This window comes from Liolophura sinensis, chromosome 5 (assembly GCF_032854445.1).
Source record: "Liolophura sinensis isolate JHLJ2023 chromosome 5, CUHK_Ljap_v2, whole genome shotgun sequence".
In the NCBI taxonomy this organism is placed as follows: domain Eukaryota; kingdom Metazoa; phylum Mollusca; class Polyplacophora; order Chitonida; family Chitonidae; genus Liolophura; species Liolophura sinensis.
Window position 1 is genome coordinate 6,574,520 of NC_088299.1, and position 55,205 is coordinate 6,629,724.

The 55,205-nt window shown below is 39.4% G+C and overlaps 1 protein-coding gene and 15 non-coding genes across 16 annotated transcripts; all 16 read right to left on the reverse strand.

Moving 5' to 3' along the window:
• Nucleotides 1-2,592: 2,592 nt before the first annotated feature.
• Trnal-cag (transfer RNA leucine (anticodon CAG)) lies at nt 2,593-2,676 on the reverse strand. Its single transcript has one exon. It is a non-coding gene; the product is annotated as a tRNA-Leu (tRNA).
• Nucleotides 2,677-14,342: 11,666 nt separating this feature from the next.
• Trnal-cag (transfer RNA leucine (anticodon CAG)) lies at nt 14,343-14,426 on the reverse strand. Its single transcript has one exon. It is a non-coding gene; the product is annotated as a tRNA-Leu (tRNA).
• A 2,313-nt stretch (nt 14,427-16,739) lies between these two features.
• On the reverse strand, nt 16,740-16,823 carry Trnal-cag (transfer RNA leucine (anticodon CAG)). Its single transcript has one exon. It is a non-coding gene; the product is annotated as a tRNA-Leu (tRNA).
• A 4,132-nt stretch (nt 16,824-20,955) lies between these two features.
• LOC135465993 (trigger factor-like) lies at nt 20,956-21,675 on the reverse strand. Its single transcript, XM_064743376.1, has one exon. The coding sequence runs from the start codon at nt 21,673-21,675 to the stop codon at nt 20,956-20,958; it is 720 nt and encodes a 239-aa protein (XP_064599446.1).
• A 2,237-nt stretch (nt 21,676-23,912) lies between these two features.
• Nucleotides 23,913-23,996, reverse strand: Trnal-cag (transfer RNA leucine (anticodon CAG)). The gene has a single exon. It is a non-coding gene; the product is annotated as a tRNA-Leu (tRNA).
• Nucleotides 23,997-30,950: 6,954 nt separating this feature from the next.
• Trnal-cag (transfer RNA leucine (anticodon CAG)) lies at nt 30,951-31,034 on the reverse strand. The gene has a single exon. It is a non-coding gene; the product is annotated as a tRNA-Leu (tRNA).
• A 546-nt stretch (nt 31,035-31,580) lies between these two features.
• On the reverse strand, nt 31,581-31,664 carry Trnal-cag (transfer RNA leucine (anticodon CAG)). Its single transcript has one exon. It is a non-coding gene; the product is annotated as a tRNA-Leu (tRNA).
• Nucleotides 31,665-32,719: 1,055 nt separating this feature from the next.
• Trnal-cag (transfer RNA leucine (anticodon CAG)) lies at nt 32,720-32,803 on the reverse strand. The gene has a single exon. It is a non-coding gene; the product is annotated as a tRNA-Leu (tRNA).
• Nucleotides 32,804-33,347: 544 nt separating this feature from the next.
• Nucleotides 33,348-33,431, reverse strand: Trnal-cag (transfer RNA leucine (anticodon CAG)). Its single transcript has one exon. It is a non-coding gene; the product is annotated as a tRNA-Leu (tRNA).
• Nucleotides 33,432-34,488: 1,057 nt separating this feature from the next.
• Trnal-cag (transfer RNA leucine (anticodon CAG)) lies at nt 34,489-34,572 on the reverse strand. Its single transcript has one exon. It is a non-coding gene; the product is annotated as a tRNA-Leu (tRNA).
• A 541-nt stretch (nt 34,573-35,113) lies between these two features.
• On the reverse strand, nt 35,114-35,197 carry Trnal-cag (transfer RNA leucine (anticodon CAG)). Its single transcript has one exon. It is a non-coding gene; the product is annotated as a tRNA-Leu (tRNA).
• A 2,765-nt stretch (nt 35,198-37,962) lies between these two features.
• Trnal-cag (transfer RNA leucine (anticodon CAG)) lies at nt 37,963-38,046 on the reverse strand. The gene has a single exon. It is a non-coding gene; the product is annotated as a tRNA-Leu (tRNA).
• Nucleotides 38,047-43,622: 5,576 nt separating this feature from the next.
• Trnal-cag (transfer RNA leucine (anticodon CAG)) lies at nt 43,623-43,706 on the reverse strand. The gene has a single exon. It is a non-coding gene; the product is annotated as a tRNA-Leu (tRNA).
• A 6,922-nt stretch (nt 43,707-50,628) lies between these two features.
• Trnal-cag (transfer RNA leucine (anticodon CAG)) lies at nt 50,629-50,712 on the reverse strand. The gene has a single exon. It is a non-coding gene; the product is annotated as a tRNA-Leu (tRNA).
• Nucleotides 50,713-51,873: 1,161 nt separating this feature from the next.
• Nucleotides 51,874-51,957, reverse strand: Trnal-cag (transfer RNA leucine (anticodon CAG)). The gene has a single exon. It is a non-coding gene; the product is annotated as a tRNA-Leu (tRNA).
• A 480-nt stretch (nt 51,958-52,437) lies between these two features.
• Trnal-cag (transfer RNA leucine (anticodon CAG)) lies at nt 52,438-52,521 on the reverse strand. The gene has a single exon. It is a non-coding gene; the product is annotated as a tRNA-Leu (tRNA).
• Nucleotides 52,522-55,205: the final 2,684 nt, after the last annotated feature.

Sequence of the window (55,205 nt, forward strand, 5' to 3'; positions counted from 1 at the left end):
CATTAATTTCACGAAAACCATCATTTCTGGCTTGACTATTGACACCAGATTTATCTAATGTATTATTTTCAATAAAATTAGTCTCCACCAAGAATCACAAGGTCACTACCAGACATTAACACATTTAGACTAGAGATAAAATCCTTTCTTTCTTTTGCATTATTCGGGGCGTACACACATATCAAGATAATCGCTGTATTATTAATGCCCACCTTGAATGCTAAATAACGCCCAAAAGGACACCTCGTAACTTTCTTAAAATCGCAGTCAACAGTATACCTCATAATTATGCCCACCCCACATCTCCTGTTCGATCCGTAGGCCCATCTCGAACCTCCAGGTATAGTCAAACATTTAGTATCATTATAATTATGAAAATGAGTTTCCTGTAGAAGCAGGACATCAATACCATTATCAAGCATGGATGATTTAACATATTCTTGTTTAGCAACATCACACAAACCGTTTACATTCAGAGTACCGAAGTGAATTGAACTAAGACCTGATATTACAACAAATAGAAAAAAGACGTACCTACCCATTGGTAGAATGTATGATGTTCAATGACCATAGTCTTAGTCTCTGGACAAACGTCTTCTCCCACGGGAGGCAATGGACTATTTTCGATGATATTCCAACAACATGTTGGAACATTCCTGGTTGGAACATTATCATCTAAGCACAATGTCTCCTCACCTGACTCACTGGAATCCAGATTAGCATCAGAAACTATTTCACCGTCTGGACCCTCCTTTGAATCCTTCTCTATCCGGGCTTTCTTCTGTTGCCCAGCTCGGGAGATAGTACGTTATGTACTTCAGCCTGAACCTCCACTTGGACAGGGCCACCTAGCACGGGAATCGAACCCTCGTCACCAGCACCCTCATTGTCCGCCGAAACTGACGTATTGGCAGATGCCTCTGGCCCCACTTCCTCCTGTCCGTCATTCCATGTTATCGTCTCTGGATGCCGTGTGATCCGAATCGCCATCTCTGTCAATGTCAACATCAACTTCAGAAACATCGACGTCAGATCTGTCCCCATAGGAGATGTCATGAACATCATAATCTTCATGTCCAGTGTTATCATTCTCTGAGTTTGTTTTCCGCTGCAGACCACCTTTAACCCACCCAGCGCAGGACCACGCACGCGCACAACACTCACTTGCGGTATGCTGAGATGAGCCACACATACGACAAAGCTCGCCACAGTGGTTCTCCATTTGTGGGTTCTCGTGAGGAGAAACCCCGTCACAGTTATTAGAATATATCGCCTTACACTCCAAAAACGTGTGGCCTTTCTGAACGCACTTTCTGCACTCATACACCTGTCCTGGGTAGATAAACATAACGTCTCCGTCGAAGTATGTGAATTCGGGGACATAACGACTCTCATGGCATCTAAACCGGAAAATCCGTATGCCTGTCCGAACGTGGGACAACTCAGAATCCGAAAATACAGGGTTTTTTTAACCCCCAGCCACTGCCCATAGGGTTTTAGGGCCTCCCTTATTGTTTCATCTGACATTTCGTCAAGTGCCCAATGAGCAGTTAGGTTCGAATGAAAAGACGTAGCCGGTACAGTATTCCATACAACACCAGTCATCTCGCCCCTTTATTCAGAAGAGCATTGTGAGGCGCTAAAGAAGCCACACGAATGCAAAAAAAAAAAAATTTCAAATAATTCTTTTGGAAGCTGACTAAATCAGCCTTAATGTTTATGACACTGGCTGGAAAACCAATAAAGTCCCTCTGGACCGCCGTAGAAAATGCGGTACTGGACTTTGTCGAGATTGCAACGGATAATGTTCTTACAGGCCTGTTTGCAGGCGTAAATGACACTGGTTTGGACATACCTGTGACAGTAGGTCAAGGGCCCACCATAATCTCCACGAGGATCACTTTAAATCACTGTTTTGAAGCAGGAACCACACAGTAAATCGACAAAATAAATACGTTGTTGTTGCACACAGGTGTAAACAACGGAGATCTTCAATCTCTGAAGGCTAGCATGAACTCCGAACATAGCGCCGTAGACCGCTCGGCCATCCAGACTCCTATGATAGCAAGTGACAATTCAGTAGCGTGACTGACGTTTCAAAGTTAAGCAATACAATTTTTGCAAACTGCATGGAAAAATTTGTTTGGATTTTTACAATACTGAAAACTCAGGTGTTTCCGTTAAAAAAGGGCATAGAATAATAACGGGTGAAAGTACCTCATGAGCGTCGAGTCCGGAGGGTTTTGGCCACAGTTAGATCAGCATAGATTTTTGGCCTTTCGTTTATCGGCAACATGGCATGTACCAACCGGAAGGAAAAACTGAGCACATTTATGGTCTAAAATGGATGGATTAAAGTTTTTCAAATGTCATTCCTTCATGCTGAAAAGAGGCCAAGTTATAACATAATCCTGGCCAGCTGAAAAACTTTAGTTATAAGATTGGTTTTAAATAGATTGACTGCAACACACGGTGGGTGGTGTGACATACAATCTGAACTGATTAGGGATCTGGCTTAAAGGTGTTTAAAATACTTCGAAGCGTTCCTTGTGTGACAGGCACACAAATATTTTTGTATTTCCCAAAAATAAGTGTCAGAAGTGGGATTCGAACCCACGCCTGGAGAACCAGACTGCGACCTGAACGCAGCGCCTTAGACCGCTCGGCCATCCTGACTCACATGATAATAAATGACAATTGAGGAGCGTGAATGACGTTTCAAAGTTAAGCAATTCAATTTTTTTTTTTTTTTTGAGTAAGAAGTAATTTATTTACATCATTCAATTCAACAGATTTATACAGTAGAATTTACATTATTACGTATATCCTCACGCGCAGTCCATTTTAAAAATACAATATCACAGACTTATTTAGATTGGCGTAAGAAAAACCACAAATTACTTTAGCATAAAGATTAACTTTTCATCTCTGACTTTACAAATAGTGCCATTCCTGCACTAAAGTCTAGTAAAACTGCACCTATCAAGTCGCAGGAAATCGACATGAACAATTGTGCGTATCATGTTTTTAGCGGCGGCTACAATGCTGGTGACATCTCTTTGCTTTGAATTAAATATAACGTCATTCCTTGCACGCTAAATACAAAACTGAAGCACACTGAATATATATAAGGTTACGCTCTTTACACCCTCATTGACGCTAACGTCAAGTAACTTGAACATTAATGTTCTCTTACCTAGACTGGGCAGAAACCCAGCGTACAAGATAAAAAACACGACTGAATTCACTGAAAACATCTTGTACTATTCTGCATTGAACGAATAAATAATGCTGGGTCTCGGAACAAATCATTAGTTACATGTCACATGTCGCCTTAATAATCGCTCTTTTACAGGTAAAATATCATGTACCAATTTAAAGCAAAAATGAACTAAATTGTGGTCCAGAAATGTATGAAACACATTTCTCCAAATAATATCCCAGCTTTAACTGAGGCGAAGCAAACATAACACGAGGAATCTGAACAACTGAATCAATAATCAGTAATCAATACATTGTAAATAATTTTGCTGCATTACACTGCACTTGGTAGCTGTTGACCGCAATAGAACTCCTTCCAAGCACTTATGGCAAACCTGTGAAATAGTGGCACATTTTCTGAGTGGGGAATGTTTGGTCTTGCAAACTCTGGACAAACGGATCTTAGAGATAAACCTAACCAGTAAATCGCAAAATATTTCCAGTCAGCGGCTGTTCCATAAATCAACTTTAGGATGTGACGAATAGCCAAAGTTTTAGTTTTACACTCAACATTGTGCACATTTAATTCCCCACATGAGTATTTGTTATGAACCACATCTCTCTTTAAACTTTGTTGTCCCATAGAAACTTGAACACAGTACCTGAACACAATGTTGTACATTTCGTTGGTAATAACATACACTGTGCCGTAAACCACAGCACTGCAAGAGCTACAGTATCGATAAGTACTGAGCGACCTCTTAGGGTAAGATGTCTACCATTCCAAGAAGAGACATGTTTCTTTACTTTGCCTAAGTCACGCTCAGAGTTCAAGGTTGCACTCTTTTCCCCGAAATGAACTCCACATATTTTTGCGTTCTTCACCATCTTAATGCCGACATCGGATGTGGCGTTTGTTACCCACTTACCAATCATTAGTCCTACAGTTTTTGACAAATTTAATTTTGCCCCTGACGCCCTACCGTACTTCTCGGCCAAATCTAGAAAGGACGACAATGACTTTTCTTCCGACAGTATTGGCGTCGTGTCATCTGCAAATGCTTCGCTCCTTTTTCCGTTCCAGGCACACCTGTATCTCAGTAATGTTTCGAATTGCAGTTATAAAAGGTTCTAAGGATAATACATATAATAACGGTGACAAAGAACAACCTTGACGCACACCTCTACTCAAAGGAAATTCCTCAGTGATGTGTCCATTTACAATAACATTACTCGAAATATCTGTATAAAGCAAAGCAATCCATTTACAAAAAAATCAGGCCCAAATTTAAACTGCTTCAAAACCTTAAACAGAAACGACCAATCAACTCTGTTAAAAGCTTTTTCCTGGTCTAAGTTCGCAAAGCATGCCTTTAAATCTTTTTGCTCTACATAATCATAAACATTCCGTAATAAATGCAAATTATCAAAAATACTCCTCCCAGGAATGCCACATGTTTGATTGGGTAAAACAACTGAATTAATTACATTCTTCAAACGATTACACAATGCCTTGGACACTTTTTGTAATTCACATTAAGCAAACTGATCGGTCTCCAATTCTTAATGTACTGTGAATCGTCAGGGTCCTTACAAAGAAGTGTAATTAATCCTGATCGCCGTGAGGAACTTACCGACTCTAAAACAGCAACCTGCGGATGGTCGTGGGTTTCCCCCGGGCTGTGCCCGGTTTCCACCCACCATAATGCTGGCCGCAGTCGTATAAGTGAAATATTCTTGAGTACGGCGTAAAGCACCAATCAAATAAATAAATAAATCTAAAACAGCAGTTAACAACTTTTGTAAATAACTTCCCCATTACAGAGCAAAATTTCACATAAAACTCGGCTGGTAAACCATCATGACCAGGGGAGTGGTATTTAGACATGTGTGAGACCGCATGAAACAGGTCTTGCTCTGTTAGAAGACCTTCACATGACAATCTACAATCTTGTTTTAACTGCGGCAAGTTAGAGAAAAATTCATCCTGACAATCAAAATCGGTCGCTTGTTCAGAATACAACTGCATGTAATACGTTCTAACACAATCAGCTATATCATTTTGATGGACATGAGAAGCAGAACCATTCTTGTGACAAATAACGTTTTTAATCATCTGTTTTTCCCTCTGCCAATTTCCCTCCTAATAAAATATTTCGCCGGCTTTGGATGAAGTTTGCGGAAAATATCATTTATACCAAAATCTTTTTCTAAATTGTTGATTTCGTCTATACCCTCGTTTCGGGAATTTACACCAGAGCTACCTCTATCTAGGGCAATGTTTTCTACAGAATTAAAATCACCACCGAGAATTATAACTTCACTCCCTCTCATTACACTATCTAAATTAGAACTCTTTCCTTTCTTTTCCATTATTGGGAGCATAACTACAGATAAGATTTAAAGCTGTATTATTTACATCAGCCTTAACACTGATAAAACGCCCAACAGGACATCTAATTACATTTTTAATAGCGCAATCTACACTGTACATAATGATAATTCCCACCCCACAATTTCTGGCAGATCCGTAAGATATCCATTTCGCATCCCCAGGAATTTGCAAATTCTTAGCGTCATTAAAATATTGAAAATGAGTTCCCTGGAGAAACAAAATATCAATATTATTCTCAAAAACCAACTTTTTCAGCTGTTCTTGTTTAATACAATCGCGCAAACCATTAACATTTAAGGACGCCAAGCGAATACTACTTAACATCACCATAATCAAAAAGGGAAATAATGTAACGTACATGCCCATCGTGAACGTATGAAATAGCAAACTCAATCCTTATTCATCTGCCTCCTTCGAGAGGCAAATGCCTTCCTTTTCCTAAACTCTAATAACGTAGTGTCATTTCCCTTGGACGGGGTGGGCATCATTTGGGTAGACTCATCAGCATCAATGTCATTGTCATTCCGATAATCAGACGAAAGAGAACTGGAGAGAACCGATGAAATGGCCTGTCCTGTGTCAGGTAAGCTCCCTTTGTCCCGTTTGGGCCTCTTTTCTTCCAGTGGCGGTGGCACGTCCGGACGCTCCTTAGCCACGTGGATTCCAGCCGTAACCACCGTTGTTAAAGGTCCACCTTCTTCACGTGACAATAGCGCACCAATCACCGGAATATCATCTTCTCTTTCAGGGTCAATATTCAGGGCATCCCCTTTGTCAGCGCTAATCTTCATGGCTACGTCACTATCGTCCTTTACGTTGCTGACGTCATATTCCGACTCGTCATCATTGACATCCTCGACATCATCATCTTCTCCTACATACGTTCGCTCCATGGCAAGGGCGGATCAAAAACCAGGGCCTCATCATCGCTGTCAGAGGATATATCGCCGTCAACGTTTAAAACGTCAACGTCCTCATGACCAGTTTGCTGATCGACTTGGCTCGTTGGCTCTCGTGAAATGTCACTGACGTTACTTTTAATGTGAGCCCCGTACGACGCCGTCATAGCGCAACATTCGCTCATTGTATGTTGAAAGGAACCACACCTTTGACATGCTTCTCCGTAATCTGTTTCCGTATGTGGAGCATCGTGCGGAGAAAATCCATCACAGTTTGTACACCACACAGACCTACAATCGGCAGCCTTGTGACTTTTTTCCCACATTTCCGGCACTCGTCCGTCTGACCCGGGTAGGTGAACATGATAACATCACCCCCAAAATTAAAAAAGTTCGGGAAATACCGAACTTTGTGACACCTAAAACGATATATCCTGATCCCTGTTCGCACATAGGACAAGTCCGAATCGGAAAATTTAGGTTTAGTCACACCAAGGCAATCACCATAAGGTTTCAACGCGGACGCAATAAGGTCATTAGACATTTCATCGGGAGCCCAGTGGGCGGTCAAGTTAAGGTAGACCGCTCGGCCATCCTGACTCACATGTTAACAAGTTACAATTCAGAAGCGTAATTGAAAGCTCAGGTGTTTCCGTTAAAAAAATGGATACATTAATAACCGGAAAAAGTATCTCATCAACGTCGAGTCCTGAGATTTTTGGCCACCGTTACATTAACCTAGATTCTTGGCCTTTCGTTTCTCGGAAACATGGCGTGTAGGCTACCAATGGGAAAGAAAAACTGAGCACACTGTGGTCTAAAATGGATGTATTAAAGTTTTTCAAATGATATTCCTGCATGCTGAAAAGAGGCCAGGTTATAACATAATCCTAAGCAGCTGATAAATTTTAGTCATAACAATACTTTTAAATAGATTAACTGCAACACACTGCAGGTGGTGGGACATACAGCCTGAACTGATTAGGCGTCTGGCTAAAAGGTGTTTAAAATAGTTTGAAGTGTTCATTCTGTGACCCGCACAAAAACACTTTTGTACTTCCCAAAAATAGTTGTCAGAAGTGGGATTCAAACCCACACCTGGAGAATCAGACTGCGACCTGAACGCAGCGCCTTAGACCTCTTGGCAATCCTGACTCAGCTGATAACAAGTGACAAATGAGGAGCGTGACTGATGCTGTAATATTCAGTAATACAATTTTACCAATTGCAAAAAAAATTGTGTTTTTACAATACTAAAAAAAGGTGTTTCCATTAAAAAAATGGCATAGAATAATAACCGGTTAAAGTGTCCCAACAACGTCTAGTCCTGAGTTTTTAATCACCGTTAGATCAGCCTAGATTCTTGGCCTTTCGTTTATGAGCAACATGGCGTGTACCAACCAGAAGAGAAAACTAAGCACACTGTGGTCTAAAACCGATGGATTAAAGTTTTTAAAATGCTGCATGTGGAAAAGAGGCCAGGTTATAACATATTCCTGGGCAGCTGAAAATCTTTAGTCATAACAATGGTTTAAAATAGGTTGACTGCAACACACGGCGGGTTGTGTGACATACAGTCTGAACTGATTAAGCTTCTGGCTTAAAGGTGTTTAAAATAGTTCGAAGCGTTCACTTCAACATGGATGCAGCGTCTTAGAACGCTCTGCCATCCTGACTAAGATAAGAACAAGTGACAATTGAGGAGAGTGACTGGCATTTTAAAGAAACGCGATACAATTTTAGCAAATTGCATGAAAAAGTTTGTCTGTATTTTCACAATATTGAAAACTCCGGTGTTTCCGTTAAATAGGTCCATAGAATAACAACCGGTAAAAGTATCTCATCAGAGTCGAGTCCGGAGTTTTTTAGCTACAGTTACATTAACCTAGAATCTTGGCCTTTCGTTTATCGGAAACATGGCCTGTACCAAACGGAAGGGAAAACTGAGCACATTGTGGTCTAAAATTGATGGATTCAAGCTTTTAGAAAACCATTCCCGCGTGTGGAAAAGAGGCCAGATTATAACATAATTCCGAGGAGCTGAAAAACTTTAGTCATAACAATGCTTTTATCTCTGGCGATCTGCATTGTGATCAACCACATAGACGGCGATGTTATCCCTATGTAAATCTCTATCACGTACATGGTATTTAACAACATAGATGGCGCTGGTTGCCCAGTGTAACCGTCTATCCTGTTTGTCATGTGTAACGTCATAGATGGCGCCTCTTGTAGCATGAGATCTTTACATATTAATGGGAAAGACGTAATCGTCCGTTACTTTTGAATCACAATCTGATCGGTTAGGGTCTGTAACGCTCGTCATTTTCAAACTGTATCTAATACTGCTTAACCTGGGGCTAGGGGCCGTAAAGGTAGCCATGCTAATTACATCAGCATGATGCCTTTATGAACAGTTGCAATTAAAGCGCGACTGAGATACTTGTTTAATTGTTTTTTGACATGGAACTCATTCACGGACTACGAATTTGAACTTTGATATGGAATTTATTTGTATTTTTGCATTTTTACAATACTAAAAATTCAGGTGTTTCTGTTAAAAAAATGCATTGAACAATAACCGGTAAAAGTTTCTCATCAACGTCGAGTGCTGAGATTTTTGGCCACCGTTACATTAACCTAGATTCTCGACCTTTCGTTTATCGGCAACATGGCGTGTACCAATGTGAAAAGAAAACTGAGCTCATTGTGGTTTAAAATGGATGGATTAAAGTTTTTCAAATGTCATTCCTGCATGCTGAAAAGAGGCCAGGTTATAACATATTCCTGGGCAACTGAAAAACTTTAGTCCTAAGAATGGTTTTAAAAAGGTTGACTGTAACACACTGCAGGTGGTGTGACATACAATGTGAAATGATTTTTTTTTCTTTAAAGATTGAATTTATTCCCAATAAACGTTTACGAAAACATACATACACAATGACATATCAGTAACAGAGTAATATTGAGATTCACAGCACAGACCAGTTAAAAACAAAACATATCACAGACAAGTTGGGACTGCTGTGTGACACTTGTAATCATCAAATCACTTTTTTAGCGGAGTAAATAAAATAGCTTGTCATTGTTTACTCTACAGAAGATTTTGTTGTGACACCAATACTTTTGAAACATTGACCGATTTAACCGATAAAAATCAACATGAACTCTTGTCTTAATTATACCTTTAGCCACGGCAACGATCGTAGTTGCATCTCTTTGCTTATTCTGAAACACCACTTCGTTTCTTGCACACCAAGTACAAAACTGTAACACTGTAATTATATATAACACAACAGCCCTCACTTCCGGACTAAGAGGAAAATTAACTGATTTGTAAATTAGTGTGTCCTTGTCAAGATTCGGCAAAACGCAACCGTAAAGAACAAACACCCGGCTGAATTCCTGGAACACCTGAGAGACAATATGACATTGAACAAACAAATGGTGATGTGTTTCCAAACCAGAACAAAATACACAGGAGCCGTCAGTGGCGATATTACGCCTCAGTAGTCTTTCTTTGGCGGGCAAATATCATGAACGAGCTTAAAACAGAAATTGATCAAGTTATGATCTAAAAACTTGTGGAACACCGTTTTCCAAACAACACCCCATCTCAACTGCGGAGATGTTAGCATCAACCGTGGCGCCTGTAAGGCTTTCGTGATAAGCTGATCATAAATAACTTTACTAGGGTACATCACAGAAGGTAACGTTTGAACACTATAGAATTCCTTAAAAGCATTTATCGCAAACTGGTAGAAGGGTGTGTTACGTTCTGAGTGTGGGACACTGTGTCTGGCAAATTCAGGACAAACACTCCTCAAAGATAAACCTAACCAATAAATCGCAAAATATTTCCAGTCAGCCTCAGTACCATAAACCAATTTTAATACATGTCGTACGTCTAAAGCTTTCGCTTTGCACTCAACATTATGAACATTTAAACCTCCACTCTTAAATTTATTGTGTACAACAACCCGCTTTAAAACTCTCAGGCTTATTATTCCACAAAAATTTAAATACTATCTGCGTACATTGAGTGACACATTTAGCAGGCAACAAAGTACATTGCCTGCTACCCTAAGAGTTAAATATCTTCCACACCAAGAAGTTACATTCTCTTAACTTTATTCAAGACACGAGTACAGTTGAGTTTCCGCCTGGTCTTTCCCAAAAAAATTCCACAAATTTTGGAATTCTGAACAGTATTCAACCCTAAATCAGGCACTAACGAACTATCCCAATTTCCAATGGTAGGACAGTGGTCTTGGACAGATTCAGTTTTGCCCCAGATGCCCTGCCGTAATTTTCTGTCAAAGTAACAACTTCTTGCACGGAACTGTCATCTGAGAGAATTGCCGTAGTGTCATCCGCAAAGCAGAAACCTTAGCCAGCTTAGCTGTTCCCCTGGCGGACTCCTCTGTTTAAACTAAATTGTTCACTATGTGTCCATTACAATCACACTGCTGGATATATTTGTGTACAGTAATTTAACCCATGCACAAAATTCGGGCCCAAAATTAAACATCTCTAAACATTTGAACAAAAAGGACCAATCATCCCTGTCAAAGGCCTTCTCCTGATCTAAATTTAAAAAGCATGCCTTCAAATCTTTTAGTTCCACGTAATCGTGGACATTACGTAAAAGATGTAAATTGTCGAATATACTACGACCTGGTATTCCACAAGTTTGGTTCTGATTAACCACGTTGTCAATAACAGATTTTAAACGATTACATAAAGCTTTTGACACAATTTTGTAATCTACGTTGTTAACTATAGGCCTCCAATTCCTATGTCCGTTGCATTATTGGGGTCCTTACATAGCAATGTGATAAGACCACTCCGCTGGGACGGACTTAAACTGCCGGAGCGAAAACAACAATTGACAACTTCAGTAAATACATTGCCAATCAGAGGCCAGAACGTTACAATAAAACTCGACCGGTAAGCCATCACAACCAGGCGAATGGTATTTACACATACTATTTACAGCAAACAAGAGCTCTTGTTCCGTCAATGCGCCTCTCACAAAGAGCTTTACAATTATCATTTAACTTGGGTAATTCTGATAGAAACGCGTCTTGACACACAAAATCAGTATCCTGCTTGCTGTACAATTGTTTGTAATATGACCTGATACATTTACCCAATTTCATGCTGGGATTTATGGGACTTGAGACTCATTCCCATGACACCTAATTTCCTTTATCATTTCTTTTTCCCCCTCCCCACTTCCCTCCTAATAAAATACTTCGTAGGCTTTTCCCCCCTTATCAAAGTGAACAGCCTTAGCCCTAATAACCGACCCCGCATGTCTGTCTCTATTTAAACAATTAATAGTCTTCTTTACATTATCAATCTTATCACTATATACAGCAGGGTCTGTCTTTAATACATTCAATTCATCTTGTAGATCCAACAACTGGCTCTTTTTCCTGAATGAAACTTGGGAACAATAATTACGTATTACATCTTTACAATCCTTTTTGAAAGCTCCCACCTGTCCACTAAAGTATCATCACAAATGTCACAATCAGAAAAAATTCTTACAAAGACATCATTTTATTTGTACAGCAAGTTCATCGTCATTCAAAACAGAAGTGTTACATTTCCAATAAAACGGACCCCAAGTAATTACAATCCGTAAAATTTACATCAACAATAGGACAAGAATGATCAGAAAAGGAGACATGTTTAACATCACAAAAGGTTACATAACTCGAACAAGCATTAGGAAGGTAGAATCTACCAAGCCGACTAGCGCATTGGCATCTTGACCAAGTGTAGCACCGTTTGTCCAGATGAAACTTCCTAAAAATATCTCACAACTCAAAATCATATTTAATACTATTAATCTCATCAATACCAACATTTCTCAGACCGAATTCTATCCACTATAATATTTTCAAAGCAGTTAAAATCCCCACCAAGAATGACTAATTCACTCCCACGCATTACACTAAGTTAGAAATGAATTCTTTCCTATCCTGTGGATTATTAGGAGCATATATACATATCAGATTAAGAGCCGTGTCATTAATTGTCACTTTAACACTTATGTAACGCCCGTTAGGACATCTAACGACATTACGTATTACACAGTCAACAGTGTATCTAATCACATTCCCTACCCCACAACTTTTACTTGACCCCTATGCACACCTAGCATCCCCTGAAATTTTAAAATTCCTAGCGTCCTTATAATCTTGAAAATGTGTTTCTTGTAAGAACAAAATATCAATATTGTTATCAAAAACAAATTGTTGTACCTTTGTAACAGCACGCAGGCCATTAACATTTAAAGTGCCAAAACGTATGTTAGATACAAGAGACATAAAACCGATAAGAAAAATATGAAGGTACATATCCATTGTTCATGTGGGAGCATATCCATGTCCGTGTTCTAGTAAAATCTATTCATTGTCTTTACGCGCTCTCGAACGAGAGGCGAAAGATTTCCTACGCCGGTACTCTAATAACATTTTATCAGTACCTTGAGAGGGAGTGGGTGTCATGATTTCAGATATGTCCGAGTCCCCCTGCATTACGCAATCCGACGGTAGAGTGCTCCATAATTCCGATGACTTCCCCTCCGGTTCATTGTCCAGTCTTGCTCTCTTTCGTTCAACGGGCTCTGGAGATCGCACGCAGTGGACATCCGCCTCGACTTTTATCGCACCAGACAAATCTCTGGTCACACCATCGCGGTCTTTGGTGACATTAGGTACAACTCGCGTACCTCTGTCACACTCCATGTCACCCACTGGATCATCCTCCGCTCTGGTAGCGTCAATCTAGTTTCGTCATCTGCGCCCATTTCTTCGTTATCATCATCCTCACCATCACCACTATCACCATCATCATCACTATCTACGTCAACATCATCATCATCATCGTCTCCTTCGGTGTCAATTGTGTTGTTGTCCTTGTCCAGTTTAACCATTTCAATGGCAGGAGGAGGAAACTCTAAGTCATCATCGTCGCTACCGCCCCCAACAACGTCAACGTCAGTTGTGACGTCCTGATCGGGGCCCTGTACACTCGCTGTATTCTGCACAGAATTCTTCACTTTGGACGCATACGTTAAAGCCCAAGCACAGCAATTACCACATGTATGCTCCATCGAGCCACATATACGACAAAGGTATTAAAATAGTAAAAGCGTATCGTGTGAGGTATCGTGTGAGGTGCACACGAATATTTTTGTACTTCCCAAAAATAGTTGTCAGAAGTAGGATACGCACCCACGCCTGGAGAACCACACTGTGACCTGAACGTTGCGCCATAAACCGCGCGGCGATCCTGACTCACATGTTAACAAATTACAATTCAGGAGCGTGACTGACGTTTCTAAGTTAAGCAATTTTACCTAACTGCAGAAAAAAATTTGTTTGAATTTTTACAATACTTAAAACTCAGGTGTTTACCGTAAAAAAAACTTTATCAAATAACAACCGTTAAAAGCATCTCATTGGTGTCGAGTCCGGAGTTTTTGGGCCACCGTTACATCAGCCTATGTTCTCGGTTTATCGTTTATCAGTTACATGGCATGTACCAACCGGAAGAGAAAACTGAACACATTTTGGTCTAAAATGGGTGGATTTAAGCTTTTTAAATGTCATTTATGCATGTTGAAAAGACGCCAGATTATAATATAATTCCGGGCAGCTGAAAAACTTTAGTTATAAGAATGGTTTTAAATATATAGACTGCAACAAACGGCAGATTGTGTAACATACAATCTAAAATGATTAAGCATCTGGCTTAAAGGTGTTTAAAATACTTCGAAGCGTTCAAAGTGTAATACGCACAAAAATAGTTTTGTACTTCCCAAAAATAATTGTCAGATGTGGGATTCGAACCCACGCCCGAAGAACCAGACTGCGACCTGAACGCAGCGCCTTACACCGTTCGGCCATCCTGACTCAAACGATTAACATGTGCAAATTACAATACAGTATCGTGACTGACGATTCAAAGTTAAGAAATACAATTTTAACAAATTGCATCAAAAAATTTGTTTGTATTATTACAATACTGAAATCTCAGGTGTTTACCGTAAAAAAACTTCATAAAATAACAACCGCTAAAAGCATCTCATTGGTGTCGAGTCCGGAGTTTTTATGGCCACCGTTAGATCAGCCTATTTTCTTGGCCTTTCGTCTATCAGCTACATGGCAAGTACCAACCGGAAGAGAAAACTGAGCACATTGTGGTCTAAAATGACTGGATTTGAGCTTTTTAAATGTCATTTATACATGTTGAAAAGACGCCAGGTTATAACATAATTCGGGGCAGCGGAAAAACTTTAGTTATAAGAATGGTTTTAAATATATAGACTGCAACAAACGGCAGATTGTGTAACATACAATCTGAAATGATTAAGCATCTGGCTTAAAGGTGTTTAAAATAGTTCGAAGCATTCAAAGTGTAATACGCACAAAAATAGTTTTGTACTTCACAAAAATAGTTGTCAAAAGTGGGATTCGAACCCACGTCTAGAGACCAGACTGCGACTTGAACGCAACGCCACAGACCGCTCGGCCATCCTGACTCACATGTTAGCCAATTACAATACAAGAGCGTGACTGACGTTTCAAAGTTAAGCAATACAATTTCACCTAATTGCATCAAAAAATTTATCTGTATTTTTACATTACTGAAAAAAATTACTGAAAAGGGTTTTCCGTTAAAAAAAATGCATATAATAATAACCGATAAAAGTGTCTCATCAACGTCGAGTTTTGAGCTTTTGGCCACTGCTTCATTAACCTAGATTCTTGGCCTTTCGTTTATGAGCAACATGGCATGTACCAGTTGGAAAAGAAAACTGAGCACATTTTGGTCTATAATGGATGGATTAAGGCTTTTCAAATGCCATTCCTGCATGTGGAAAAAGGCCATTTTATAGCATAACTCTGGGCAACTGAAACACTATAGTTATAACAATGGTTTTCAATAGGTTGACTGCAACACACGGCAGATTGTGTGACATACAGTCTGAGATGATTAAGCATCTGGGTTAAAAGTGTTTAAAATAGTTCGAAGCGTTCACCGTGTGACGCGCACACAAAATATTTTTGTACTTCCCAAAAAAAAGTTGTCAGAAGTGGGATTCGAACCCACGCCTGCAGAATCAGACTGCGACCTGAACGCAGCTCCTTAGACCGGTCGGCCATCTGGACTAATATGTTAGCAAATTACAATACAGGAGCGTGACTGACGTTTCAAAGTTAAGCAATACAATTTCACCTAACTGCTTCAAAAAATTAGTCTGTATTTTTACTGTAATCCCAGGTTTTTCCATTAAAAAAAATGCATATAATAATAACCGATAAAAGTGTGTCATTAACGTCGAGTTTTGAACTTTTTGGCCACCGCTACATTAACCTAGATTCTTGTCTTTATTTTTTTAGAGTAACATGTCTTGTACCAGTTGGAAAAGAAAACTGAGCACATTTTGGTCCAAAATGGATGGATTAAGGCTTTTCACATGCCATTCCTGCATGTGGAAAAAGGCCAGGTTATAACATAACTCTGGGCAACTGAAACACTTTAGTTATAACAATGGTTTTCAATAGGTTGACCGCAACACACGGCAGATTGTGTGACATACAGTCTGAAATGATTAAGCATCTGGGTTAAAGGTGTTTAAAATATTTCGAAGGTTTCACTGTGTGACCCGCACAAAAATATTTGATGTTAACCAATGACAATTGAGGAGCGTGACTGACGTTTTAAAGTTAAGAAATACAATTTTACCAAATTGCATCAAAAAACTTGTTTGTATTATTACAATACTGAAATCTCAGGTGTTTACCGTAAAAAAAACTTCATAAAATAACAACCGCTAAAAGCATCTCATTGGTGTCGAGTCCGGAGTTTTTTTTGGCCACCGTAAGATCAGCCTATTTTCTCGGCCTATCGTTTATCAGCTACATGGCATGTACCAACCGGAAGAGAAAACTGAGCACATTGTGGTCTAAAATGGGTGGATTTGAGCTTTTTAAAATGTCATTTATTCATGTTGAAAAGATGCCAGATTATAACTTAATTCCGGGCAGCTGAAAAACTTTAGTTATAAGAATGGTTTAAAATATATAGACTGCAACAAAACGGCAGATTGTGTAACAAACAATCTGAAATAATTAAGCATCTGGCTTAAAGGTGTTTGAAATAGTTCGAAGCGTTCAAAGTGTAATACGCACAAAAATAGCTTTGTACTTCCCCAAAATAGTTGTTAGAAGTGGGATTCGAACCCACGCCTGGAGAACCAGACTGCGACCTGAACGCAGCGCCTTAGACCGCTCGGCCATCCTGACTCACATGTTAGCAAATTACAATTCAGGAGCGTGACTGAAGTTTCAAAGTTAAGCAATACAATTTCACCTAACTGCATCAAAAAATTTGTCTGTATTTTTACCATACTGTAATCCCAGGTTTTTCCGTTAAAATAAATGCATATAATAATAACCGATAAAAGTGTCTCATCAACTTCGAGTTTTGAGCTTTATGGCCACCGCTACATTAACCTAGATTCTTGGTCTTTTTATTTTAGATTAACATGGCTTGTACCAGTTGGAAAAGAAAACTGAGCACATTTTGGTCTATAATGGATGGATTAAGGCTTTTCAAATGCCATTCCTGCATGTGGAAAAAGGCCAGGATATAACATAACTCTGGGCAACTGAAAAATTTAGTTATAACAATGGTTTTCAATAGGTTGCCTGCAACCCACGGCAGGTGATGTGATATACAGTCTGAGATAATTAAGCATCTGGGTTTTTTTTTCTTCAAAGATTGAATTTATTCCCAACAAACGTTTACGAAAACATACATACACAATGACATATCAGTAACAGAGTAATATTGAGATTCACAGCGCAGCCCAGTTAAAAACGAAACAGATCACAGACAAGTTGGGACTGCTGTGTGGCACTTGTAATCATCAAATCACTTTTTGTCTACCCTACAGAAGATTTTGTTGTGACACAAATACTTTTGAAACATTGACCGATTTAACCGATAGAAATCAACATGAACTCTTGTCTTAATCATACCTTTAGCCACGGCAACGATCGTACTTGCATCTCTTTGCTTATTCTGAAACACCACTTTGTTTCTTGCACACCAAGTACAAAATTGTAACACTGTAATTATATATAACACAACAGCCCTCACTTCCGGACTTAGAGGAAAATTAACTGATTTGTAAATTAGTGTGTCCTTGTCAAGATTCGGCAAAACGCGACCATAAAGAACAAACACCCGGCTGAATTCCTGGAACACCTGAGAGACAATATGGCATTGAACAAACAAATGGTGATGTGTTTCCGAACCAGAACAAAATACACAGGAGTCGTCAGTGGCGATATTACGCCTCAGTAGTCTTTCTTTGATGGGCAAAATATCATGAACAAGCTTAAAACAGAAATTGATCAAGTTATGATCTAAAAACTTGTGGAACACCGTTTTCCAAACAACACCCCATCTCAACTGCGCAGATGTTAGCATCACCCGTGGCGCCTGTAAGGCTTTCGTGACAAGCTGATCATAAATAACTTTACTAGGGTACATCACAGAAGGTAACGTTTGACCACTATAGAATTCCTTAAAAGCATTTATCGCAAACTGATAGAAGGGTGTGTTACGTTCTGAGTGTCGGACACTGTGCCTGGCAAATTCAGGACAAACACTCCTCAAAGATAAACCTAACCAGTAAATCGCAAAATATTTCCAGTCAGCCTCAGCATCATAAACCAATTTTAATACATGCCGTACGTCTAAAGCTTTCGCTTTGCACTCAACATTATGAACATTTAAACCTCCACTCTTAAATTTATTGTGTACAACAACCCGCTTTAAACTCTCAGGCTTATTATTCCACAAAAATTTAAATACTATCTGCGTACATTGAGTGACACATTTAGCAGGCAACAAAGTACATTGTGTTGTGAACCATAAAACCGCTAGGGCGACAGTGTTAATTAGTACAGCCCTCCCCCTAAGAGTTAAATATCTTCCACACCAAGAAGTTACATTCTTCTTAACTTTATTCAAGACACGAGTACAGTTGAGTTCCGCCTGGTCTTTTCGAAAAAAAATTCCACAAATTTTGGAATTCTGAACAGTATTCAACCCTAAATCAGGCACTAACGAACTATCCCAATTTCCAATAGGTAGGACAGCGGTCTTGGACAGATTCAGTTTTGCCCCAGATGCCATGCCGTAATTTTCTGTCAAAGTAACCACTTCTTGCACGGAACTTTCATCTGAGAGAATTGCCGTAGTGTCATCCGCAAAGGCAGAAACCTTAGCCTGCTTAGTTGTTCCCGGCATGACAACACCATTAATCACACTGGACTTCCTAAGCGCCCATATAAACGGCTCTAACGATAAAACGTACAACAGTGGAGATAGGGAACACCCCTGGCGGACTCCTCTATTTAAACGAAATTGTTCACTTATGTGTCCATTTACGATCACACTGCTGGATATATTTGTGTACAGTAGTTTAACCCCTGCACAAAATTCGGGCCCAAAATTAAACATCTCTAAACATTTGAACAAAAAGGACCAATTAACCCTGTCAAAGGCCTTCTCCTGATCTAAATTTAAAAAGCATGCCTTCAAATCTTTCAGTTCCACGTAATCGTGGACATTACGTAAAAGATGTAAATTGTCGAATATACTACGACCTGGTATTCCACAAGTTTGGTTCTGATTAACCACGTTGTCAATAACAGATTTTAAACGATTACATAAAGCTTTTGACACAATTTTGTAATCTACGTTCAGTAAACTAATAGGCCTCCAATTCCTTATGTCCGTTGCATTATTGGGGTCCTTACATAGCAATGTGATAAGGCCACTCCGCTGGGACGGACTTAAACTGCCGGAGCGAAAACAACAATTGACAACTTCAGTAAATACATTGCCAATCAGAGGCCAGAACGTTACATAAAACTCGGCCGGTAAGCCATCACAACCAGGCGAATCGTATTTACACATATTATTTACAGCAAACAAGATCTCTTGTTCCGTCAATGCGCCTTCACAAAGAGCTTTACAATTATCATTTAACTTGGGTAATTCTGATAGAAACGCGTCTTGACACACAAAATCAGTATCCTGCTTGCTGTACAATTGTTTGTAATATGACCTGATACATTTACCAATTTCATGCTGGGATTTATGGGGCTGAGACTCATTCCCATGACACCTAATTTCCTTTATCATTTTCTTTTTCCCCCTCCCCACTTCCCTTCTAATAAAATACTTCGTAAGCTTTTCCCCCTTATCAAAGTGAACAGCCTTAGCCCTAATAACCGATCCCGCATGTCTGTCTCTATTTAAACAATTAATAGTCTTCTTTACATTATCAATCTTATCACTATTTACAACAGGGTCTGTCTTTAATACATTCAATTCATCTTGTAGATCCAACAACTGGCTCTTTTTCCTGAATGAAACTTGGGAACAATAATTACGTATTACATCTTTACAATCCTTTTTGAAAGCCTCCCACCTGTCCACTAAAGTATCATCACAAATGTCACAATCAGAAAAAATTCTTACAAAGACATCATTTATTTGTACAGCAAGTTCATCGTCATTCAAAACAGAAGTGTTACATTTCCAATAAAACGGACCCCAAGTAATTACATCCGTAAAATTTACATCAACAATAGGACAAGAATGATCAGAAAAGGAGACATGTTTAACATCACAAAAGGTTACATAACTCTGAACAGCATTAGGAAGGTAGAATCTGTCAAGCCGACTAGCGCATTGGCATCTTGACCAAGTGTAGCACCGTTTGTCCAGATGAAACTTCCTAAAAATATCTCACACTTCAAAATCATATTTAATACTATTAATCTCATCAATACCAACATTTCTCACATTATTTGCAGACCGAATTCTATCCAATATAATATTTTCAAAGCAGTTAAAATCCCCACCAAGAATGAGTAATTCACTCCCACGCATTACACTGTCTAAGTTAGAAATGAATTCTTTCCTATCCTGTGGATTATTAGGAACATATATACATATCAGATTAAGAGCCGTGTCATTAATTGTCACTTTAACACTTATGTAACACCCGTTAGGATATCTAACGACATTACGTATTACACAGTGAACAGTGTATCTAATCACAATCCCTACCCCACAACTTTTACTTGACCCCTATGCACACCTAGCATCCCCTGGAATTTTAAAATTCCTAGCGTCCTTATAATCTTGAAAATGTGTTTCTTGTAAGAACAAAATATCAATATTGTTATCAAAAACAAATTGTTGTACCTTTGTAACAGCGCTAAGGCCATTAACATTTAAAGTGCCAAAACGTATGTTAGATACGAGAGACAATAAACAGATAAGAAAAATATGAAGGTACATATCCATTGTTCATGTGGGAGCATATCCATGTCCATATTCTGGTAAAATCTATTCATTGTCTTTACGCGCTCTCGAACGAGAGGCGAAAGATTTCCTACGCCGGTACTCTAATAACATTTTATCAGTACCTTGAGAGGGAGTGGGTGTCATGATTTCAGATATGTCCGAGTCCCCCTGCATTACGCAATCCGACGGTAGAGTGCTCCATAATTCCGATGACGTCCCCTCCCGTTCATTGTCCAGTCTTGCTCTCTTTCGTTCAACGGGCTCTGGAGATCGCACGCAGTGGACATCCGCCTCGACTTTTATCGCACCAGACAAATCTCTGGTCACACCATCGCGGTCTTTGGTGACATTAGGTACAACTCGCGTACCTCTGTCACACTCCATGTCACCCACTGAATCATCCTCCGCTCTGGTAGCGTCAATCTCAGTTTCGTCATCTGCGCCCATTTCTTCGTTATCATCATCCTCACCATCACCACTATCACCATCATCATCACTACCTACGTCAACATCATCATCATCATCATCATCATCTTCTCCTTCGGTGTCAATTGTGTTGTTGTCCTTGTCCAGTTTAACCATTTCAATGGCAGGAGGAGGAAACTCTAAGTCATCGTCGTTGCTACCGCCCCCAACAACGTCAACGTCAATTGTGACGTCCTGATCGGGGCCCTGCACACTCACTGTATTCTGCACAGAATTCTTCACTTTGGACGCATACGTTAAAGCCAGAGCACAGCAATTACCACATGTATGCTCCATCGAGCCACATATACGACAAAGGTATTAAAATAGTAAAAGCACATCACCGTGTGAGGTGCACAAGAATATTTTTGTAATTCCCAAAAATAGTTGTCAGAAGTAGGATACGCACCAACGCCTGGAGAACCACACTGTGACCTGAACGTTGCGCCATAGACCGCGCGGCGATCCTGAATCACATGTTAACAAGTTACAATTCAGAAGCGTGACTGACGTTTCTAAGTTAAGCAATTTTACCTAACTGCAAATAAAAATTTGTTTGTATTTTTACAATACTGAAATCTCAGGTGTTTACCGTAAAAAAAACTTCATAAAATAACAACCGCTAATAGCATCTCATTGGTGTCGAGTCCGGAGTTTTTTTTGACCACCGTTAGATCAGCCTATTTTCTTGGCCTATCGTTTATCAGCTACATGGCATGTACCAACCCGAAGAGAAAACTGAGCACATTGTGGTCTAAAATGGGTGGATTTAAATGTCATTTATTCATGTTGAAAAGACGCCAGGTTATAACATAATTCCGGGCAGCTGAACAACTTTAGTTATAAGAATGGTTTTAAATATACTATCCAAAAAAAGAAACGCATAACCCGGTTTTTTGCGGAGGTGATGCAGTCTTTTCAATTATGCATAACTAAATAAGAATTGCTATTCTGCAAAAAATTTTTGACACAGATTAAGGAAGGGTCCATATCTAGACAACAAGGCCATCAACTTGAGGTAAGACACTCACAATGAGTCTCCCACTTGAGTGGAATGTCAGTATCTGTTGTGACCACCACGGGCACGAATAACAGTTCTGACACGCCTTGTCATGGACTGGATGAGACGCTGGATAGAGGCCTGGGGAATGTTCTGCCACTCCTCCTGCAAACATGCAACTTGCTCTTGAAGCGTTTGGGGTTGAGGTTGACGTTGGCGTAGACGTCGATCAAGTTCATCCCACAGATGCTCAGTTGGGTTAAGATCCGGGGAACGGGACGGCCAGGGTAGCACATTTACATTGTTTTCAGCGAGGAAGTCCCTTGTGACACGTGCCGTGTGCGGTCTGGCGTTGTCCTGCTGGAACAACTCCCGCTGAACGTCAATGACAGGTAAGAGATGTGGCTGCAGGATGGTGTCTCGGTAGCGTACGCCCGTAAGATTTCCCTGAACGTGGACAAGATTTGTACGACCAGTATACGATATTACTGCCCACATCATCACACTCCCTCCACCAAATCTGTCCACTTGGCGTACGCAGTTAGGGGCATAACGTTCGTGAGCACGTCTGTAAATCCGGTTTCTACCATCACGTCTCTGCAATAGGAATCTGGACTCATCACTGAACCAAATGCGTCGCCAGTTGCGTAGATTCCATGCAGTCACGTTGTTACACCATCGGAGGCGATTGGCGCGATGGTGAGGACGCAGCATGATCCCAACATAGGGCCTCCTGGCTCTCAGTCCATGTTCCCTCAGCCTGTTCCGCACTGTCTGACCTGATATCCTCCTCAGTCCCGGTATGCTGGCTGCTGTGCTTTCAGCTGTAGCACAACGGTCACGCAAATGGAGGACCCTTATGTAGCGATCTTGGGCTGCTGTAGTGACACGTGGTCGACCTGAACGCCGGCGGTCATTTGTTGTCCCAGTAATGTTGTAGTGGGCAGCAAGCCGTGAAATCGTGCTCTGGCTGACGTGTAGACGCCTAGAAATGGACGATTGGGACTCTCCAGCTTGAAGTCTTCCAATGGCAATATTTCTTGTGACAGTGTCAAGACGTGGCATGTTGAATCAGCTTGAAAACACCACTTGAAAGACGCCGATTTCCGGCCCGAAGTTGCGGTTTTATAGTCACACACTGCATGCTTTCCATGCGTAAGTTCGGCGTGTAAGACTGCACGTGATGCAGTGTGGTGCTGTATTTTTTACTTCTTCCAAAAACGGCCTCCAAACTCAACATTTTCAACCAAGAAATGTTTTGAGGAATAAAATGTGTGCTAACTGTGATTATTAACAATATTAAAACACATTTTGTTCATGAAATGAAGACAAAATGTATTTATTTCATTTTAAAATAAAACAAAACACCTATGCGTTTCTTTTTTTGGATAGTATATATAGACTGCAACAAACGGCAGATTGTGTAACATACAATCTGAAATGATTAAGCATCTGGCTTAAAGGTGTTTAAAATAGTTCGAAGCGTTCAAAGTGTAATAAGCACAAAAATAGTTTTGTACTTCCCAAAAATAGTTGTCAGAAGTGGGATTCGAACCCACGCCTGGAGAAACAGACTGCGACCTGAACGCCACGCCTTAGACCGCTCGGCCATCCTGACTCACATGTTAACAAATTACAATACAGGAGCGTGACTGACGTTTCAAAGGTAAGCAATACAATTTCAACTAATTGAATCAAAAAATTTGTCTGTATTTTTAGAATACTGTAATCCCAGGTTTTTCCGTTAAAAAAAATGCATATAATAATAACCGATAAAAGTGTCTCATCAACGTCGAGTTTTGAGCTTTTTGGCCACCGCTACATTAACCTAGATTCTTGGCCTTTCGTTTATTGGCAACATGGCGTGTACCAGTTGGAAAAGAAAACTGAGCACATTTTTGGTCTATAATGGATGGATTAAGGCTTTTCAAATGCCATTCCTGCATGAGGAAAAAAAGGCCAGGTTATAACATAACTCAGCGCAACTGAAAAACTTTAGTTATAACAATGGTTTTCAATAGGTTGACTGCAACACACGGCAGGTGATGTGACATACAGTCTGAGATGATTAAACATCTGGGTTTAAAGGTGTTTTTTTTTTTTTTTTTTTTGAAAATTGTTGAATTTATTCCCAGATTGTCATCAAATACACAAGATTTCACAATACCCGGCTATCACAAACTTTTGAAATCACAAGGCAGTCTTAATTAAAATAAAATATCACAGAAAAGATGACTGCTTTGTGAATAGAACAATTGCACATTAGCTGCTCATTTCAATAAATACACTAATTTATCATTCCGTAATGTACAGAAGACTTTGTTTATACACCAGATTTTCTCGAAAGATGGCCTGTCTAGTCGAAAAAAGTCAACATGAATACGGGTTTTAATTATTCCTTTGGCGGCCTTAACAATAGCAACAGAATCCCTGTTTTTTTTCTGAAATATTATGTCGTTGCGTGCACACCAAATACTAAACTGAAGAACACATATGACATACACCATCACAGCTCTAACTTCCTGGTTAAAGGTGGAATACCTTGTAAATTAATGTTTCCGAGTCCATATTTGGTAGGTAGTTCGCAAACAAAACAAATATCCGGTTAAAGTCATTAAACACATCCTGAACGATTTTACATTGTACAAACAGATGTTGCCGAGTTTCAGACAGGGAGCAAAAAACACACAAGTCATCGGTGGCTACATTTCTCCTAAGAAGTTTTTCCTTAACGGGCAAAATGTCATGAACCAACTTGTAACTGAAGTTGACCAAGTTGTGATCTAAGAATTGATGAAAAACAGTTTTCCATATTCTAACCCAGTCCACATGCGGCATAGACACCATTGCTCTTGGACAATGTACTATTTTTGTTACAAAATATTCATAAATATACCTGCTTGAACACAATGTTACAGGTTGCTGTACACCTTCTAAATTGGTAAATTCTCTCCAGGCGCTCAAGGCCAGTCTATAAAAAGGTGGAATGTTTTCAGAATGTGGGACATTGGAACGACAGAATTCACGACAAACATGTCTTAGGGGTAAACCCACCAATAGATGGCAAAGTATTTCCATTCCGCTGTTGTTCCATGAATTAATTTTAAAACATGCCGAGTAACAAGTGCTTTTATTTTACAATCTATATTATGTACGTTTAGACCTCCATTCCCTATTTTATTATGTACGACAACTCTCTTCAAACTTTCGGGTTTGTTATCCCACAAAAATCTGAACACAGTTTGGGAACATTGATTGACACATTTAGGTGGCAACAGAGTACACTGTGCAGAAAACCATAAAACAGCTAAAGCAACTGTATTAATTAAGACAGACCTCCCCCGTAGGGTCAAATATCTTCCATTCCATGTTGATACATGTTTCTTTGCCTTACTTAAAACACGCTCAGAATTGAGTTCTGTTTGATCTGGTCCAAAAAATACCCCACAAATCTTTGAATTTGTAGTGATGTTAAGCCCACCACTGTGCACGTTAGTTTCGTCCCAGCTACCAATGGGAAGAACCGTGCTTTTCAACAAGTTGAGTTTTGCTCCTGAGGCTTTTCCATAACTTTCTGCTAGTTTAATTACATGCGGAACAGAACTCTCTTCAGATAAAATTGCAGTCGTATCATCTGCAAATGCCGACACTCTCGTTTCCTTATTTGTGCCGGGTAACCGTACACCATTAATTTCGTCATTGTTTCTAATGGCGGCTATAAAGGGCTCTAAGGACAAAACATACAATAATGGTGACAAAGAACAACCCTGTCGGACACCTCGACTCAGTTTAAATTCTTCTGTTATGTGCCCGTTCACAATAACACTACTTGTAATGTCAGTATATAATAATTGCACCCACTTACAAAAGTCGGGTCCGAAGTTAAATTTCTCTAAACATTTGAACAAAAATGACCAGTCTGCTCTGTCAAAGGCTTTCTCCTGGTCTAAGTTAAGAAAGCATCCTTTTAAATCTTTTTGTTCAACATAATCATATGTATTTCGTAATAAGTGAAGGTTGTCAAAAATACTTCGGCCTGGTATTCCACATGTCTGATTCTGAAGTACAATTGTATCGATCACATTTTTTAACCGATTGCACAAAGCTTTAGAAACAATCTTATAATCTACATTTAGTAAGCTAATTGGCCTCCAGTTTTTTATGCTTTCGGCATTGTCGGGGACCTTACATAATAGTGTGATTAACCCAGAACGCTGTGAATTACTTAATCTACCCAAGTTAAAACAGTGATTAACTACATCCGTAAACACACCCGAAAACAGTGGCCAAAATTGTACATAAAACTCTGCTGGCAAACCGTCGCATCCCGGCGAACGGTTTTTAGACATATTTTTTAGTGCAAAAAACAACTCCTGTTCAGTCAAAAGGCCTTCGCAGGCAGTTTTACAATCGTCATTTAACATCGGAAGCGATGACAAGAACTCATCTTGAATGGAGGAGTCAGTATCTTGTTCAGTATACAATTTCATATAATACGACCTTATACACTTAGCAATGCCTTCCTGAGATTCATGGGATATTGAAGAATCACTATGACAAGTAATACTTTTGATCATCTTCTTTCTGCCCCTACCAACTTCTCGTCTAATGAAATATTTGGTTGGTTTTTCTCCCTGATCAAAATGAACAGCTTTAGCACGGATAACCGCTCCCGCATGATTCGACTTATAAAGGGCATTTAGAGTCTTTTTCACATTGTCAATACGCTCACAGTTAATGATTGGACTAGATTTCAACGCATTTAATTCTTGTTCAAGTACCAACAAATCACGTTTTTTGTTCATAGATTTTTCCTTACAGTAACTCCGAATCCTATCTTTACATTCCCCTTTAAATGTCTCCCATCTGTCTATTAGATCTGCATGACCAGTTGTACAAACAGAGAAAATATCATGGAAGACGGATTTAATATCATCAACAAGCTCCGTGTCATTTAACACAGAAGTATTACACTTCCAGTAGAACGGCCCCCATGAAATGACATCTTCAAAAGAGATATCAAAAAACAAACACGAATGATCAGAAAAAGACACATGTACAGCATCACACTGGGTTACATACTTAAACACAGCGTTAGGGATATAAAATCTATCCAATCTACTGGCACACTGGCGCCTAGACCACGTGTAACAATTCTTATCCGGATGCAGTTTCCTAAAAATATCACAAATACCAAAATCTCTTTTCAAATTATTAATTTCGTCCACTCCATCATTCCTTACATTAGTGGCACAGCCAGTTCTATCTAATTCAATGCTCTCAACACAATTAAAATCCCCACCCATAATAACCAACTCACTGCCCTGCATCACATTATCTAGATTAGAAATAAACTCTTTTCTTTCCTTTGGATTATTAGGGGCATATACACAAACAAGGTTTAAAGCAGTGTTGTTGAGCTCAACCCTAAGGCTTATGTAGCGACCGTTAGGGCACCTCTGTATTTTCCGTATAAAGCAGTCTACCGTATACCTAATAATTATTCCCACCCCACAACTTCGATTTGACCCATACGCCCACCTTGCATCGCCTGGGATTTGCAAATATTTAGTGTCATTATAGTTTTCGAAGTGTGTTTCCTGTAAGAATAGTACATCAATTCCTTTATCGAAAACAAATTGCTTGACATGTTCTTGTTTAGACGGATCCCGTAAACCATTAATGTTTAAAGTCCCAAAACGAATATTATTTAAGCTCATTATACAAGTAAGTAAAGGTAGAGCGTACATACCCATTGTGGTCAAATAAGAGAGTCCTAATTACGCTACAAATCATTTGTCTCTTTTCATTCGCTGCCTCGCACGAGAAGCAAGCGATTTTCTTTTCCTGTATTCCAGAAGCATGGTGTCCCCCTCCTGAGATGGGGTCGGCGTCATACAGTCTGACGACTGATCGGCATCAACACCATCATAATCAGTAGGATGGGAACTGGGCGGGATAGATGACGCTGCCTCTTCGGCTCTACTGCCATTGTCCAACTTCGCTCGCTTTTCCTCGACTGGGACTGGTGAACGCACGTCGGGAGCGTGCACGTCAGCCACGACCACATTCTTCACCCTTGGGACAGCTGATGACGTTTCATTATCACCAACATCCACTTCTTCGGTGTTCTTAGTATTCTCCCGGACGTCCATCTCCTTATCAGACTCGCTGTCGTCGCTGACGTCTTCATCGGCGCTGTCGTCACCATTCCCGTCGATTTCGTCTTCGTTCTCCTCGCTGTCTTGAACCAGTTCCATAGCAGGTGCGTTGAATGGGTCTTCATCGTCGCTGACGTCAACATCAATGTCATCTTGTTTTACGGCGTCTTCCTTATTATCTTATTCTTCCTTATTATCACTGACCGTATGAAGCCCTGAGTCACACATTCGGCATGGATTTGTACAGTCCTTCTCTGTATGAGGATTCTCATGGGGGAGAAACCGTCGCAGTTAGAACACCACAGTGCTCTACACTCTGCCGCCTTGTGTGATTTTTGGCCACACTTCCGACATTCATAAGTTTGCCCGGGGTAGGTAAACATAACAATGTCACCACCGAAATTAATAAAATTTGGTACATAACGAACTTTGTGACACCTAAATCTGTAAATCCGAATACCTGTCCGAACATGTGAGAGCTCCGGGTCTGAAAATCTGGGTTTCGTCACACCCAGGCATTCACCATAGGGTTTCAAAGCTGCCTCGATAGTGTCATCTAACATTTCATCCGGTGCCCAGTGGGCCGTCAGATTCAGGTAAACTGACGACGCGGGCATAATGGACCACGTCGTTCCATTTATAACAACATTGGATTTACTAGGGCATTATGCCCAGCCACTGTAGACACGCGGAGATAGAAGTGTTTCTTTAAATAATTCTTCTGAAAACTTATTAGCTCTGTCTTGATATTTAACACACTTGACAGAAAAGGAATAAAGTCCCTCTGGACAGACGTAGAAAATGCCAGGCTGCTTCGTGTAGAGATTGACACAGACAAAGTTCTGCTTGGCCTGTTTACAGGCGAAAACGACACGGGCTTGGACATACCTGATCCAACGGGGCACACGCCCTTCACCAAACAGTAACCACTGGCCAAACTCAAGCTCTGTGGGCTCCCAGATCACCAAAAAATCAGTCTCAAAAACAAGCGTTGTTGTTGCACAAATGTGTAAACAGCAGAGAATAACCGACACGTCCGTTCACTTCGGCGTCTAGCACACTCTCCCCAGTCCGAGATGATTAAGCATCTGGGTTAAAGGTGTTTAAAATAGTTCGAAGCGTTCACCGTGTGACGCGCACAAAATATATTTTTGTTCTTCCCAAAAATAGCTGTCAGAAGTGGAATTCGAAGCCACGCCTGGAGAACAAGACTGCCACCTGAACGCAGCGCTTTGACCGTTCGGCCATCCTGACTCAGGTGATAGCAAGCGATAATTGAGGAGCGTGACTGACGCTTTATCATTACGCAAGACAATTTTACCAAATTGCATAAAAAAATTGGTATTATTACAATACTAAAATCTCTGGTCTTTTCGTTAAAAAAATGCATAGATTAATAACCGGTAAAAGTGTCTCATCAACGTCAAGTCCTGAGATTTTTGCACACCGTTACATTAACCTAGATTCCAGGCCTTTTGTTTATCGGGAACATGGTGTGTACCAGTTGGAAAAGAAAATCGAGCACATTTCGGTCAAAATTAGATGGATTATAGTTTTTAAAATGCCATTCCTGCATGTGGAAAAAAAGGCCGGGTTATAACATAATCCTGGGCAACATAAAAACTCTAGTTATCAGAATGGTTTTAATTAGGTTGACTCCAACACACGGCAGATTGTGTGACATACAGTCTGAAATGATTAAGCATCTGGGTTAAAGGTGCTTAAAATAGTTCGAAGCGTTCACCGTGTGAAGGGCACAAAAAATATTTTGTACTTCCCAAAATTATTTGTCAGAAGTGGGATTCGAACCCACGCCTGGAGAACCAGACCTCGACATGAACGCAGCGCCTTAGACCGCTCGGCCATCCTTACTCACATGTTAGTAAATTACAATACAGGATCGTGACTGACGTTTCAAAGGTAAGCAATACAATTTCACCAAATTGAATCAAAAAATTTGTCTGTATTTTTAGAATACTGAAATCTCAGGTGTTTCCGTTCATAAAAATGCATATAATAATAACCGATAAAAGTGTCCCATCAACGTCGAGTTTTCAACTTTTTGGCCACCGCTACATTAACTTAGATTCTTGGTCTTTCGTTTATGAGCAACATGGCGTGTACCAGCTGGAAAAGAAAACTGAGCACATTTTTGGTCTATAATGGATGGATTAAGGCTTTTCCAATGCCATTCCTGCATGCGGAAAAATTCCAGGTTGTAACATAACTCAGCACAACTGAAAAACTTTAGTTATAACAATGGTTTTCAATAGGTTGACTGAAACACACGGCAGGTGATGTGACATACAGTCCGAGAGGATTAAGCATCTGGGTTAAAGGTGTTTAAAATTGTTCGAAGCGTTCACCGTGTGACGCGCACAAAATATATTTTTGTACTTCCCAAAAATAGTTGTCAGAAGTGGGATTCGAACCCACGCCTGGAGAACCAGACTGCGACCTGAACGCAGCGCCTTAGACCGCTCGGCCATCCTGACTCACACGTTAGTCAATTACAATTCAGGAGCGTCACTGACGTTTCAAAGTAAAGCAATACAATTTTACCAAACTTACTAAAAAAAAAATTGTCTGTATTTTTACAATACTGAAATCTCAGGTTTTTCCGTTAAATAAAATACATATAATAATAACAAACGATAAAAGTGTCTCATCAACGTCGAGTCCTGAGCTTTTTGGCCACCGCTACATTAACCTAGATTCTTGGCCTTTCGTTTATTGGCAACATGGCGTGTACCAGTTGGAAAAGAAAAGTGAGCACATTTTGGTCTATAATTGATGGATTAAGGCTTTTCAAATGCCATTCCTGCATGTGGAAAAAAGGCCACGTTATAACAGATATCTGGGCAACTTAGAAACTTTAGTTATATAACAATGGTTTTGAACAGGTTGACTGAAACTCACGACAGGTGATTTGACATACAGTCTGAGATGATTAAGCATCTGGGTTAAAGGTGTTTAAAATACTTTGAAGCGTTCACCGTGTGACGCGCACAAAAAATATTTTTGTACTTCCCAAAAATAGTTGTCAGAAGTGGGATTCGAACCCACTCCTGGAGAACCAGACTGCGACCTGAACGCAGCGCCTTAGATCGCTCGGCAATCCTGACTCACACGTTAGCAATTTACAATTCAGGAGCGTGACTGACGTTTCAAAGTTAAGGAATACATTTTTACCAAACTCAACAAAAAAAAATTCTCTGGATTTTTACAATACTAAAATCTCAGGTGTTTCCGTCAAAAAAAATGAATATAAAAATAACCGATAAAAGTGTCTCATCAACGTCGAGTCCTGAGCTTTTTGGCCACCGTTACATTAACCTGGATTCTTGGCCTTTCGTTTATCGGCAACATGGCGTGAACCAGTTGGAAAAGAAAACCGAGCACGTTTTGGTCTATAATGAATGGATTAAGGCTTTTTAAATGCCATTCCTGCATGTGGAAAAAAGCCAGGTTATAACTGAACTCTGGGCAAGTTAGAAACTTTAGTTATAAGAATGGTTTTAAATAGGTTGACTGATACACACGGCAGATCGTGTGACATACAGTCCTGAAATGATTAAGCATCTGGCTTAAAGGTGTTTAAAATTGTTCGAAGCGTTCACTGTTTGACGCGCACAAAAGTCTTTTATCTTAACAAATGACAATTGAGAAGCGTGACTGACGTTTTAAAGTTAAGAAATACAATTTTTCCAAATTGCATAAAAAAATTTGTTTGTATTTTTACAATTCTGAAATCTCAGGTGTTTACCGTAAAAAAAACTTCATTAAATAACAATGGGTAAAAGCATCTCATTGGTGTTGAGTCCAGAGTTTTTTTGGCCACCGTTAGATCAGACTATTTTCCTGGCCTATCATTTATCAGCTACATGGCATGTACCAACCGAAAGAGAACAATCAGCTCATGGTGGTCTAAAATGGGTGGATTTAAGCTTTTAAATGCCATTTATGAATGTTGAAAAGACGCCAGGTTTAAACATAATTAAGGGCAGCTGGAAAACTTTAGTTATAAGAATGGTTTTAAATATATAGAGCGCAACAAACGGCAGATTATGTAACATACAATCTGAAATGATTAAGCATCTGGCTTAAAGGTGTTTAAAATAGTTCGAAGCGTTCAAAGTGTAATAAGCACAAAAATAGTTTTGTACTTCCCAAAAATAGTTGTCAGAAGTGGGATTCGAACCCACGCCTGGAGAACCAGACTGCGACCTGAACGCAGCGCCTTAGACCGCTCGGCCATCCTGACTCACATGTTAGCCAATTACAATTCAAGAGCGTGACTGACGTTTCAAAGTTAAGCAATACAATTTTACCAAACTCAATAAAAAAAATTGTCTGTATTTTTACAATACTGAAATCTCAAGTTTTTCCGTTAAATAAAATGCATGTAATAATAACAGCCGATAAAAGTGTCTCATCAACGTCGAGTCCTGAGCTTTTTGGCCACCGCTACATTAACCTAGATTCTTGGCCTTTTGTTTATTGACAACATGGCGTGTACCAGTTGGAAAAGAAAAGTGAGCACATTTTGGTCTATAATGGATGGATTAAGGCTTTTCAAATGCCATTCCTGCATGTGGAAAAAAGGCCAGGTTATAACAAAAATCTGGGCAACTTAGAAACTTTAGTTATATAACAATGGTTTTGAATAGGTTGACAGCCACGCACGACAGTTGATTTGACATACAGTCTGAGATGATTAAGCATCTGGGTTAAAGGTGTTTAAAATAGTTGGAAGCGTTCAAGGTGTGACGCGCACAAAAAATATTTTTGTACTTCCCAAAAACAGTTGTCAGAAGTGGGATTCGAACCCACGCCTGGAGAACCACACTGCGACCTGAACGCAGCGCCTTAGACCGCTCGGCCATCCTGACTCACACGGTAACAATTTACAATTCAGGAGCGTGACTGACGTTTCAAAGTTAAGCAATACAATTTTACCAAACTCAACAAAAAAAAATTGTCTGCATTTTTACAATACTGAAATCTCAGGTTTTTCCGTTAAAAAAAATGACTATAAAAATAACCGATAAAAGTGTCTCATGAACGTCGAGCCCTGAGCTTTTTGGCTACCGCTACATTAACCTAGATTCTTGGCCTTTCGTTTATTGGCAACATGGCGTGTACCAGTTGGAAAAGGAAACTGAGCACATTTTGGTCTATAATGGATGGATTAAAGGTTTCCAAATGCCATTCCTGCATGTGGAAAAAAAGGCCAGGTTATAACTGAACTCTGGGCAACTTAGAAACTTTAGTTATAAGAACGGTTTAAATAGGTTGACTGATACACACGGCAGATTGTGTGACATACAGTCTGAAATGATTAAGCATCTGGCTTAAAGGTGTTTAAAATTGTTCGAAGCGTTCACTGTTTGACGCGCACAAAAATATTTTATGTTAACAAATGATAATTGAGGAGCGTGACTGACGTTTTAAAGTTAAAAAATACAATTTTTACAAATTGCATAAAGAAAATTTCCTGTATTTTTACAATACTGAAATCTCAGGTGTTTACCGTAAAAAAAACTTCATCAAATAACAACCGCTAAAAGCATCTCATTGGTGTCGAGTCCAGAGTTTTTTTGGCCACCGTTAGATCAGACTATTTTCTTGGCCTATCATTTATCAGCTACATGGCATGTACCAACCGAAAGAGAAAACTGAGCTGATCGTGGTCTAAAATATGTGGATTTAAGCTTTTTAAATGTCATTTATGCATGTTGTAAAGACGCCAGGTTATAACATAATTCCAGACAGCTGAAAAAACTTTAGTTATAAGAATGGTTTTAAATATATAGACTGCAACAAACGGCAGATTGTGTAACATACAATCTGAAATGATTAAGCATCTGGCTTAAAGGTGTTTAAAATAGTTCGAAGCGTTCAAAGTGTAATAAGCACAAAAATAGTTTTGTACTTCCCAAAAATAGTTCTCAGAAGTGGGATTCGAACCCACGCCTGGAGAACCAGACTGCGACCTGAACGCAGCGCCTTAGACCTCTCGGCCATCCTGACTCATGTGTTAGTAAATTACAAATACAGGAGCGTGACTGACGTTTCAAAGGTGAGCAATACAATTTCACCTAATTGAATCAAAAAAATTTGTCTGTATTTTTACAATACTCAAATCTCAGGTGTTTCCGTTAATAAAAATGCATATAATAATAACCGATAAAAGTGTCTCTTCAACGTCGAGTTTTGAGCTTTTTGGCCACCGCTACATCAACCTAGATTCTTGGCCTTTCGTTTATGAGCAACATGGCGTGTACCTGTTGGAAAAGAAAACTGAGCACATTTTTGGTCTTTAATGGATGGATTAAGGCTTTTCCAATGCCATTCCTGCATGCGGAAAAATTCCAGGTTATAACATAACTCAGCGCAACTGAAAAACTTTAGTTATAACAATTTTTTTGAATAGGTTGACTGAAACGCACGGCAGGTGATGTGACATACAGTCTGAGATGATTAAGCATCTGGGTTAAAGGTGTTTAAAATAGGTCGAAGCGTTCACCGTGTGACGCGCACACAAAATATTTTTGTACTTCCCAAAAATAGTTGTCAGAAGTGGGATTCGAACCCACGCCTGGAAAACCAGACTGAGACCTGAACGCAGCACCTTAGACCGCTCGGCCATCCTGACTCAGCAGACAACAATTGATAATTGAGGAGCGTGACTGACGCTTTATCATTACGCAAGACAATTTTACCAAATTGGATAAAAAATTGGTATTATTACAATACTAAAATCTCTGGTGTTTTCATTAAAAAAGGGTATAGAATAATAACCAGTAAAAGTGTCTCATCAAGGTCGAGTCCTGAGATTTTTGCACACCGTTACATTAACCTTGATTCCTGGCCTTTCGTTTATGAGCAACTTGGCGTGTACTAGTTGGAAAAGAAAATCGAGCACATTTGGGTCTAAAATGGATGGATTATAGTTTTTAAAATGCCATTCCTGCATGTGGAAAAAAGGCCAGGTTATAACATAATCCTGGGCAACTTAGAAACTTTAGTTATCACAATGGTTTAAAATAGGTTGACTGCAACACACGGCAGATTGTGTGACATACAGTCTGAAATGATTAAGCATCTGGCTTAAAGGTGTTTAAAATTGTTCGAAGCGTTCACTGTGTGACCCGCACAAAAATATTTTATGTTAACAAATGATAATTGAGGAGCGTGACTGACGTTTTAAAATTAAAAAATACAATTTTTCCGAATTGCAGGAAAAAAAATTTTCTGAATTTTTACAATACTGAAATCTCAGGTGTTTACCGTAAAAAAAAACTTCATCAAATAACAATCGGTAAAAGCATCTCATTTGTGTCGAGTCCAGAGATTTTTTGGCCACCGTTAGATCAGCCTATTTTCTTGGCCTATCGTTTATCAGCTACATGGCTTGTACCAACCGGAAGAGAAAACTCAGCTCATCGTGGTCTAAAATGGGTGGATTTAAGCTTTTTAAATGTCATTTATGAATGCTGAAAAGACGCCAGGTTTTAACATAATTCCGGGCAGCTGAAAAACTTTAGTTATAAGAATGGTTTTAAATATATAGACTGCAACAAACGGCAGATTGTGTAACATACAATCTGAAATGATTAAGCATCTGGCTTAAAGGAGTTTAAAATAGTTCGAAGTGTTCACCGTGTAATACGCACAAAAATAGTTTTATACTTCCTAAAAATAGTCATGAGAAGTGGGATTCGAACCCAAGCCTGGAGAACCAGACTGCGACCTGAAAGCAGCGCCTTAGACCGCTCGGCCATCCTGACTCACATGTTAGCAAATTACAATTCAGGAGCGTGACGGACGTTTCAAAGTTAAGCAATACAATTTTACCAAACTGAATAAAAAAAATTGTCTGTATTTTTACATTACTGAAATCTCAGGTTTTTCCATTAAAAAAAATGCATATAATAATAACCGATAAAAGTGTCTCATCAACGTCGAATCCTGAGCTTTTTGGCCACCGTTACATTGACCTAGATTCTTGGTCTTTCGTTCATTGGCAACATGGCGTGTACCTGTTGAAAAAGAAAACTAAGCACATTTTGGTCTATAATGGATGGATTAAACCTTTTCAAATGCCATTCCTGCATGTGGAAAAAAGACCAGGTTATAGCATAACTCTGGGCAACTTAGAAACTTTTGCTATAACAATGGTTTTGAATAGGTTGACTGATACGCACGGCAGATGATGTGACATACAGTCTGAGATGATGAAGCATCTGGGTTAAAGGTGTTTAAAGTACTTCGAAGCGTTCACCGTGTGACGCGCACAAAAAATGTTTTTGTAATTCCCAAAAATAGTTGTCAGAAGTGGGATTCGAACCCACTCCTGGAGAACCAGACTGCGACCTGAACGCAACGCCTTAGAGGAGCGTGTCTGACGCTTTATCAATAAGCAATACAATTTTACCTAACTGCATAAAAATATTGGTATTATTACAATACTAAAATCTCTGGTGTTTCCGTTCAAAAAAAATGCATAGAATATTAACCGGTAAAAGTGTCTCATTAACGTCAAGTCCCGAGATTTTTGGACACCGTTACATTAACCTAGATTCTTGGCCTTTTGTTTATCGGCAACATGGTGTGTACCAGTTGGAAAAGAAAACCGAGCACATTTGGATTTAAAGTGGATGGATTACAGTTTTTAAAATTCCATTCCTGCATGTGGGGAAAAGGCCACGTTATAACATAATCCTGGGCAACTTAGAAACTTTAGATATAACAATGGTTTTAAATAGGTTAACTGCAATACACAGGAGATTGTGACATACAGTCTGAAATGATTAAGCATCTGGCCTAAAGGTGCTTAAAATAGTTCGAAGCGTTCACTGTGTGACCCGCACAAAAATATTTTATGTTAACAAATGATAATTGAAGAGCGTGACTGACGTTTCAAAGTTAAAAAATACAATTTTTCCAAATTGCATAAAAAAATTTTCTGTATTTTTACAATACTGAAATCTCAGGTGTTTACCGTAAAAAAAAAATTCATAAAATAACAATCGGTAAAAGCATCTCATTTGTGTCGAGTCCAGAGTTTTTTTGGCCACCGTTAGATCAGCCTATTTTCTTGGCCTATCGTTTATCAGCTACATGGCATGTACCAGCCGGAAGAGAAAACTCAGCTCATCGTGGTCTAAAATGGGTGGTTTTAAGCTTTTTAATTGTCATTTATGAATGCTGAAAAGACTCCAGGTTATAACATAATTCCAGGCAGCTGAAAAACTTTAGTTATAAGAATGGTTTTAAATATATAGACTGCAACAAACGGCAGATTGTGTAACATACAATTTAAAATGATTAAGCATCTGGCTTAAAGGAGTTGAAAATAGTTCGAAGTGTTCACCGTGTAATACGCACAAAAATAGTTTTGTACTTTCTAAAAATAGTTGTCAGAAGTGGGATTCGAACCCACGCCTGGAGAACCAGACTGCGACCTGAACGCAGCGCCTTAGACCGCTCGGCCATCCTGACTCACATGTTAGCAAATGACAATTCAGGAGCGTGACGGACGTTTCAAAGTTAAGCAATACAATTTTACCAAACAGAATAAAAAAAATTGTATGTATTTTTACATTACTGAAATCTCAGGTTTTTCCGTTAAAAAAAATGAATATAATAATAACCGATAAAAGTGTCTCATCAACGTCGAGTCCTGAGCTTTTTGGCCACCGTTACATTAACCTAGATTCTTGGCTTTTCGTTTATTGGCAACATGGCGTGTACCAGTTGGAAAAGAAAATTGAGCACATTTTGGTCTATAATTGATGGATTAAGGCTTTTCAAATGCCATTCCTGCATGTGGAAAAAAAGGCCAGGTTATAACAGAACTCTGGGCAAGTTATAAAGTTTAGTTTGTTACGACCCAAACTGTCTGTATTATAAAGAGATGGCTTGTTCCAAATACACGACAGTTTAGTCGCACAAAAAAGTAACCAAAAAAAGCAGATTTTATTTTACAACAATTTATTAGCTTAACAAGAACAGATAATAAGACTTATACAAATACTAATGTACTTACGTTTAACAAGAAAGGATAGCAGTATCTATACAAATACTAAAGTACTTACGGTGTCAAGACGAAATGGACGCATATATTCCACAATATATATACCACACAGGCATAAATGCTCAGAGGCAAATTCACAGGAGGGAAAATCCACAGTACAACTGAGTGTATGACGAAATATACACAAAATTCCTCAGACAGGGTCCGTGTACTAATAGGCACTGTGTATACAAGAGCACAAATTAAACATACAAGTTCAGACTGAACAAGTGCTCAGTGGAGATAGGATATAAAAAAGCCAGAGGCTATACAGACACCACAATTGAGCACAAATGGCCTACTAAAGTAATACACAGCAAAAGCATCCAAGCTCTCAATAATTCTCCTTTCTCCGTTCTCTATTCTCTCCCTTTGACCTGCTTTCATAGGTCTTATATAGCCTGGTGGAATTGTCTAGAATAAGAAAATTCCTGAACACTTGATGTAAACAAACAGGCACCGAACTGAGCGCATTCTGGAATATTCTAAGGTAGAGGCAGACAGCAGGCGCTGAACTCAGCGTATGTAAACAGTGGCAAGCTAAATTTAGAAACTGACGGCAGTCGTGCACATAACACACCCACCCTTCAAGAAAAAAAAGTTTTCCTAACTTTTTTTTTTACTTACAATATATGTTAAACAATATATGTTAAACAATAATATATACAACATTGTAAAACCACATGTAATTAAACATTTATACACAAATTATACACGAGACAAGCAATCTGCAATAACATTATCTTTTCCCTTTACATGTTTGATTTCAAGATTGTATTCCTGCAACAATAAACTCCACCGTAACAATCTCTGATTCTTTCCCTTAACTTTCTGTAGAAACACAAGTGGATTGTGATCAGTATTTACAATCACAGGTTGTCTCGAAGCTGTTACATAAACTTCAAAATGTTGCAGAGCTAAAATAACAGACAAACATTCTTTTTCAACAGTTGAATAATTTCTCTGAAACTTGTTAAGTTTACGAGAAATGAAACAAATTGGATGATCAACTGGATGCACCTATAGCAACATCACTTGCATCAACTGCTAACTTAAAAGTTTTCTCAAAATTAGGTGCTGACAACACAGGCGAGCTTTTAAGCATGGCTTTTATCTCATCAAAAGCAGTCTGGCACTCGTCTGACCAAGTAAACTTGCTGGACTTTTTCAACAGATGAGTCAATGGCTCACTAATAGTGGAAAAATTTGGACAGAATTTCCTGTAATATCCAGCCATACCCAAAAAGCGCTTAAGCTGCCTCTTGTTACAGGGTACAGGAAGTGTAGAAATAGCACTGACCTTAGAGTCAATAGGCTTAACTTGACCTCGGCCGACAATATGACCCAAATATGTGACAGTGGCACAACAAAATTCACTTTTTACAAGATTGACGGTAAGTTTAGCCTGACTAAGTCTCTTAAACAACTGGCGTATTCTGGAAATGTGCTGTTCCCAAGTGTCGGTGAAGATAATGACGTCATCTATGTAGACACTACACCCGTCCAAACCGGAAGTGACCTCATTCATCAGGCGTTGATGCGTAGCTGGGCTATTCCTCATTCCAAATGGTATTACCTTATACTGAAAGAGTCCATCGGCCGTAGCAAACGCTGAAACTTCACGAGCCCTAGGAGTAAGAGGAACCTGCCAAAACCCTTTTAACAGATCGAACTTTGATACATGTTTCGCCTGACCAACAGCGTCAATACAGTCATCAATACGAGGTATTGGATAATTGTCTGATTTAGTGACAGCGTTGACTTTCCTGTAATCCGTACACATTCTATATGTACCGTCAGGCTTGGGTACCAAAATACATGGTGAACTCCAGTTACTGTGACTAGGCTCGATAAAGTCATTGTCTAACAGGTACTTAATCTCATTAGAGAGGTACTTAGCCTTCACTGGGTTTAAACTGTAAGGGTGCTGTTTAATAGGTGAGGCATCACCAACATCAACATCGTGAAAGATGACATCAGTTCTTGATGGTACATCCGGAAACAAATGTGAAAACTCAAAAACAAGTTCAGACAGTTGCTGTTGCTGAATGGGTTCCAGATGTTGCAGTTTAGAATCAAGTTGTTTTAAGACATCTGAATTCTGAAGAATTGAGCTTAGAATCAACCAACTGTTCGCCAATATCATGTGTATTACAGCAACTCTGGTCAATGTCAGCAGCAACAACTATAACAGAATGTACAGCAGTGTTGTCAGTGTCACTTCTGTTTACATAGGGTTTCAGCATGTTAATATGACATAGCTGACTTGATTTGCGCCGATCAGGTGTTTTAACAACATAGTTAAGCTCACTCAGCTTTTTGTCAACAACATATGGACCAAAATATCAAAGCATTTACCAGGTACAGGTAACAATACTAAAACTTTCTGACCAGGTTGAAATGACCGAACAACAGATTTCTCATCATATCTACGTTTCATATTCTTCTGAGTACATTCAAGATTGGCTTTAGCTAATTCACATGCTCTGACAAGCTTAGCACGAAAATCAGATACATAATCCAAAATATTTACATTACTTGTGTCATCATTGAGAAACTGTTCCTTGTAAATTAACAAAGGTCCTCTAACAGTATGTCCAAATACTAAATCAAATGGACTGAAACCCAATGATTCTTGTACTGACTCTCGAACAGCAAACATAAGAAATCGAATACCTTCATCCCAGTCTTTCTCTGTATCATAACAATTAGTCTTAATCATGTTCTTTAATGTTTGGTGAAACCTTTCAATTGCACCTTGGCTTTCTGGGTGGTAGGCAGACGACTTGTATTGTTTAATGCCTAACTGGTACATAACTTGCTGAAAAATACCAGACAAAAAGTTTGAACCTTGATCAGACTGTATGGATTTGGGTAAACCAAACAGAGTAAAAAAACCTTGTTAAAGCTTTGACAACAGACTTGGTGTTTATATTCCTTAAAGGAACAGCTTCGGGAAATCTGGTTGCTGTACACATAATAGTTAACACATACTGATTCCCAGACTTCGTCTTAGGTAGAGGGCCTACACAATCAATCAATATTTTGCTGAATGGCTCTTGAAAAGCTGGTACAGGCTCTAATGGTGCCTCAGGAATAGTCTGATTAGGCTTACCCACTACCTGGCATGTATGACATGATTTACAAAACTGGGTTACATCTCTCTTTAATCCTGGCCAAAAGAAGTGGTTCAGTATCCTGTAGTAGGTCTTGTTAACACCCAAGTGACCAGCTAATGGCATTTCATGTGCCATACGTAAAATTTCAGTTCGGTATGCCTTAGGTACAACAATCTGGTGTTTAACAGCCCAGTCATCATCAACAGATACATCAGGTGGTCTCCATTTACGCATAAGTATATCAGACTTTTTAGCAGTAACACATAAACCAGTAGGCTTGGAGCCACCCTCCTGTTTTTGCCTTCTCTTTAAAGCATAACAATTTGATATGACATGGCCTGGCTTCCTACAAAAATTTCATGTAACCCTGCTAAACTGTCTATCAGTAAATGTATGGTCAGACCTTCGTTGAGTAGTGTTCGAAATAACAGGTCTTCTTTGATCACCTGATTTGTCAAAATTTTGAGCCTGTTTCGGTGGGCCTGAATTTGAGTCAAATGAACCGCTGGAAAAGGGTTGAGGCTTTCTAAATGTAGACGGCTTTTTCTGAAATGAGACCTTATGTGTAACCGTGTATGTATCGGCCATAGTGGCTGCTGCTTCTAAGTATCAGCCTGTATGTCCTCAATGAAAGTTCTGACATCATCATTAAAACACCTTTTAAAGTCTTCAATCAGAATGATCTGTTTCAACTTTTCATAATCTTTACCTACACTTTTAGCAGAACGCCATCGCTCAAACAATTGTTCCTTCTGCCTAGCAAATTCAATGTAAGTCTGATCTCTTTTCTCAAAATTTCTGCCGATAGGCCTCTGGCACAAGCTCATATCTTTTTAAGATAACACCTTTCACAAAACCATAATCTGCAGCCTGTATCATTAAGCAATACAATTTTACCAAATTGCATAAAAATATTGGTATTATTACAATACTAAAATCTCTGGTGTTTCCGTTCAAAAAAAATGCATAGAATATTAACCGGTAAAAGTGTCTCATTAACGTCAAGTCCCGAGATTTTTTGACACCGTTACATTAACCTAGATTCTTGGCCTTTCGTTTACCGGCAACATGGCGTGTACCAGTTGGAAAAGAAAACCGAGCACATTTGGGTCTAAAATGGATGGATTACAGTTTTTAAAATGCCATTCCTGCATGTGGAAAAAAAGGCCAGGTTATAACATAATCCTGGGCAACTTAGAAAGTTTAGTTATAAGAATGGTTTAAAATAGGTTGACTGCAACACACGGCAGATTGTGTGACATACAGTCTGAAATGATTAAGCATCTGGCTTAAAGGTGTTTAAAATTGTTCGAAGCGTTCACCGTGTGACCCGCACAAAAATATTTTATGTTAACAAATGACAATTGAGGAGCGTGACTGACGTTTTAAAGTTAAAAAATACAATTTTTCCAAATTGCACAAAAAATATTTTCTGTATTTTTACAATACTGAAATCTCAGGTGTTTACCGTAAAAAAAACTTCATCAAATAACAGTCGGTAAAAGCATCTCATTTGTGTCGAGTCCAGATTTTTTTTGGCCACCGTTAGATCAGCCTATTTTCTGGGCCTATCGTTTATCAGCTACATGGCATGTACCAACCGGAAGAGAAAACTCAGCTCATCGTGGTCTAAAATGGGTGGATTTAAGCTTTTAAAATGTCATTTATGAATGTTGAAAAGACGCCAGGTTTTAACATAATTCCGGGCAGCTGAAAAACTTTAGTTATAAGAATGGTTTTAAATATATAGACTGTAACAAACGGCAGATTGTGTAACATACAATCTAAAATGATTAAGCATCTGGCTTAAAGCAGTTTAAAATAGTTCGAAGCGTTCACCGTGTAATAAGCACAAAAATAGTTTTGTACTTCCCAAAAATAGGTGTCAGAAGTGGGATTCGAACCCACGCCTGGAGAACCAGACTGCGACCTGAACGCAGCGCCTTAGACCGCTCGGCCATCCTGACTCACATGTTAGCCAATTACAATTCAGGAGCGTGACTGACGTTTCAAAGTTAAGCAATACAATTTTACCAAACTCAATAAAAAAAATTGTCTGTATTTTTACATTACTGAAATCTCAGGTTTTTCCGCTAAAAAAAAATGAATATAATAATAACCGATAAAAGTGGCTTATCAACGTCGAGTCCTGAGCTTTTTGGCCACCGTTACATTAACCTAGATTCTTGGGCTTTCGTTTATTGGCAACATCGCGTGTACCTGTTGGAAAAGAAAGCTAAGCACATTTTGGTCTATAATTGATGGATTAAGGCTTTTCAAATGCCATTCCTGCATGTGGAAAAAAGACCAGGTTATAACAGAACTCTGGGCAACTTAGAAACTTTAGTTATAACAATAGTTTTGAATATGTTAACTGCCAAGCACGACAGGTGTTTTGACATACAGTCTGAGATGATGAAGCATCTGGGTTAAAGGTGTTTAAAGTACTTCGAAGCGTTCACCGTGTGACGCGCACAAAAAATATTTTTGAACTTCCCAAAAATAGTTGTCAGAAGTGGGATTCGAACCCACGCCTGAAGAAACAAACTGCGACCTGAACGCAGCGCCTTACATCTCGCGGCCATCCTGACTCAGCTGATAGCAAGCGATAACTGAGGAGCGTGACTGACGCTTTATCATTACGCAAGACAATTTTACCTAACTGCACAAAAATATTGGTATTATTACAATACTAAAATCTCTGGTGATTCCCTTCATAAAAAAATGCATAGAATATTAACCGGTAAAAGTGTCACATCAACGTCAAGTCCCGAGATTTTTGGCCACTGTTACATTAACCTAGATTCTTGGCCTTTCGTTTATCGACAACATGGAGTGTACCAGTTGGAAAAGAAAACCGAGCACATTTGGATCTAAAATGGATGGATTACAGATTTTAAAATTCCATTCCAGCATGTGGAAAAAAGGCCAGGTTATAACATAATCCTGGGCAAATTAGAAAGTTTAGTTATAAGAATGGTTTTAAATAGGTTGACTGCAACACACGGCAGATTGTGTGACATACAGTCTGAAATGATTAAGCATCTGGCTTGAAGGTGTTTAAAATTGTTCGAAGCGTTCACCGTGTATTTTTTTTTTTTTTTTTTTTGAAAATTGTTGAATTTATTCCCAGATTGTCATCAAATACACAAGATTTCACAATACCCGGCTATCACAAACTTTTGAAATCACAAGGCAGTCTTAATTAAAATAAAATATCACAGAAAAGATGACTGCTTTGTGAATAGAACAATTGCACATTAGCTGCTCATTTCAATAAATACACTAATTTATCATTCTGTAATGTACAAAAGACTTTGTTTATACACCAGATTTTCTCGAAAGATGGCCTGTCTAGTCGAAAAAAGTCAACATGAATACGGGTTTTAATTATTCCTTTGGCGGCCTTAACAATAGCAACAGAATCCCTGTTTTTTTTCTGAAATATTATGTCGTTGCGTGCACACCAAATACTAAACTGAAGAACACATATGACATACACCATCACAGCTCTAACTTCCTGGTTAAAGGTGGAATTGAATACCTTGTAAATTAATGTTTCCGAGTCCATATTTGGTAGGTAGTTCGCAAACAAAACAAATATCCGGTTAAAGTCATTAAACACATCCTGAACGATTTTACATTGTACAAACAGATGTTGCCGAGTTTCAGACAGGGAGCAAAAAACACACAAGTCATCGGTGGCTACATTTCTCCTAAGAAGTTTTTCCTTAACGGGCAAAATGTCATGAACCAACTTGTAACTGAAGTTGACCAAGTTGTGATCTAAGAATTGATGAAAAACAGTTTTCCATATTCTAACCCAGTCCAAATGCGGCATAGACACCATTGCTCTTGGACAATGTACTATTTTTGTTACAAAATATTCATAAATATACCTGCTTGAACACAATGTTACAGGTTGCTGTACACCTGTGGTAAATTCTCTCCAGGCGCTCAAGGCCAGTCTATAAAAAGGTGGAATGTTTTCAGAATGTGGGATATTGGAACGACAGAATTCACGACAAACATGTCTTAGGGGTAAACCCAACCAATAGATGGCAAAGTATTTCCATTCCGCTGTTGTTCCATGAATTAATTTTAAAACATGCCGAGTAACAAGTGCTTTTATTTTACAATCTATATTATGTACGTTTAGACCTCCATTCCCTATTTTATTATGTACGACAACTCTCTTCAAACTTTCGGGCTTGTTATCCCACAAAAATCTGAACACAGTTTGGGAACATTGATTGACACATTTAGGTGGCAACAGAGTACACTGTGCAGAAAACCATAAAACAGCTAAAGCAACTGTATTAATTAAGACAGACCTCCCCCGTAGGGTCAAATATCTTCCATTCCATGCTGATACATGTTTCTTTACCTTACTTAAAACACGCTCAGAATTGAGTTCTGTTTGATCTGGTCCAAAAAATACCCCACAAATCTTTGAATTTGTAGTGATGTTAAGCCCACCACTGTGCACGTTAGTTTCGTCCCAGCTACCAATGGGAAGAACCGTGCTTTTCAACAAGTTGAGTTTTGCTCCTGAGGCTTTTCCATAACTTTCTGCTAGTTTAATTACATGCGGAACAGAACTCTCTTCAGATAAAATTGCAGTCGTATCATCTGCAAATGCGGACACTCTTGTTTCCTTATTTGTGCCGGGTAACCGTACACCATTAATTTCGTCATTGTTTCTAATGGCGGCTATAAAGGGCTCTAAGGACAAAACATACAGTAATGGTGACAAAGAACAACCCTGTCGGACACCTCGACTCAGTTTAAATTCTTCTGTTATGTGCCCGTTCACAATAACACTACTTGTAATGTCAGTATATAATAATTGCACCCACTTACAAAAGTCGGGTCCGAAGTTAAATTTCTCTAAACATTTGAACAAAAATGACCAGTCTACTCTGTCAAAGGCTTTCTCCTGGTCTAAGTTAAGAAAGCATCCTTTTAAATCTTTTTGTTCAACATAATCATATGTATTTCGTAATAAGTGAAGGTTGTCAAAAATACTTCGGCCTGGTATTCCACATGTCTGATTCTGAAGTACAATTGTATCGATCACATTTTTTAACCGATTGCACAAAGCTTTAGAAACAATCTTATAATCTACATTTAGTAAGCTAATTGGCCTCCAGTTTTTTATGCTTTCGGCATTGTCGGGCTCCTTACATAATAGTGTGATTAACCCAGAACGCTGTGAATTACTTAATCTACCCAAGTTAAAACAGTGATTAACTACATCCGTAAACACACCCGAAAACAGTGGCCAAAATTGTACATAAAACTCTGCTGGCAAACCGTCGCATCCCGGCGAACGGTTTTTAGACATATTTTTTACTGCAAAAAACAACTCCTGTTCAGTCAAAAGGCCTTCGCAGGCAGTTTTACAATCGTCATTTAACATCGGAAGCGATGACAAGAACTCATCTTGAATGGAGGAGTCAGTATCTTGTTCAGTATACAATTTCATATAATACGACCTTATACACTTAGCAATGCCTTCCTGAGATTCATGGGATATTGAAGAATCACTATGACAAGTAATACTTTTGATCATCTTCTTTCTGCCCCTACCAACTTCTCGTCTAATGAAATATTTGGTTGGTTTTTCTCCCTGATCAAAATGAACAGCTTTAGCACGGATAACCGCTCCCGCATGATTCGACTTATAAAGGGCATTTAGAGTCTTTTTCACATTGTCAATACGCTCACAGTTAATGATTGGACTAGATTTCAACGCATTTAATTCTTGTTCAAGTACCAACAAATCACGTTTTTTGTTCATAGATTTTTCCTTACAGTAACTCCGAATCCTATCTTTACATTCCCCTTTAAATGTCTCCCATCTGTCTATTAGATCTGCATGACCAGTTGTACAGACAGAGAAAATATCATGGAAGACGGATTTAATATCATCAACAAGCTCCGTGTCATTTAACACAGAAGTATTACACTTCCAGTAGAACGGCCCCCATGAAATGACATCTTCAAAAGAGATATCAAAAAACAAACACGAATGATCAGAAAAAGACACATGTACAGCATCACACTGGGTTACATACTTAAACACAGCGTTAGGGATATAAAATCTATCCAATCTACTGGCACACTGGAGCCTAGACCACGTGTAACAATTCTTATCCGGATGCAGTTTCCTAAAAATATCACAAATACCAAAATCTCTTTTCAAATTATTAATTTCGTCCACTCCATCATTCCTTACATTAGTGGCACAGCCAGCTCTATCTAATTCAATGCTCTCAACACAATTAAAATCCCCACCCATAATAACCAACTCACTGCCCTGCATCACATTATCTAGATTAGAAATAAACTCTTTTCTTTCCTTTGGATTATTAGGGGCATATACACAAACAAGGTTTAAAGCAGTGTTGTTGAGCTCAACCCTAAGGCTTATGTAGCGACCGTTAGGGCACCTCTGTATTTTCCGTATAAAGCAGTCTACCGTATACCTAATAATTATTCCCACCCCACAACTTCGATTTGACCCATACGCCCACCTTGCATCGCCTGGGATTTGCAAATATTTAGTGTCATTATAGTTTTCGAAGTGTGTTTCCTGTAAGAATAGTACATCAATTCCTTTATCGAAAACAAATTGCTTGACATGTTCTTGTTTAGACGGATCCCGTAAACCATTAATGTTTAAAGTCCCAAAACGAATATTATTTAAGCTCATTATACAAGTAAAGGTAGAGCGTACATACCCATTGTGGTCAAATAAGAGAGTCCTAATTACGCTACAAATCATTTGTCTCTTTTCATTCGCTGCCTCGCACGAGAAGCAAGCGATTTTCTTTTCCTGTATTCCAGAAGCATGGTGTCCCCCTCCTGAGATGGGGTCGGCGTCATACAGTCTGACGACTGATCGGCATCAACACCATCATAATCAGTAGGATGGGAACTGGGCGGGATAGATGACGCTGCCTCTTCGGCTGTACTGCCATTGTCCAACTTAGCTCGCTTTTCCTCGACTGGGACTGGTGAACGCACGTCGGGAGCGTGCACGTCAGCCACGACCACATTCTTCACCCTTGGGACAGCTGATGACGTTTCATTATCACCAACATCCACTTCTTCGGTGTTCTTAGTATTCTCCCGGACGTCCATCTCCTTATCAGACTCGCTGTCGTCGCTGACGTCTTCATCGGCGCTGTCGTCACCATTCCCGTCGATTTCGTCTTCGTTCTCCTCGCTGTCTTGAACCAGTTCCATAGCAGGTGCGTTGAATGGGTCTTCATCGTCGCTGACGTCAACATCAATGTCATCTTGTTTTACGGCGTCTTCCTTATTATACTGGCGCATAGTCGGTAGGTTTCCCTTAACTCGCGCCGCGTACGACATTGCTCTCGCACAACAGTCACTGACCGTATGAAGCCCTGAGTCACACATTCGGCATGGATTTGTACAGTCCTTCTCTGTATGAGGATTCTCATGGGGGGAGAAACCGTCGCAGTTAGAACACCACAGTGCTCTACACTCTGCCGCCTTGTGTGATTTTTGGCCACACTTCCGACATTCATAAGTTTGCCCGGGGTAGGTAAACATAACAATGTCACCACCGAAATTAATAAAATTTGGTACATAACGAACTTTGTGACACCTAAATCTGTAAATCCGAATACCTGTCCGAACATGTGAGAGCTCCGGGTCTGAAAATCTGGGTTTCGTCACACCCAGGCATTCACCATAGGGTTTCAAAGCTGCCTCGATAGTGTCATCTGACATTTCATCCGGTGCCCAGTGGGCCGTCAGATTCAGGTAAACTGACGACGCGGGCATAATGGACCACGTCGTTCCATTTATAACAACATTGGATTTACTCACTAGGGCATTATGCCCAGCCACTGTAGACACGCGGAGATAGAAGTGTTTCTTTAAATAATTCTTCTGAAAACTTATTAGCTCTGTCTTGATATTTAACACACTTGACAGAAAAGGAATAAAGTCCCTCAGGACAGCCGTAGAAAATGCCGGGCTGCTTCGTGTAGAGATTGACACAGACAAAGTTCTGCTTGGCCTGTTTACAGGCGAAAACGACACGGGCTTGGACATACCTGATCCAACGGGGCACACGCCCTTCACCAAACAGTAACCACTGGCCAAACTCAAGCTCTGTGGGCTCCCAGATCACCAAAAAATCAGTCTCAAAAACAAGCGTTGTTGTTGCACAAATGTGTAAACAGCAGAGAATAACCGACACGTCCGTTCACTTCGGCGTCTAGCACACTCTCCTGTTCACCGTGTAATACGCACAAAATTAGTTTTATACTTCCCCAAAATAGTTGTCAGAAGTGGGATTCGAACCTACGACTGGAGAACCAGACTGCGACCTGAACTCAGCGCCTCAGACCGCTCGGCCATCCTGACCCACATATTAGCAAATTATAATTCAGGAGCGTGACTGACGTTTCAAAGTTAAGCAATACAATTTTACCAAACTGTGACATACAGTCACACAATCGGTAAAAGCATCTCATTTGTGTCGTGTCCAGAGTTTTTTTGGCCACCGTTAGATCAGCCTATTTTCTTGGCCTATCGTTTATCAGCTACATGGCATGTCCCAACCGGAAGAGAAAACTCAGCTCATCGTGGTCTAAAATGGGTGGATTTAAGCTTTTTAAATGTCATTTATGAATGTTGTAAAGACGCCAGGTTTTAACATAATTCCAGGCAGCTGAAAAACTTTAGTTATAAGAATGGTTTTAAATATATAGACTGTAACAAACGGCAGAATGTGTAACATACAATTTAAAATGATTAAGCATCTGGCTTAAAGGAGTTTAAAATAGTTCGACGCCTTCACCGTGTAATACGCACAAAAACAGTTTAATACTTCCCCAAAATAGTTGTCAGAAGTGGGATTCGAACCCACGCCTGGAGAACCAGACTGCGACCTGAACGCAGCGCCTTAGACCGCTCGGCCATCCTGACTCACATGTTAGCAAATTACAATTCAGGAGCGTGACTGACGTTTCAAAGTTAAGCAATACAATTTTACCAAACTCAATAAAAAAAATTGTCTGTATTTTTACATTACTGAAATCTCAGGTTTTTCCGTTAAAAAAAAATGAATATAATAATAACCGATAAAAGTGTCTTATCAACGTCGAGTCCTGAGCTTTTTGGCCACCGCTACATTAACCTAGATTCTTGGCCTTTCGTTTATTGGCAACATGGCGTGTACCAGTTGGAAAAGAAAACTAAGCACATTTTGGTGTATAATGGACATATTAAGGCTTTTCAAATGCCATTCCTGCATGTGGAAAAAAGACCAGGTTATAACAGAACTCTGGGCAACTTAGAAACTTTAGCTATAACAATGGTTATGAATAGGTTGACTGCCAAGCACGACAGGTGATTTGATATACAGTCTGAGATGATTAAGCATCTGGGTTAAAGGAGTTTAAAGTACTGCGAAGCGTTCACCGTGTGACGCGCACAAAAAATATTTTTGTAATTCCCACAAATAGTTGTCAGAAGTGGGATTCGAACCCACGCCTGAAGAAACAAACTGCGACCTGAACGCAGCGCCTTACATCTCGCGGCCATCCTGACTCAGCTGATAGCAAGCGATAACTGAGGAGCGTGACTGACGCTTTATCATTAAGCAATACAATTTTACCTAACTGCATGAAAATATTGGTATTATTACAATACTAAAATCTCTGGTGATTCCCTTCATAAAAAAAATGCATAGAATATTAACCGGTAAAAGTGTCACATCAACGTCAAGTCCCGAGATTTTTGGCCACTGTTACATTAACCTAGATTCTTGGCCTTTCGTTTATCGACAACATGGAGTGTACCAGTTGGAAAAGAAAACCGAGCACATTTGGATCTAAAATGGATGGATTACAGATTTTAAAATTCCATTCCAGCATGTGGAAAAAAGGCCAGGTTATAACATAATCCTGGGCAACTTAGAAAGTTTAGTTATAAGAATGGTTTTAAATAGGTTGACTGCAACACGCGGCAGATTGTGTGACATACAGTCTGAAATGATTAAGCATCTGGCTTGAAGGTGTTTAAAATTGTTCGAAGCGTTCACCGTGTAATACGCACAAAATTAGTTTTATACTTCCCCAAAATAGTTGTCAGAAGTGGGATTCGAACCCACGCCTGGAGAACCAGACTGCGACCTGAACGCAGCGCCTCACACCGCTCGGCCATCCTGACTCACATATTAGCAAATTATAATTCAGGAGCGTGACAGACGTTTCAAAGTTAAGCAATACAATTTTACCAAACTGTGACATACAGTCACACGATCGGTAAAAGCATCTCATTTGTGTCGAGTCCAGAGTTTTTTTGGCCACCGTTAGATCAGCCTATTTTCTTGGCCTATCGTTTATCAGCTACATGGCATGTCCCAACCGGAAGAGAAAACTCAGCTCATCGTGGTCTAAAATGGGTGGATTTAAGCTTTTTAAATGTCATTTATGAATGTTGTAAAGACGCCAGGTTTTAACATAATTCCAGGCAGCTGAAAAACTTTAGTTATAAGAATGGTTTTAAATATATAGACTGTAACAAACGGCAGATTGTGTAACATACAATTTGAAATGATTAAGCATCTGGCTTAAAGGTGTTTAAAATAGTTCGACGCCTTCACCGTGTAATACGCACAAAAACAGTTCAATACTTCCCCAAAATAGTTGTCAGAAGTGGGATTCGAACCCACGCCTGGAGAACCAGACTGCGACCTGAACGCAGCGCCTCAGACCGCTCGGCCATCCTGACTCATATGTTAGCAAATTACAATTCAGGAGCGTGACGGACGTTTCAAAGTTAAGCAATACAATTTCACCTAATTGAATCAAAAAGTTTGTCTGTATTTTTACCATACTGTAATCCCAGGTTTTTCCGTTAAAAAAATGCATATAATAATAACCGATAAAAGTGTCTCATCAACGTCGAGTTTTGAGCTTTTTGGCCACCGCTACATTAACCTAGATTCTTAGCCTTTCGTTTATTGGCAACAGGGCGTGTACCTGTTGGAAAAGAAAACTGAGCACATTTTGGTCTATAATGGATGGATTAAGGCTTTTCAAATGCCATTCCTGCATGTGGAAAAAGGCCAGGTTATAACATAACTCAGCGCAACTGAAAAACTTTTGTTATAACAATGGTTTTCAATAGGCTGACTGCAACACACGGCACAAAAAACATTTTTGTAATTCTCAAAAATAGTTGTCAGAAGTGGGATTCGAACCCACGTCTGGAGAACCAGACTGCGACCTGAATACAGCGACTTAGATAGCTCGGCCATCCTGACTCAGCTGATAGCAAGCGATAATTGAGGAGCGTGACTGACGCTTTATCATTAAGCAATACAATTTTACCAAATTGCACAAAAATATTGGTATTATTATAATACTAAAATCTCTGATGATTCCGTTCAAAAAAAAGTGCATAGAATATTAACCGGTAAAAGTGTCTCATTAACGTCAAGTCCCGAGATTTTTGGACACCGTTACATTAACCTAGATTCTTGACCTTTCGTTTATCGGCAACATGGCGTGTACCAGTTGGAAAAGAAAACCGAGCACATTTGGATCTAAAATGGATGGATTACAGTTTTTAAAATTCCGTTCCAGCATGTGGAAAAAAGGCCAGGTTATAACATAATCCTGGGCAACTCAGAAACTTTAGTTATAACAATGGTTTTGAATAGGTTGACTGCCAAGCACGACAGGTGATTTGATATACAGTCTGAAATGATTTTTTTTTTTTCCAAGATTGAATTTACTCCCAAGAAACGTTTACGAAAACATACATACACAGGGACATATCAGTAACGGAATAATATTGAGATTCACAGCGCAGCCCACTTAAAAACAAAACAGATCACAGACAAGTTGGGACTGCTGTGTGACTCTTGTAATCATCAAATCACTTTGTTAGCGGAGTAGATAAACTAGCTTGTCATTGTCTATCCTACAGAAGATTTTTGTTGTGACACCAATACTTTTTAAACAGTGACCGATTTAACCGATAGAAATCAACATGAACTCTTGTCTTAATCATACCTTTAGCCACGGCAACGATCGTACTTGCATCTCTTTGCTCATTTTGAAACACCACTTGATTTCTTGCACACCAAGTGCAAAATTGTAACACTGTAATTATACATAACACAACAGCCCTCACTTCCGGACTAAGAGGAAAATTAAGCGATTTGTAAATTAGTGTGTCCGTGTCAAGACTCGGCAAAACGCGACCATAAAGAACAAACACCCGGCTGAATTCCCGGAACACCTGAGAGACAATATGACATTGAACAAACAAATGGTCCTGTGTTTCCGAACCAGAACAAAATACACAGGAGTCGTCAGTGGCGATATTACGCCTCAGTAGTCTTTCTTTGACGTGCAAAATATCATGAACAAGCTTAAAACAGAAATTGATCAAGTTATGATCTAAAAACTTGTGAAACACCGTTTTCCAAACAACTTCCCATCTCAACTGCGGAAATGTTAACATCACCCGTGGTGCCTGTAAGGCTTTCGTGACAAGCTGATCATAAATAACTTTACTAGGGTACATCACAGAAGGTAACGTTTGACCACTATAGAATTCCTTAAAAGCATTTATCGCAAACTGGTAGAAGGGTGTGTTACGTTCTGAGTGTGGGACACTGTGCCTGGCAAATTCAGGACAAACACTTCTCAAAGATAAACCTAACCAGTAAATCGCAAAATATTTCCAGTCGGCCTCAGTACCATAAACCAATTTGAATACATGTCGTACGGCTAAAGCTTTCGCTTTGCACTCAACATTATGAACATTTAAACCTCCATTCTTAAATTTATTGTGCACAACAACCCGCTTTAAACTCTCAGGCTTATTATTCCACAAAAATTTAAATACTATCTGCGTACTTTGAGTGACACATTTAGCAGGTAACAAAGTACATTGTGCTGTGAACCATAAAACCGCTAGGGCGACAGTGTTAATTAGTACAGCCCTCCCCCTAAGAGTTAAATATCTTCCACACCAAGAAGTTATATTTTTCTTAACTTTATTTAAGACACGAGTACAGTTGAGTTCCGCCTGGTCTTTTCCAAAAAAAATTCCACAAATTTTGGAATTCTGAACAGTATTCAAACCTAAATCAGGCACTAACGAACTATCCCAATTTCCAATAGGTAGGACAGTGGTCTTGGACAGATTCAGTTTTGCCCCAGATGCCCTGCCGTAATTTTCTGTCAAAGTAACCACTTCTTCCACGGAACTTTCATCTGAGAGAATTGCCGTAGTGTCATCCGCAAAGGCAGAAACCTTAGCCTGCTTAGTTGTTCCCGGCATGGCAACCCCATTAATCACACTGGACTTCCTACGCTCCGATATAAACGGCTCTAACGATAAAACGTACAACAGTGGAGATAGGGAACACCCCTGGCGGACTCCTCTATTTAAACTAA

Bases quoted from the DNA above. Each gene is read 5' to 3' on its own strand.
- LOC135465993 (XM_064743376.1), bottom strand. From the start codon at position 21,675: ATGGAGCATACATGTGGTAATTGCTGTGCTCTGGCTTTAACGTATGCG.